Source organism: Hordeum vulgare, chromosome 2H (genome assembly GCF_904849725.1).
Source record: "Hordeum vulgare subsp. vulgare chromosome 2H, MorexV3_pseudomolecules_assembly, whole genome shotgun sequence".
Lineage (NCBI taxonomy): Eukaryota > Viridiplantae > Streptophyta > Magnoliopsida > Poales > Poaceae > Hordeum > Hordeum vulgare.
Genome location: NC_058519.1, coordinates 429311479 through 429372426, shown reverse-complemented (window position 1 = coordinate 429372426; position 60948 = coordinate 429311479). Strand labels below are relative to the sequence as shown.

General features: G+C 44.6%; 1 pseudogene; it reads left to right on the top strand.

Annotated features, from left to right (window-relative positions):
• Positions 1-220: 220 nt before the first annotated feature.
• LOC123427893 lies at positions 221-10977 on the top strand (annotated as a pseudogene).
• Positions 10978-60948: the final 49971 nt, after the last annotated feature.

Genomic DNA, 60948 nt, shown 5'->3' with positions numbered 1-60948 from the left:
TAGAATTTGGGGATTTGTGAAGAAATGTGGGGATTAAACATGTCAAATATACTAGAACCAAATGGTGTTATGAAATATGTGGGGATTTAAGGATTTGACCGGGATAATCCCCACTAATACCCTAAAATACACTAGTGCCAAACAAGGCCTTACCGACCCCCTTCTCCCTCGCCACTCCTGCCATTCTCCCCAAATCCGCCCCCCATGCCGGCGAAGAAGTATGTCCCCCCCTCGCGTAGCCACCGATTCCGGCCAGCCAAACGAGAAGAAGCTGAGGAACGCCCAGTGGAAGGCCGACATTGATTGTTGGGCGGCGGTCACCACCAATCGGCGGAATACGCTCAACATGCAAAAGGCTAGGGACGTGGCGGCGGAGCAGGAAGAGGCGTCTCGTGCGGGGATGGCGAACCTTCCGCCTCAACACGTCGGCCAGTGCCCACAAGGCGTGTGGGGGAGCCAACATAGGGTCGCGTCGTCGGCCAACTTCTCACCTCCACTCTGGGGTACGCGCTCTCGCGTGGGTACGTCGACGACGAAGCGCTTGGCGACTTCAACCCCAACATCACCTTCACGCATGGCTCGATGCCCCCCTCCCAGGTATTCAACCCCAACCTGTGCACGCCTTCCCTCGTGTTCACCAGCGGCCCCAGCGCCCACTACAACTACTCATCGCCAACGTACTCAGGCTCGACTGGACCCCACTCTGCGTCGTGAGGCCCTATCCTTCTCGTATGGCTCAACGCCACAGTTCAGCAACACCGATGTCGACATGGACAAGATCATCATGAACGGCTCAATCGCCGCCGCTTCCTGCCCCGGGTTCTGTTGGTGAACGTCGCATGGGAAACAAAAAAATTCCTACGCGCACGAAGACCTATCATGGTGATGTCCATCTACGAGAGGAGATTTGGATCTACGTACCCTTGTAGATCGCACAGCAGGAAGCGTTAAGAAACGCGGTTGATGTAGTGGAACGTCCTCACGTCCCTCGATCCGCCCCGCAAACCATCCCACGAACCGTCCCGCGATCCGTCCCACGATCCGCTCCGATCTAGTGCCGAACGGACGGCACCTCCGCGTTCAGCACACGTACAGCTCAACGATGATCTCGGCCTTCTTGATCCAGCAAGCAAGACGGAGAAGTAGATGAGTTCTCCGGCAGCATGACAGCGGTCCGGTGGTGGTGAAGGATCTACTCCTGCAGGGCTCCGCCCGAGCTCCACAGAAATACGATCTAGAGGAAAAACCGTGATGTTTTGTGGTCGGGCTACCATGGCAAAGTTGTGTTAAATCAGCCCTAGACCTTCACTATATATAGGAGGAGGGTGGGGAGGCTTTCCTTGGGGTCCAAGACCCCAAGGGTCCGCCGACCAAGGAGGTGGAGGAGTCCACCTCCAATCCTAGTCCAACTAGGATTGGAAGGTGGAGTCCTTCCCTTCCTTCCCACCTCTTTTTTTTTCTTTTCTCTTTGATTTTCTATCTCCTGCGCATAGGGCCCTTTTGGCATGTCCCACCAGCCCACTAAGGGCTGGTGCGGCACCCCTAAGGCCTATGGGCTTCCCCGGGTGGGCTGGGCCCTCCTGGTGAACATCCGGAACCCATTCGTCACTCCCGGTACATTCCCGGTAATGCCCGAAAACTTTTCGGTAACCAAATGAGGTCATCCTATATATCAATCTTTGTCTCCGGACCATTCCGGAAACCCTCGTGACGTCTGTGATCTCATCCGGGACTCCGAACAACATTCGGTAACCACACATATAACTCAACTATACTAAAACATCGTCGAACCTTAGGTGTGCAGACCCTGCGGGTTCGAGAACTATGCAGACATGCCCCGAGGTACTCCTCGGTCAATATCCAATAGGGGGACCTGGATGCCCATATTGGATCCTACATATTCTCCGAATAACCTATCGGTTGAACCTCAGTTTCAAGGATTCAAGCAATCCCGTATATCATTCCCTTTGTCCTTCGGTATGTTACTTGCCCGAGATTCGATCATCGGTATCCGCATACCTATTTCAATCTCGTTACCGGCAAGTCTCTTTTCTCGTTCCGTAATACAGGATCCCGTGACTTACACTTAGTCACATTGCTTGCAAGGCTTGTGTGTGATGTTGTATTACCGAGTGGGCCCCGAGATACCTCTCCGTCACACGGAGTGACAAATCCCAGTCTTGATCCATACTAATCCAATGGACACCTTCGGAGATACATGTAGAGCACTTTTATAGTCACCCAGTTATGTTGTGACGTTTGATGCACACAAGGCATCCCTCCGGTGCCAGTGGGTTATATGATCTCATGGTCATAGGAACAAATACTTGACACGCAGAAAACAATAGCAATAAAATGACACGATCAATATGCTACGTTTATAGTTTGGGTCTAGTCCATCACATGATTCCCTCAATGATGTGATCCAGTTATCAAGCAACAACACTTTGCACATAGTCAGAAAACCTTGACCATCCTTGATCAACTGGCTAGCCAACTAGAGGCTTGCTAGGGACATTGTTATGTCTATTTATCCACACATGTATCTATGTTTTCATTCAATACAATTATAGCATGGATAATAAACAATTATCTTTAAACAGGAAATATAATAATAACTATTTATCATTGCCTCTAGGGCATATTCCCAACAGTCTCCCACTTGCACTAGAGTCAATAAGCTAGTCCTCACATCGCCATGCGATTTACATTGTAATAAATCGAACACCCATACAGTTCTGGTGTTGATCATGTTTTGCCCGTGGAAGAGGTTTAGTCAGCGGGTCTGCTACATTCAGATCCGTGTGCACTTTGCAAATATTCACGTCCTCTCCTTCGACGTAGTCGCAGATGAGGTTAAAGTGTCGTTTGATGTGTGTGGTCTTCTTGTGAAACCTTGGTTCCTTTGCTAAGGCAATGGCACCGGTGTTGTCACGTAACAGAGTCAATGGATCCAGTGCACTTGGCACAACTCCAAGATCTGTCATGAACTGCTTCATCCAGACACCCTCTTTTGCTGCCTCCGAGGCAGCCATGTACTCCGCTTCACATGTAGAATCTGCTACGACGCTCTGCTTGGAACTGCATCAGCTTACCGCACCCCCATTAAGAATAAATACGTATCCCGTTTGAGACTTAGAGTCATCCGGATCGGTGTCAAAACTTGCGTCGGCGTAACCTTTTACGACGAGCTCCTTGTCACCTCCATACACGAGAAACATTTTCTTAGTCCTTTTCAGGTACTTCAGAATATTCTTGACCGCCGTCTAGTGATCCACTCCTGGATTACTCTGAAACCTGCCGGCCATACTTATGGCCAAGCTGACGTCTGGTCTAGTGCAGAGCATTGCATACATGATAGAACCTACGGCTGAAGCGTAGGGGACGGAACTCATCGTCTTTCTATCTTCCTCAGTTGCTGGGCACTGAGTCTTACTCAATTTTATACCTTGTAATACTGGCAAGAACCCTTTCTTGGACTGATCCATTTTGAACTTCTTCAAAACTTTATCAAGGTATGTGCTTTGTGAAAGTCCTATCAGGCGTTTCGATCTATCCCTATAGATCTTAATGCCTAGAATGTAAGCAGCTTCTCCTAGGTCCTTCATAGAGAAACTTTTATTCAAGTAACCTTTTATGCTCTCCAAAAGCTCCACCTTGTTTTCAATCAGCAATATGTCGTCCACATATAATATTAGAAACGCCACAGAGCTCCCACTCACTTTCTTGTAAATACAAGATTCTCCAACCACTTGTATAAACCCAAATGCTTTGATCAGCTCATCAAAACGCTTATTCCAACTCCGAGATGCTTGCACCAGTCCATAAATGGATCGCTGGAGCTTGCACACTTTGTCAGCATTCTTGGGATCGACAAAACCTTCGGGATGCATCATATACAACTCTTCCTTAAGAAAACCGTTATAGAACGCCGTTTTGACATCCATCTGCCAGATTTCATAATCGTAAAAGTCAGCTATTGCTAACATGATTCGGACAGACTTAAGCATCGCTACCGGTGAGAAAGTCTCGTCGTAGTCAATTCCTTGAACTTGTGAAAAACCCTTTGCCACAAGTCGAGCTTTATAAACGGTCACATTACCGTCTGCGTCTGTCTTCTTCTTATAGATCCATTTGTTCCGAATAGCCTTGCGGCCTTCACGTAGTACTTCTAAAGTCCACACTTTGTTCTCGTACATGGATCCTATCTTGGACTTCATGGCCTCCAGCCATTTGTTGGAATCCGGGCCCACCATTGCTTCTTCCTAATTCGCAGGTTCATTGTTGTCCAACAACATAATCGATAAGACAGGATTACCGTACCACTCAGGAGTAGTACGTGATCTTGTCGACCTGCGAGGTCCGACAATAACTTGATCCAAAGTTTCATGATCATCATCATCAACTTGTTCCTCAACCGGTGCCGTAGCAACAGGGGTTTCCCCTTGCCCTGCGCCACCATCAAGAGGAATTAGAGGTTCGACAACCTCATCAAGTTCCATCTTCCTCCCACTCAATTCTTTCGGGAGAAACTCCTTCTCAATAAAAGCTCCGTTTTTAGCAACAAACACTTTGCCCTCGGATTTGAGATAGAAGGTATACCCAACCATCTCCTTTGGGTAACCTATGAAGACGCACTTTTCCGCTTTGGGTTCCAGCTTTTCAGGCTGAAGCTTTTTGACATAAGCATCACATCCCCAAACTTTAAGAAACGACAACTTTGGTCTTTTGCCATACCACAGTTCGTATGGTGTCGTCTCAACGGATTTTGATGGTGCCCTATTTAAAGTGAATGCAGCTGTTTCTAATGCATAACCCCAAAATGATAACGGCAAATCGGTAAGAGACATCATAGATCGCACCATCTCTAATAAAGTACGATTACGACGTTCAGACACACCATTACGCTGTGATGTTCCAGGCGGTGTCAACTGTGAAACAATTCCACATTATCTTAAGTGAGCACCAAACTCGAAACTCAGATATTGACCCCCACGATCAGACCGTAGGAACTTGATCTTCTTGTTACGATGATTTTCGACTTCACTCTGAAATTGTTTGAACTTTTCAAACGTCTCGGGCTTGTGCTTCATCAAGTAGACATAACCATATCTACTCAAATCATCAGTGAAGGTGAGAAAGTAACGATATCCGCCGCGTGCCTCCACACTCATCGGGCCACACACATCGGTATGTATGATTTCCAACAAGTCACTTGCACGCTCCATTGTTCCGGAGAGCGAAGTTTTAGTCATCTTGCCCATGAGGCATGGTTCACACGTGTCAAATGAATCAAAGTCAAGTGACTCCAAAAGTCCATCGGTATGGAGTTTCTTCATGCGCTTTACACCAATATGACCTAAGCGGCAGTGCATAAAAACATGGCGCTATCATTGTTAACTCTAACTCTTTTGTCTCAATGTTATGTATATGTGTATTATCACCATCAAGATTCAATATGAACAATCTTCTCACATTGGGTGCATGACCATAAAATATATTACTCATAGGAATAGAACAACCATTATTCTCTGACTTAAACGAGTAACCGTCTCGCAATAAACAAGATCGAGATATAATGTTCATGCTTAACGCATGCACTAAATAACATTTATTTAAGTTCATAACTAATCCTGATGGTAATAAACAAGATCCAGATATAATGTTCATGCTTAACGCATGCACTAAATAACATTTATTTAAGTTCATAACTAATCCTGATGGTAACTGAAGTGAAACTGTGCCGACGGTGATTGCATCAACCTTGGAACCATTTCCCACGCACATCGTCACTTCATCCTTCGCTAGCCTTCGCTTATTCCACAGTTCCTGTTTCGAGTTGCAAATATGAGCAACAGAACCGGTATCGAATACTCAGGCACTACTACGAGAGCTGGTTAAGTACACATCAATAACATGTATAACGAATATACCTGATTTTTCCTTGGCCGCCTTCTTATCAGCCAGTTACTTGGGGCAGTTGCACTTCCAGTGACCCATACCCTTGTAATAATAGCACTCTGTTTCAGGCTTAGGTCCAGCTTTGGGTTTCTTCGTCGGATTGGTAACAGGCTTGCCGCTCTTCTTTGAATTACCCTTCTTTCCTTTGCCGTTTCTCTTGAAACTAGTGGTCTTATTCACCATCAACACTTGATGCTCTTTACAGAGTTCTGACTCTGCGACTTTCAGCATCGCGAATAACTCGTCGGGTGACTTGTTCATCCCTTGCATGTTATAGTTCAACACAAAGCCCTTATAGCTTGGTGGCAGTGATTGAAGAATTCTGTCAGTGATAGCCTATTGTGGGAGTTCAATCCCCAGCTCAGCTAGACGGTTTGAGTACCCAGACATTTTAAGCACATGTTCATTGACAGACGAATTCTCCTCCATCTTGCAAGCATAGAATTTATCGGAGGTCTCATACCTCTCGATCCGGGCGTTCTTCTCAAAGATAAACTTCAACTCCTGGAACATCTCATATGCTCCATGACGCTCAAAGCGACATTGAAGTCCCGGCTCTAAGCCATACAAGACTGCACATTGAACTACTGAGTAGTCCTCCTTGCGTGTTAACCAAGCGTTCTTAACATCTTGGTCAGCCGCGGCGGGTGGTTCATCTCCTAGCGCAACATTAAGGACATAATCCTTCTTCCCAGCTTGCAGGAGCAACTTAAGATTACGAGCCCAGTCTACAAAGTTGCTTCCACCATCTTTCAACTTAGCTTTCTCTAGGAACTTATTAAAATTTGGGGTGACTGTCGCGTGAGCCATTGATCTACAACACAAATATTCTCAAGTGGACCTAGACTATGTTCAAGATAATTAGAGTTTAACTAATCAAATTACTTGCTAAACCCCCACTCAAAAAGTACATCTCTCTAGTCATTTGAGTGGTTCATGATCCAATTCCACTAGCTCAAGTCCGATCATCACGTGAGTTGAGGATAGTTTCAGTGGTAAGCATCCCTATGCTAATCATATCAACTATATGATTCATAATCGACCTTTCGGTCTCATGTGTTCCGAGGCCATGTCTGCACATGCCAGGCTCGTCAAGCTTAACCCGAGTGTTCCGCGTGTGCAACTGTTTTGCACCCGTTGTATGTGAACGTTGAGTCTATCACACCCGATCATCACGTGGTGTCTCGAAACGACGAACTGTAGCAACGGTGCACAGTCGGGGAGAACACAATTTTGTCTTGAAATTTTAGTGAGAGATCACCTCATAATGCTACCGTCTTTCTAAGCAAAATAAGGTGCATAAAAGGATTAACATCACATGCAATTCATAAGTGACATGATATGGCCATCATCATGTGCTTCTCGATCTCCATCACCAAAGCACCGCACGATCTTCTTGTCACCGGCGACACACAATGATCTCCATCAACGTGTCGCCATCAGGGTTGTCGTGCTACTCATGCTATTACTACTAAAGCTACGTCCTAGCAATATAGTAAACACATATGCAAGCACAAACGTTAGTTTAAAAGACAACCCTATGGCTCCTGCCGGTTGCCGTACCATCGACGTGCAAGTCGATATTAACTCTGACAACATGATCATCTCATACATCCAATATATCATATCACGTCATTGGCCATATCATATCACAAGCATACCCTGCAAAAACAAGTTAGACGTCCTCTAATTGTTGTTGCATGTTTTACGTGGTTGCTATGGGTATCTAGTAGATCGCATCTTACTTACGCAAAAACCACAACGAAGATGTGCAAATTGCTATTTAACCTCTCCAAGGACCGCCTCGGTCAAAACCAATTCGACTAAAGTTGAAGAAACAGACACCCGCCAATCATCTTTATGCAACGAGGTTGCATGTCAAGCAATGAAACCAGTCTTTCGTAAGCGTACGAATAATGTCGGTCTGGGCCGCTTCAATCCAACAATACCGCCGAATTGAGAAAAGACTAAGGAGGGCAGCAAATCGAACTTCACCGTCCACAAAACCCTTTGTGTTCTAATCGAGATTACATCTACACATGAACCTAGCTCTGATACCACTGTTGGTGAACGTCGCATGGGAAACAAAAAATTTCCTACGCGCACGAAGACCTATCATGGTGATGTTCATCTACGAGAGGAGATTTGGACCTACGTACCCTTGTAGATCGCACAGCAGGAAGCATTAAGAAACGCGGTTGATGTAGTGGAACGTCCTCACATCCCTCGATCTGCCCCGCGAACCGTCCCACGATCCGCTCCGATCTAGTGTCGAACGGACGGCACCTCCGCGTTCAGCACACGTACAACTCGACGATGATCTCGGCCTTCTTGATCCAGCAAGCAAGATGGAGAAGTAGATGAGTTCTGCGGTAGCGTGACGACGCTCCGGTGGTGGTGAAGGATCTACTCCTGCAGGGCTCCGCCCGAGCTCCGCGGAAATACGATCTAGAGGAAAAACCGTGATGTTTTGTGGTCGGGCTGCCATGGCAAAGTTGTGTCAAATCAGCCCTAGACCTTCACTATATATAGGAGGAGGGTGGGGAGGCTTTCCTTGGGGTCCAAGACCCCAAGGGTCCGCCGACCAAGGAGGTGGAAGAGTTCACCTCCAATCCTAGTCCAACTAGGATTGGAAGGTGGAGTCATTCCCTTCCTTCCCACCTCTTTTTTTCTTTTCTCTTTGATTTTCTATCTCCTGCGCATAGGGCCCTTTTGGCATGTCCCACCAGCCCACTAAGGGCTGGTGCGGCACCCCTAAGGCCTATGGGCTTCCCCGGGTGGGCTGGGCCCTCCCGGTGAACATCCGGAACCCATTCGTCACTCCGGTACATTCCCGGTAATGCCCGAAAACTTTCCGGTAACCAAATGAGGTCATCCTATATATCAATCTTCGTCTCCGGACCATTCCGGAAACCCTCGCGACGTCCGTGATCTCATCCGGGACTCCGAACAACATTCGGTAACCACACATATAACTCAACTATACCAAAACATCGTCGAACCTTAGGTGTGCAGACCCTGCGGGTTTGAGAACTATGCAGACATGCCCCGAGGTACTCCTCGGTCAATATCCAATAGCGGGACCTGGATGCCCATATTGGATCCTACATATTCTCCGAATAACCTATCGGTTGAACCTCAGTTTCAAGGATTCAAGCAATCCCGTATATCATTCCCTTTGTCCTTCGGTATGTTACTTGCCCGAGATTCGATCATCGGTATCCGCATACCTATTTCAATCTCGTTACCGGCAAGTCTCTTTTCTCGTTCCGTAATACAGGATCCCGTGACTTACACTTAGTCACATTGCTTGCAAGGCTTGTGTGTGATGTTGTATTACCGAGTGGGCCCCGAGATACCTCTCCGTCACACGGAGTGACAAATCCCAGTCTTGATCCATACTAATCCAACGGACACCTTCGGAGATACATGTAGAGCACTTTTATAGTCACCCAGTTACGTTGTGACGTTTGATGCACACAAGGCATCCCTCCGGTGCCAGTGGGTTATATGATCTCATGGTCATAGGAACAAATACTTGACACGCAGAAAACAATAGCAATAAAATGACACGATCAATATGCTACGTTTATAGTTTGGGTCTAGTCCATCACATGATTCCCTCAATGATGTGATCCAGTTATCAAGCAACAACACTTTGCACATAGTCAGAAAACCTTGACCATCCTTGATCAACTGGCTAGCCAACTAGAGGCTTGCTAGGGACATTGTTATGTCTATTTATCCACACATGTATCTATGTTTTCATTCAATACAATTATAGCATGGATAATAAACGATTATCTTTAAACATGAAATATAATAATAACTATTTATCATTGCCTCTAGGGCATATTCCCAACAGGTTCCGCACGCAAGATGAAATGCTGGACACCGTAGTTGATATGAAGGACGTCGAGCAGGACGATGCCGAGGAGGAGGTGGAGGAGGAAGCACCGGTGGAGGTGGAGGCAACGGACAAAGGGAGAAAGAAGAAGCAATCGTCCAATGCGAGGCCAGGCAAGCCTCGCGTCAAGTGAACACGAAAGGAATACGAGTGCCTCGCCGAAGCATGGAAGACCATCAACATCGACCCGATCACCGTCTCGAATCAGAACATTGACACCTACTTGAGAAGGATCAAGACGTCGTTCGGCGAGCGCAAGTTGGTCGACCCCGATTTCGCCAACATCCACATGGATTGAGGCGAGAAGGCCATGGTGAACCATTGGGCGACCATTTAGCAGGCCTGCATCAAGTGGCATGGGCTTCAAGAGGAGGTCATGGCTCGCCCGGAAAGCGACGCTAACTTCGAGCGTCGGGTATGTCGATCGCTCACCGGCCGATATTTTCGCCATGTACTTCGCTGACACTTTCTCTTCGACTGTGGAGATGGTTAAGATGTTCGACATGTTTCGCTAGGACAACATCGACCAAGAGTTCAAGTTCCTTCATGTGTTCATGAGGATCGAGTCACGCGAGAAATGGACAAAGTGTCGGCTCGCTCTCGCTAAGGCCAAGGACGGTGTCTAAAACCCGGACGCGCCTGCCTCGGTAGCGGTAGGAGGGCGTCCTGATGGCAACAAAAGAGCCAAGGGGGCGAGGGACGTGGCACCCGATGCCAAACGACTGCAATCATTGATAGAACAGTGCATCACCGACGCCAAGAGCAGCCCCGCCAAGAGGAAGGAGAAATATGAGGCGAGGTGGTCTGCGCTGATGACGAAGCAGGACCTCAAGCTTGACCTTCTCACGTCCAACGTCGCCACGAAGAAGAGGAACACTGACCCGACGTTCCTCATGGGAGCATACATGTCGACAATGGATGAGGAGGTGAAGGCGTGGTACCTGGTGGAGCACGGCCTCATCTTGAACTAGATGTCGGGACCGACGGCGACCACTGCCCCTACGCCCACGCCCATGCCTACGCATGCGCTAACGCCGATCACTGAAATTGTGTCCACAACACCAACGCCAACCTCTCCTAGCCCTTTGGCAGAGGAGCCTGCCATTTGAGTTCCATGTCTATGGTTCCTACCATTTTGATCACCGGACTTTGGCTATGTTCGATCGCCGACCTATGGCATGATGATCCCCGACATGTGGCATGATGATTGCCGAATTTGTCTCTTTTTTGGCAGCGGGAAAGAGAATTCGATTTTTGTGCATTTGGGGCCGAAACCTGGGGGCACGGCTGGAAACTTGATCCCCCCAAGCCAAAAAAAAACACGAGCGCAAATGCCAAAGTCCTTCACCGAGTGCGGTGGGGGCAAACAACTTGAGATGCTTGATACGTCCATTTTGCATCATGCTTTCATGTTGATATTTATTGCTTTTTGGGATGTTATTTCACTTCATAGTATAATACTTATGCCTTTTCTCTCTTATTTTGCAAGGTTTACATGAAGAGGGAGAATGCCGGCAGCTGGAATTGTGGCCTGAAAAAGGAGCAAGTTTGAGATGCCTATTCTGCGCAACTCCAAAAGCCATGAAAATCAACGTGGATTTTTTGGGAATATATAAAATATACTGGGCCGAAGAAGTGGCAGAGGAGCGCAACCAGGGGGCCACAAGCCTGCTAGGCGCGACCACCCCCTGGCCGCGCCTAGGGGGCTTGTGGGCTCCCTGCTGGCCCACTGGCCCCCTCTTCTGCTATATGAAGGGTTTCGTTCCGAAAAAAATCGAGAGGAGGCTTTTTCGAGGATTCGCCACCGCCACGAGGCGGAACTTGAGCAGAACCAATCTAGAGCTCCGGCAGGACGATACTGCAAGGGAAACTTCCCTCCCGGAGGGGGAAATCGTCGCCATCGTCATCACCAACACTCCTCTCATCGGAGGGGACTCATCACCATCAACATCTTCATCAACACCATCTCATCTCCAAACCCTAGTTCATCACTTGTAACCAATCATCGTCTCGCGACTCCGATTGGTACTTGTAAGGTTGCTAGTAGTGCTAATTACTCTTTGTAGTTGATGCTAGTTGGATTACTTAGTGGAAGAGTTTATGTTCAGATCCTTGATGCTACTCATTACCTCTCTTGTCATGAATATGATTATGCTTTGTGAGTAGTTACTTTTGTTCCTGAGGACATGGGATAATTCATGCTAATATTAGTCATGTGAATTTGGTATTCGTTCGATATTTTGATGTGTTGTATGTTGATTTTCCTCTAGTGGTGTTATGTGAACGTCGACTACATAACACTTCACCATTATTTGGGCCTAGAGGAAGGCATTGGTAAGTAGTAAGTAGATGATGGGTTGCTAGAGTGACAGAAGCTTAAACCCTAGTTTATGCGTTGCTTCGTAAGGGGCTGATTTGGATCCACTAGTTTAATGATATGGTTAGACTTTGTCTTAATTCTTCTTTCGTAGTTGCGGATGCTTGCGAGAGGGGTAAATCATAAGTGGGATGCTTGTCCAAGTAAGGGCTGTACCCAAGCGCCGGTCCACCCACATATCAAATTATCAAAGTAACGAACGCGAATCATTTGAACATGATGAAAACTAGCATGACAGAAATTCCCGTGTGTCCTCGGGAGCGTTTTTCCTCCTATAAGACTTTGTCCAGGCTTGTCCCTTTCTACAAAAGGGATTGGGCCACTTTGCTGCACCGTTGCTACTTTTTCTACTTGCTTCTTGCTACGAATCATCTCACCACACAATCACTTGTTACCGATAATTTCAGTGCATGCAGATATTACCTTGCTGAAAACCACTTGTCAGATCCTTCTGCTCCTCGTTGGGTTCAAAACTCTTACTTATCGAAAGGACTACGATAGATCCCCTATACTTGTGGGTCATCAAGACTCTTTTTTGGCGCCGTTGCCGGGGAGTGAAGCGCCTTTGGTAAGTGCAACTTGGTAAGGAAACATTTATATAGTGTGCTGAAATTTATTGTCACTTGTCACTATGGAAACTAATCCTTTGAGGGGCTTGTTCGGGGTATCTTCACCTCGAACGGAAGCACAAAGAGTTGCTCCTCAACCTGCTGCACCTACTGAAAATATTTGCTTTGAATTTCCTTCGGGTATTGTTGAGAAACTGCTGGTAATCCTTTTACAGGAGATGGAACATCACATCCAGACTTGCATCTAATCTATGTAGATGAAGTTTGTGGTTTATTTAAGCTTGCAGATTTGCACGAGGATGAGGTCAAAAAGAAGGTCTTTCCCTTATCTTTGAGGGATAATTTGTTGACATGGTATTGGCTATGTCATGATACTGGATCATGGAACTACAATCGGTTGAAATTGGAATTTCATCAAAAGTTTTATCCTATGCATTTAGTACATCGTGATCGGAATTATACTTACAATTTTTGGCCTCGTGACAGAGAAAGCATCGCTCAAGCTTGGGGGAGGCTTAAATCAATGTTATATTCATGCCCCAATCATGAGCTCTCGAGAGAAATTATCATTCAGAACTTCTATGCTCGGCTTTCTCATGATGATCGCACCATGCTTGACACTTCTTGTACCGGTTCTTTTATGAAGAGAGATATTGAATTCAAATGGAATTTATTGGAAAGAATTAAACGCAACTCTGAAGATTGGGAGCTTGATGAAGGTAAGGAGTCAGGTATGAATTTCAAGTTTGATTGCGTTAAATCCTTTGTTGAAACAAATACTTTTTGTGAGTTTAGTGCTAAGTATGGACTTGACTCTGAGATAGTAGCTTCATTGTGTGAATCATTTGCTGCTCATATTGATCTCCCCAAAGAGAAGTGGTTTAAATACCATCCTCCTTTACAAGTCAATGTAGTTAAACCCAATCCAGTTGAAGAGAAAATCATTGCCTATAATGATCCTATTGTTCCCAGTGCTTACATTGAGAAACCACCTTTCCCTGTTAGGATAAAGGATCATTCGAAAGTTTCAACTGTGATACGTAGAGGCTACATTAGAACACCTACACCCCCTGAGCAAATTAGAGTTGAACCTAGCATTGCTTTTATCAAAGATCTCCTGTCCGATGATGTTGAGGGACATAAAATTCACTTATGTGAAGATGCTGCTAGAATTGCTAAACCTCACGCTAGAGACAAACATAGGCATGTTGTTGGCACGCCTGTTGTTTCTGTTAAGATAGGAGATCATTGTTATCGTGGTTTATGTGACGTGGGTTCTTGTGTTAGTGCAATACGTAAATCCTTATATGATGAAATTAAAGACGAGATTGCACCTGTTGAGATAGAACCTATTGATGTCACTATTCAGCTTGCCAATAGAGATATTATCTGCCCTGTGGGAATTCTTAGGGATGTTGAAGTCTTGTGTGGTAAAACGAAGTATCCTGCTGATTTCCTCGTTCTTGCTACCGCACAAGATAACTTTCGTCCCATCATATTTGGCAGACCTTTTCTCAATACCGTCAATGCTCATATTGACTGTGAGAAGCAAACTGTCACTGTTGGCTTTGAAGGCGTGTCACATGAGTTTAATTTCTCCAAGTTTGGTAGACAACCTCATGAAAATGAGTTGCCCAGTAAGGATGAAACTATTGCCTTAGCTTCTATTGTCGTTCCTCCTACTGATCCCTTAGAGTAATACTTGCTTGAGCATGAAAATGATATGCATATGGATGAAAGGGATGAGATAGATAGGGCTGTCTTAGAACAATATCCTATCCTTAAGAATAACTTGACTGTTGAACTGCTTGGGGATCCACCCCCACCAAAGGGTGATCCTGTGTTCGAGCTTAAACAGTTGCCTGATACTCTTAAGTATGCTTATCTTGATGAAAAAGAGATATATCCTGTTACTATTAGTTACTAAAAACTCTGAGAAAGCACCGTGCTGCTATTGGATTTACTGTTGATGATCTTAAGGGCATTAGTCCCACTCTATGCCAGCACAAGATTAAAACTGATCCTGATTCCAAACCAGTTGCTGATCATCAAAGGAGATTAAATCCTAAGATGAAAGAAGTAGTGAGAAAAGAAATATTAAAGCTCCTGGAAGCAGGTATTATCTATCCTGTTGCTCATAGTGATTGGGTGAGTCCGGTGCATTGCGTCCCTAAGAAGGGAGGCATTACCGTTGTCCCTAATGATAAGGATTAATTGATCCCACAGAGGATTATTACTGGCTATAGGATGGTGATTGATTTTAGGAAGTTGAATAAATCCACTAGGAAAGATCATTACCCTTTGCCTTTTATCGACCAAATGCTAGAAAGACTGTCTAAACACACACACTTCTGCTTTCTAGACGGTTATTCTGGTTTCTCCCAAATACCAGTTGCACAATCTCATCAGGAGAAAACCACTTTCACCTTCCCTTTCAGTACCTTTGCTTATAGACGTATGCCTTTTGGCTTATGTAATGCACCTGCCACCTTACAAAGATGTATGATGGCTATATTCTCTGACTTTTGTGAAAAGAATGTTGAGGTTTTCATGGATGACTTCTCCGTTTACGGGTATTCCTTTGATGATTGCCTCAGCAACCTTGATCGAGTCTTGCAGAGATGTAAAGACACCAATCTTATCTTGAATTGGGAGAAGTGCCACTTTATGGTTAATGAAGGCATCGTCTTAGGACATAAAATTTCTGAAAGAGGTATTGAAGTCGATAAGGCTAAGTTTGATGCGATCAAGAAAATTCCATACCCCACAGATATCAAAGGTATAAGAAGTTTCCTTGGTCATGCTGGTTTCTATAGGACGTTCATCAAAGACTTCTCAAAGATTTATAGGCCTCTTACCAATCTCTTGCAAAAGGATATTCCTTTTGTTTTTGACGATGATTGTGAGGAAGCCTTCGTAATACTTAAGAAGGCCTTGATCACTGAACCTATTGTTCAACCGCCTGATTGGAACTTACCTTTTGAAATCATGTGTGATGCTAGTGATTATGCTGTTGGTGCTGTCCTAGGGCGAAGAGTCGATAAGAAGTTGAATGTTATTCACTATGCTAGTAAAACTCTAGACACTGCCCAAACTATGCTACTACGGAAAAGGAATTTTTAGCAGTTGTCTTTGCATGTGAAAAGTTCAGGTCTTACATAGTTGATTCCAAAGTCACTATTCACACTGATCACGCAGCTATTAAGTACCTCATGGAGAAGAAGGATGCCAAACCTAGACTTATCAGATGGGTTCTCTTGCTACAAGAATTTGATTTGCACGTTGTCGACAGGAAGGGTGCTGATAACCCAGTAGGAGATAACTTGTCTAGGTTAGAGAACGTTCTTGATGACCCACAACCTATTGATGATAGCTTTCCCCATGAGCAACTGAATGTCAGCAATGCTTCACGTAGTGCACCGTGGTATGCTGATTATGCAAACTATATCGTTGCCAAATATATACCACCTAGTTTCACATACGAGCAAAAGAAGAAATTCTTCTTTGACTTGAGACATTACTTCTGGGATGATCCTCACCTTTATAAGGAAGGAGTAGATGGTGTTATTAGACGTTGTGTACCTGAACATGAACAGGGACAGATCCTACAGAAGTGTCACTCCGAGGCCTACGAAGGACACCAGGCGGGAGATAGAACTGCACATAAGGTATTGCAATCAGGTTTCTATTGGCCCACTCTCTTCAAGGATGCCCGTAAGCTTGTCTTGTCTTGTGACGAATGTCAAAGAATAGGTAATATCGGTAAACGTCAGGAAATGCCTATGAACTATTCACTTGACATTGAACCATTTGATGTTTGGGGCTTTGATTATATGGGACCTTTTACAAAATCGAGCCTGTATACTCATATCCTTGTTGCTGTTGATTACGTCACTGAGTGGGTAGAAGCTATCCCCACTAGTAGTGCTGATCACAACACCTCTATCAGGATGCTTAAAGAAGTTATTTTCCCTAGATTTGGAGTCCCTAGATATCTGATGACCGACGGTGGTTCACATTTCATTGATGGTGCTTTCCGTAAAATGCTTGCTAAGTACGATGTCAACCATATGATTGCGTCCCCCTTTCACCCTTAGTCCAGTGGTCAAGTAGAACTAAGCAATAGAGAGATTAAACTTTCTGCAAAAGACTATCAACAGGTCTAGAAATAATTGGTCTAAGAAGCTCGATGATGCACTGTGGGCTTATAGAACCGCCTATTAGAATCCCATGGGCATGTCTCCGTACAAAATGGTATACGGTAAAGCATGTCATTTACCTCTTGAGCTAGAGCATAAAGCTTATTGGGCAATCAAAGAGCTCAACTTTGATTTCAAACTTGCTGGTGAGAACAGGTTATTTGATATTAGCTCGCTTGATGAATGGATAACTCGGGCATATGAAAATGCCAAGTTGTTCAAAGAAAAGGTTAAGAGGTGGCATGATAAAATGATACAGAAGCGTGAGTTCAATGTAGGTGATTATGTCTTGCTATATAATTCTCGTTTAAGATTTTTTTGCAGGCAAGCTTCTCTCTAAATGGGAAGGTCCCTATATTGTTGAGGAAGTATATCGTTCCGGTGCTATCAAGATCAACAACACGGAAGGTAATTGTCCGAGAGTTGTAAATGGGCAGAGAATCAAGCATTATATCTCAGGTACTCCCATAAATGTTGAAAGCAATATCATCAATACCATAACTCTAGAAGAATACCTAAGGGATATTTATCAGCCTGTTTCAGACTCCGGAAACGAAGAGGTATGTGACTCGGTAAGAAAACAGACTCCAAAACTTTTCCAATAGGATTTTTTCTCCGTTTTAGAATTTTTGAAAAAATAGAAAAATTGGAAGTAGTCCGGAAAGCGCGCGAGGAGGCAACAAGCCTGCCACGCGCGGGCCCACCCCCTGGCGGCGCCTGGGGAGCTTGTGACCACCTCTTATGCCTCCCGGACTCCGTTTTCGTGCGGAGTACTCCTTCTGGTTTGGAAAAAAAATCAATATATATTCTCTCGAAAGGTCTGACCCTCGTATCACACAAATTTCCTTTGTTTTCGTTTCGAGCCTGTTTCTGTTGCAGATCTAGATTGCTATGACGTCCCCAAAAGCTCCGAAGGACAAGATCTTTGAGAAGGTCATCAACCCCTACCTCACGGGAGTGCTGCAACACCCTCAATCTATCGAGATGCATGAGGGGATGTTGCACATCCGTGATGTTGAGGGGCCCAAGAAGACTGGAAGCGTGGATGCGAGGCTCGAAGCAATGGAGCAAGAGGTCTTCAAGTGCCAAGGGATGGTGGAGCGTGGACTCAACGCCAACCACATGATGATCACGGAGTTCACCAGCAAGCACATGATCGATGCCAATGACATTGGGAAGCACCTCTCCAGGCTCCATGACATGATTGATCACCTCCAGGCCTAGATCTATGACCTGCAGAACCAAAACTCTGAGTATGAGTATAGATTTGAATCAATACGATTGGCTGCAGATTTGAGGATTCTAGAGACTCGTTCATCTTTCCATGATGGAGCACCTATGCCTTGGAAGACGGAGGATCAAACCCATGTCGCAACAACTCCACCACCATCATCTCCAAAGGAAGACAACTAAGCATGGGTATGGGCAATCCCCTTGGCTTGTGCCAAGCTTGGGGGAGTTGCCCCGGTATCGTATCACCATCACATCTTTTGCCTTTACCTTTGTTTTAGTTTTTTCCTTTTCAGTTTTCTTTTTCTCTAGTAGATTAAAAGTCTTAGTGTATTAGTCTTGAGTTTTGCTTTGTGTCACCCCCGATGTATTCGATCTCGTGAGCCATATAATAAAGAGTGTCTTAGTTGAGGGCTTTGCCTCTTGCCATGATCAAAAGAGTGAGAAAAGAACAAAAGCATGAAAGATCATGTAATGATCTTATGGGAAGTGATGGCTTCACATATAAAAAGAATGTTGATTGAAACTTGTTGAGGTTAGACAAACGTAGACCTTGGTCATTGTTGCAATTAATAGGAAGTGATAAAGAAGGAGAGGTTCACATATAAATATATCATCTTTGACACCATCTATGATTGTGAACACTCACTAAACTATTGCATGCCTAGAAGTAGATGTTGGACAAGGAAGACAACATAATGAATTGTGTTTGCTTGGTTCCGAACAATGTTACATGATTAGAGATCCCTTAGCATGTGACAATTGCTTCCACCTCATATTAGCCAAAACTCCTGCACCAAGTAGCGATACTACTTGTGCATCCATAAACCTTCAACTCAGTTTTGCCATGAGAGTCCACCATACCTACCTATGCATTGAATAAGATCCCTCAAGTAAGTTGTCATCGGTGAAAGAAATAAAAATTGTTCCCTAATATGTATGATCTATTAATGTGTGGAAAATAAGCTTTGTACGAACCTGTGATGAGGAAGACATAAAAGCGACACACTGCATAATAAAGTTCTTTATCACAGGAGGCAATATAAAGTGACGTTCCTCCGCACTAAGAGGACACGCATCCAAACCTCAAAAGCGCATGACAACCTCTGCTTCCCTCTGCGAAGGGCCTATCTTGTACCTTTACTTTTTGCCCTTGAAAGAGTCATGGTGATCTTCACCAATTCCTTGTTTTGCCTTTATCTTGGCTAACGTCATATGCTAGGGAAAGATCTATATTCATATGTCAACTTGGAGGTAAACATTCAAGAATTATTATTGTTGACATTACCCTTGAGGTAAGCAGTTGGGAGGCAAAACTATAAGCCCTTATCTTTCTCTGTGTTCAGCTGAAACTTTGATCTCATGAGTACCACGTGAGTTGTAGCAATTGTAGAGAACAGAAAGATAATTGAGTATGTGGATTTGCTTTACAAGCTCTTATTTGACTCTTTCTGATGTTGTGATAAATTGCAATTGCTTCAATGACTAAAGGCTATCGGTTGTTGATTCTCGGTAAGGTTTTTGATCCATACTTTACTTTGTGAAGGAATTGTCACTTTAGCATGAGAGATTATATATTGGTATTTCTGTTCTGATCGTGATCATGATGCCTGCATGTTTGTATCTTGTTTTGTCGGCACCTCTCTCCCTAAACATGTGGACATATTTATTGAGCTCGGCTTTCGCTTGAGGACAAGCGAGGTCTAAGCTTGGGGGAGTTGATATGTCCATTTTGCATCATGCTTTCATGTTGATATTTATTGCTTTTTGGGCTGTTATTTCACTTCACGGTACAATACTTATGCCTTTTCTCTCTTATTTTGTAAGGTTTACATGAAGAGGGAGAATGCCGGCAGCTGGAATTCTGGCCTGAAAAAGGAGCAAGTTTGAGATGCCTATTCTGTGCAATTCCAAAAGCCGTGAAAATCAACGTGGGTTTTTTTGGGAATATATAAAAAATACTGGGCCGAAGAAGTGCCAGAGGAGCGCAACCAGGGGGCCACAAGCTTGGTAGGCGCGGCCACCCCCCCTAGCCGTGCCTAGGGGGCTTGTGGGTTCCCTGCTGGCCCACTGCCCCCCTCCTCTGCTATATGACGGGTTTTGTTCCGAAAAAACTTGAGAGTAGGCTTTTTCAAGGATTCGCCGCCGCCACTAGGCGGAACTTGAGCAGAACCAATCTAGAGCTCCGGCAGGACGATCCTGCCGGGGAAACTTCCCTCCCGGAGGGGGAAATCGTCTCCATCGTCATCACCAACACTTCTCTCATCGGAGGGGACTCATCACCATCAACAACTTCATCAGCACCATCTTATCTCCAAACCCTAGTTCATCACTTGTAACCAATCTTCGTCTCGCGACTCCGATTGGTACTTGTAAGGTTGCTAGTAGTGTTAATTACTCTTTGTAGTTGAAGCTAGTTGGATTACTTGGTGGAAGAGTTTATGTTCAGATCCTTGATGCTACTCATTACCTCTCTGGTCATGAATATGACTATGCTTTGTGAGTAGTTAATTTTGTTCCTGAGGACATGGGATAAGTCATGCTAATAGTAGTCATGTGAATTTGGTATTCGTTCGATATTTTGATGTGTTGTATGTTGATTTTCCTCTAGTGGTGTTATGTGAACGTCGACTACATAACACTTCACTATTATTTGGGCCTAGAGGAAGGCATTGGGAAGTAGTAAGTAGATGATGGGTTGCTAGAGTGACAGAAGCTTAAACCCTAGTTTATGCATTGCTTCGTAAGGGGCTGATTTGGATCCATTAGTTTAATGCTATGGTTAGAATTTGTCTTAATTATTCTTTCGTAGTTGCGGATGCTTGCGAGAGGGGTTAATCATAAGTGGGATGCTTTTCCAAGTAAGGGCAGTACCCAAGTGCCGGTCCACCCACATATCAAACTATCAAAGTAACGAACGCAAATCATATGAACATGATGAAAACTAGCATGACAGAAATTCCCGTGTGTCCTCGGGAGCGTTTTTCCTCCTATAAGACTTTGTCCAGGCTTGTCCCTTGCTATAAAAGGGATTGGGCCACTTTGCTGCACCGTTGCTACTTTTGCTACTTGTTGCTTGCTACGAATAATCTCACCACACAACCACTTGTTACCGATAATTTCAGTGCCTGCAGATATTACCTTGCTGAAAACCACTTGTCAGATCCTTCTGCTCCTCGTTGGGTTCGACACTCTTACTTATCGAAAGGACTATGATAGATACCCTATACTTGTGGGTCATCAATGCTCTTAGCTTCACCGTCTTGTGCTCCACTTGCTGGAAAAATAACAAAGAAATGGATAGTACACAACATACTTGTAGAGTGCTAATAGATTAGGATTTGTCCCTTTTTAGTATTGTTTACAAAAAACAAAAAGATGGCACATGATTTAGCTCGTTTTACTTTTTATTGTGTAATGCTTTAAGTTGGGATGGTTTTCCTTCTATATGTATCTTTGATGATGTACTGAACAAGGATAGTATTTCTCAATGCTCGGTATACGCACCGTAAGGCTTTCCAATAAAAATACTAACAATGGATAATGAGATCTCTTCGCCCCAAAAGGTCTCCAAGGCTAGAGGTGAATGATCACTCCAGAGTTAGGACACAGAGTGAGTCTCATCATCAAAGGAGAAATAACCCCTTGAATAGTGTTTGCCTCCCGTCGAAAGTCAAAACATATCCAAATAGAAGTCATAAAAAACTCATAATGAGAATCCAGTTAAGAAGACTACGGGGAGAACTAACCACCTCATCGTCTATCATTCGACCAAGAATTTTCCCACACTGGTACAAGAAAGAAAGAGTGGAACCATTACCAACACAATCAAAACAGACTTATGCCATATAAGACCAGTGGTGAAACAAACAAACACAAGTTGTAATTAAAAGGGTTCAAATCTAGCGCCCAATTGGGGATATCGAGATACGAAAGAGCGGGGTGACATAGAAGGTGGATGGGCATAAAAGAAAAGCACCAAAAGAGGGTCGATGTGTCGTTCCAGACAAGACAACTACAAATATAGAGGGGTAGGCATCTCTAATCACCTCTCGTGCTCCACCATCAGATTGACAAATCATAGATGAACAAGAAGCCATCCAAGAAATTGATATGGACGGATTGATTATTTGGATTTGTTTGTTTGGTCCTTCTATAGTCACAGATTTGCACCATCCTGAACTAGTAGAAGGATCAAGGGCTAGGGGTGATGCCCCTACCTCGGTCAGGGGGCAAACGAACCATTTCATCGCATTAAACCCATATAAGATCTAAGGCATTTACTACGTTATAGAGTGAAAGTATAGAGGAGCAAATGAAGTTGGGTCCCTCTTGAGGGAGTTCCAGATTAAGGGGTCCTTAGGCAGGCGGGTTGTCCCTTATGGGCCGATCATATGGCCTGCGTCATTGAAGACCGGATTATGTGAAAACTTTGTAATCAAGATGGAAATCTCCAAAGACTAGGCATACACTCCAAGGCAGGAGGAGCAGTTCGGCCATCTACCCCCGATCTAAGTCGGTAACATGTAACCCTAGGGGCCCTGGTGTCTATACAAACGAGAGGCTCTTATGCGTAGAGGCAGGTTATCTCATCTAGGGTTTAGCTAGTATGATCTTGAGGTAGATCAACTCTGTAACCATCGTTCCCCATAAATATAATCAAGAAGTACGTAGGGTTTTACCTCCTCAAGAGGGCTCAAACCTAGGTAAACATCGTCTCCCCATCTTTCCTGCAACACATCGATCTAAGCTCCACAATTCGGGACCCCCTACCCGAGATCTGCCGGTTTTGACGCCGACATTGGTGCTTTCATTGAGAGTTCTACCGTTGGATCACCAAAATGATCGATGGCTCGCCTGGCCATCAACGATCGAGTCCACGACGGGGCATCTTCGCCCCCGAACACGTCCCCGCGCTTGGCAGCTTCACGTCGCACACGGACTTAACCTGCCGTCCTGGCCAGATCGGAGGTTTAGTCCCCGGTCACCGAATAAGGTTCGGAGACTTTGAAGTATCCATCAACTCGCGAGGAAATCTGTTCCCCGCTAACCTCACGGCCTCGGCCCATGAATCTCAAAATCCCGAAGCCTTGTCTGTGGGTCCCTTGTCCGACCATGGTCTCGGTCCCCTCCTCTTCGGAGAGGAGGCTTTGAACTCGGAACCGACCATGGTGTCCGGACAACAGGAGATGGCTACTGCTGAATCAATTTCCCCTACGGGAGTCGTGAAGGTCAGCTCCAAGAATCTCGAAAGAATCAGTCAGGTCAGCCTTTCAATGTTAAACGAGACACTCGACCAGATCCAATCGCTTCAAATCTCACTTATCCAAAGTCCGACCTGTTCGAAGATCGACTCTAAAGTGGATTATGGGGACTTTTACGACCCGCCCACCACCCACTTGATCGCCACCGTCGAGGATCTAATCGACACATTGGACTACGCCTCCGAGGAGCTTGAGGATATGGACGATGAGGCCTACTACCCCACCCCCATAAACACCGGGTGATGGACCGCAACATCTACCTACGATGTGTACATGGTAGACACGCCTCGTGATACATATAACATCACAACCAAGCAAAACGGTGATAAGCCCGCAGAAGAGCCCTCAAAACGCTGAAAGCCGCGTAAGCGCTCCAAGGCAAACAAGGGAAGGGGATCCGCACAAGCCACATGAGAGAACGCGACCCGTGATAAGCATGGCAACCCCGAGGGTCCCGAACACCAACTAGAGGAACCGACCAATGATGATCCCGACGATCGAAACAATTCAAACAATGATGATGATTACCTCCCTCCGTCGACGACCTAGACGGCCTTGAAGCCGAAGAATTCGTAATTCCCGAAGACCCTGAAGGCCAGGAGCAATTCCGGTAGAGGCTTATAGCCACCGCCCAAAGCTTAAAAGCATAGGAGCAACAACTCCTGGAGAACATGATACCATCATTAATAGGTGGACCGAAATCCAAGCGGCCGAAGAAGGATACGACACACAGTGGCCGGACAAGAAGAAAAAATACCCGCGCCGACGCCTGCTCCCATAGTTCGACGATGAGGCCCAAGAACATGTGTTCCCCTGACGCACCGACTACGACCAGCCTAATCGCCCACCTAGAGGGTGTGACAGAATGACCGGAGGGAACAAATGTAGACCCAAACCTCCGCGCACAAAAGGCAAAGAGCATATGCACCATGGGGACAGATCGTGTTGGGGAACGTCGCATGGGAAACAAAAAATTTCCTATGCTCACCAAGGTCAATCTATGGAGATCAACATCTACGAGAGGGGGGAGTGCATCTAGATACCATTGTAGATTGCTAAGTGGAAGCGTATCTACATACCAATCAGATCTGTCCCGCGATCTCATCACGATCCGTCCCACGATCCCATCAAGATCCATCCCAATCTAGTGTCGAACGGACGACACCTCCGCGTTCAGCACACGTACAACTCGATGACGATCTCCACATCCTTGATCCAAAAATATAGAGAGTGGAGAAGTAGATGAGTTCTCTGTCATCATGATGGCATGGCGGCGGTGGTGGTGGAGCTGTTCTGACAAGGCTTCGCCAAGCAATACCGGAACCGGTCTTAGTGGAGAAAACTGATCTATGGGAGAGTCACGGTTGCGTCATGGCCTTGGTGTGTGATGACCCACAAGTATAGGGGATCTATCATAGTCCTTTCGATAAGTAAGAGTGTCGAACCCAACGATGAGCAGAAGGATCTGACAAGTGGTTTTCAGCAAGGTAATATCTGCAAGCACTGAAATTATCGGTAACAAGTAGTTGTGTGACAAGATGATTCGTAGCAAGTAGCAAGTAACAAAAGTAACAACGGTGCAGCAAAGTTGCCCAATCCCTTTTGTAGCAAGGGACAAGCCTAGACAAACTCTTATAGGAGGTAAAACTCTCCCGAGGACACATGGGAATTTCTGTCAAGCTAGTTTTCATCATGTTCATATGATTCGCGTTCGCTACTTTGATAGTTTGATATGTGGGTGGACCGGCGCTTGGGTACTGCCCTTACTTGGACAAGCATCCCACTTATGATTAACCCCTCTCGCAAGCATCCGCAACTACGAAAGAAGAATTAAGACAAAGTCTAACCATAGCATTAAACTTGTGGATCCAAATCAACCCCTTACGAAGCAACACATAAACTAGGGCTTAAGCTTCTGTCACTCTAGCAACCCATCATCTACTTACTACTTCCCAATGCCTTCCTCTAGGCCCAAATAATGGTGAAGTGTTATGTAGTCGACGTTCACATAACACCACTAGAGGAAAAACAACATACAACACATCAAATTATCGAACGAATACCAAATTCACATGACTACTTATAGCAAGACTTATCCCATGTCCTCAGGAACGAAAGTAACTACTCACAAAGCATAATCATATTCATGACCAGAGAGGTAATGAGTAGCATCAAGGATCTGAACATATAATCTTCCACCAACTAATCCAACTAGCATCAACTACAAAGAGTAATTAACACTACTAGCAACCTTACAAGTACCAATCGGAGTCGCGAGACGGAGATTGGTTACTAGTGATGAACTAGGGTTTGGAGATGAGATGGTGCTGATGAAGATGTTGATGGTGACGAGTCCCCTCCGATGAGAGGAGTGTTGGTGATGACGATGACGACTATTTCCCCCTCCAGGAAGGAAGTTTCCCCGGCATGATCGTCCTGCCGGAGCTCTAGATTGGTTCTGCTCAAGTTCCGCCTTTTGGCGGCGACGAATCCTCCAAAAAGCCTCCTCTTGATTTTTTCCAGACCGAAACCCTTCTTGTAGTAAAAGAGGGGGGCCAGTGGGCCCGCAGGGAGCTCACAAGCCCCCTAGGCGCGGCCAGGGGGGAGGCCGCGCCTAGTAGGCTTGTGGCCTCGTGCTGGCGCCCCTCTCGCACTTCTTCGGCCCAATATTTTGTGTAAATCCCAAAAAAAATCCTCGTTGATTTTCACGGCTTTTGAAGTTGCGCAGAATAGGTATCTCAAGCTTGCTCCTTTTTAGGCTAGAATTGCAGTTGCCAGTATTCTCCCGCTTCATGTAAACCTTTCAAAATAAGAGAGAAAATGCATAAGTATTGTATCGTGAAGTGTAGTAACAGCCCAAAAAGCGATAAATATCAACATGAAAGCATGATGCAAAATGGACGTATCAACTCCCCCAAGCTTAGACCTCGCTTGTGCTCAAGCGAAAGCCGAGATCAATAAACTTGCCCACATGTTTAGGTTGAGAGGTGTCGACAAAACAAGATACAAACATGCAGGCATCATGATCATGATCAGAACAACAATACCATCATATCAACTCTTATGCTAAAGTGACAATTCCTTCACAAAGTAAAGCATGGATCAAGAACCATACCGAGGATTAACAACCGATAGACTTTAGTCATTGAAGCAATTGCAATTTATTACAACATCGGAAAGAGTCAAATAAGAGCTTGTAAAGCAAATCCACATACTCAATCATTTTTTCCTTCTCTACAATTGCTACAACTCACATGGTACTCATGAGATCAAAGTTTCAGTCGGACATAGAGAAAGATAGGGGCTTATAGTTTCGCCTCCCAACTACTTACCTCAAGGGTAAAGTCAACAATAATAATTCGTGAATACTTACTTCCAAGCTGACATATGAATATAGATCTTTCCCTAGCATATGACGTTAGCCAAGATAAAGGCGAAATAAGGAATTGGTGAAGATCACCATGACTCTTTCAAGGGCAAAAAGTAAAGGTACAAGAGAGGCCCTTCGCAGAGGGAAGCAGAGGTTGTCATGCGCTTTTGAGGTTTGGATGTGTGTCCTCTTAGTGTGAAGGAACGTCACTTTATATTGCCTCATGTGATAAAGAACTTTATTATGCAGTCTGTCACTTTTATGTCTTCCTCATCACAAGTTCGTACAAAGCTTATTTTCCACACACTAATAGATCATACATATTTAGGGAGCAATTTTTATTGCTTGCACCGATGACAACTTACTTGAGGGATCTTATTCAATCCATAGGTAGGTATGGCGGACTCTCATGGAAAAAATGGGTGGAAGGTTTATGGATGCACAAGTAGTATCTCTACTTAGTGCGGAAGTTTTGGCTAATAAGAGGTGGAAGCAATCGTCACATGCTCATGGATCTCTAGTCATATAACATTGTTCGGAACCAAGCAAACACAATTCATTATGTTGTCTTCCTTGTCCAACATCTACTTCTAAGCATGTAATAGTTTAGTGAGTGTTCACAATTATAGATGGTGTCCAAGATGATATATTTATATGTGAACCTCTCCTTCTTTACCACTTCTTATTAATTGGAACAATGACCAAGGTCTACGTTTGTCTACCCTCAGCAAGTTTCAATCAACATTCTTTTTATATGTGAAGCCATCACTTCCCATAAGATCATTACATGATCTTTCATGCTTTTGTTCTTTTCTCATTATTTTGATCATGGCATGAGGCAAGGCCCTTAACTAAGACACTCTTTATTATATGGCTCACGAGCTCGAATACATAGGGGGTGACACAAAACAAAACTCAAGCCTAAAACACTAAGACCTTTAATCTACTAGAGAAAGAGAAAATTGAAAAGGAACAAACTAAAACAAAGGTAAAGGCAAAAGATGTGATGGTGATACGATACCGGGGCAACTCCCCCAAGCTTGGCACCAGCCAAGGGGATTTCCCATACCCGTGCTTAGTTGTCTTCCTTTGGAGGTGATGGTGGTGGAGTTGTTGCAACATGGGTTTGATCCTCCATCTTCCAAGGCATAGGTGCTCCATCATGGAAAGATGACCGAGTCTCCGGAATCCTCAAATCTGCAGCCAACCGTATTGATTTAAATCTATACTCAATGTCACAGTTTTGGTTCTACAGGTCATAGATCTGGGCTTGGAAGTGATCAATCCTGTCATAGAGCCTGGAGAGGTTCTTCCCGATGTCATTGGCATCGATCTTGTGCTTGTTGGTGAACTCCGTGATCATCATGTGGTTGGCTTTGAGTCCACGCTCCACCATCCCTTGGCACTTGAAGACTTGTTGCTCCATTGCTTCGAGCCTCGCCTCCATGCTTCCAGTCTTCCTAGGCCCCTCAACATCATAGATGTGCAACATCCCCTCACGCATCTCGATAGATTGAGGGTGTTGCAGCACTCCCGTGAGGTAGGGATTGATGACCTTCTCAAAGATCTTGTCCTTCGGAGCTTTTGGGGACGTCATAGCAATCTAGATCTGCAGCAGAAACAGGCTCGAAACGAAAACAAAGGAAATTTGCGTGATACGAGGGTCAGACCTTTCGGGAGAATACATAATTATTTTTTCCAAACCAGAAGGAGTACACCGCAAGAAAACAGAGTCCGGGAGGCACACGAGGTGGCCACAAGCCCCCAGGCGCAAACAGGGGGTGGCCCACGCCTCGCAGGCTTGTCGCCTCCTCGTGCGCTTTCCGGACTACTTCAAATTTTTCTATTTTTCTAAATAATCCAAAACGGAGGAAAAATCCTACTGGAAAAGTTTTGGAGTGTGCTTACTTACCGAATCACATACCTCTTCATTTTCGGAGTGTGAGACAGGCTGATAAATATCCCTTAGGTATTCCTCCGGAGTTATGGTATTGATAATATTGCTTTCAACATTTATGGGAGTACCTGAGATATAATGCTTGATTCTCTGCCCATTTACCACTCTCGGACAATTACCTTCGATGTTGTTGATCTTGATAGCACCGGAACGATATACTTCTTCAACAATGTAAGGACCTTCCCATTTAGAGAGAAGCTTGCCTGCAAAAAATCTTAAACGAGAATTATATAGCAAGACATAATCACCTATATTGAACTCACGCTTTTGTATCCTTTTATCATGCCACCTCTTAACCTTTTCTTTGAACAACTTGGCATTCTCATATGCCTGAGTTCTCCACTCATCAAGCGAGCTAATATCAAATAACCTCTTCTCACCAGCAAGTTTGAAATCAAAGTTGAGCTCTTTGATTGCCCAATAAGCTTTATGCTCTAGCTCAAGAGGTAAATGACATGCTTTACCGTACACCATTTTGTACGAAGACATGCCCATGGGATTCTTATAGGCAGTTCTATAAGCCCACAGTGCATCATCGAGCTTCTTAGACCAATTCTTTCTAGACCTATTGACAGTCTTTTGCAGAATTAGTTTAATCTCTCTATTGCTTAGCTCTACTTGACCACTGGACTGAGGGTGATAGGGAGACACAATTCTATGGTTGACATCGTACTTAGCAAGCATTTTACGAAAAGCACCATGAATGAAATGTGAACAACCGCCGGTCATTAGATATATAGGGACTCCAAATCTAGCGAAAATAACTTCTTTAAGCATCCTGATAGAGGTGTTGTGATCAACACTATTAGTTGGGATAACTTCTACCCATTTAGTGACCTAATCAACATCAACTAGGATATGAGTATACCCGTTGGATTTTGGAAAAGGTCCCATATAATCAAAGCCCCAAACATCAAATGGTTCAATAACAAGTGAATATTTCATAGGAATTTCCTAACGTTTACCGATATTACCTATTCTTTGACATTCGTCACAAGACAAGACAAACTTACGGGCATCCTTAAAGAGAGTCGGCCAATAGAAACCTGATTGCAATACCTTGTGTGCAGTTCTATCTCCCGCGTGATGTCCTCCATAGGCCTCGGAGTGACTATTCTATAGGATCTGTCCCTGTTCATGTTTAGGTACACAACATCTAATAACACCATCTACTCCTTCCTTATAAAGGTGAGGATCATCCCAAAAGTAATGTCTCAAGTCAAAGAAGAATTTCTTCTTTTGCTGGTATGTGAAACTAGGTGGTAAATATTTGGCAACGATATAGTTTGCATAATCAGCATACCATGGTGCACTACGTGAAGTATTGATGACATTCAATTGCTCATCAGGAAAGCTATCATCAATAGGTTGTGGGTCATCAAGAACATTCTCCAACCTAGACAAGTTATCTGCTACTAGGTTATCAGCACCCTTTGTGTCGACAACATGCAAATCAAATTCTTGTAGCAAGAGAACCCATCTGATAAGTCTAGGTTTAGCGTCTTTCTTGTCCATGAGGTACTTAATAGCAGCGTGATCAGTGTGAATAGTGACTTTGGAATCAAGTATGTAAGACCTGAACTTTTCACATGCAAACACGACTGCTAAAAATTCATTTTCCGTAGTAGCATAGTTTCTTTGGGCACTGTCTAGAGTTTCACTAGCATAGTGAATAACATGCAACTTCTTATCAACTATTTGCCCTAGGACAACACCAACAGCATAATCACTAGCATCACACATGATTTCAAAAGGTAAGTTCCAATCAGGTGGTTGAACAATAGGTGCTGTTATCAAGGCCTTCTTAAGTATTTCGAAGGCTTCCTCACAATCATCGTCAAAAACAAAAGGAATATCCTTTTGCAAGAGATTGGTAAGAGGCCTAGAAATCTTAGAGAAGTCTTTAAGAAACCTTCTATAGAAACCAACATGACCAAGGAAACTTCTTATACCTTTGATATCTGTGGGGTATGGCATTTTCTCGATTGCATCAACCTTAGACTTATCGACTTCAATACCTCTTTCAGAAATTTTATGTCCTAAGACGATGCCTTCATTAACCTTAAAGTGCCACTTCTCCCAATTCAAGACAAGATTGGTGTCTTTACATCTCTGCAAGACTCGATCAAGGTTGCTGAGGCAATCATCAAAAGAAGACCCGTAAACGGAGAAGTCATCCATGAAAACCTCAACAATCTTTTCACAAAAGTTAGAGAATATAGCCATCATACATCTTTGAAAGGTGGCGGGTGCATTACATAAGCCAAAAGACATACGTCTATAAGCAAAGGTACCGAAAGGGTAGGTGAAAGTGGTTTTCTCCTGATCAGGTTGTGCAACAGGTATTTGGGAGAAACCAGAATAACCGTCTAGAAAGCCAAAGTGTGTGTGTTTAGACAGTCTTTCTAGCATTTGGTCGATAAGAGGCAAAGGGTAATGATCTTTCCTAGTGGCCTTATTCAATTTCCTAAAATCGATCACCATCCTATAGCCAGTAATAATCCTCTGTGGGATCAATTCATCTGTATCATTAGGGACAACGGTAATGCCTCCCTTCTTAGGGATGCAATGCACCGGACACACCCAATCACTATGAGCAACAGGATAGATAATACCTGCTTCCAGGAGCTTTAGTATTTCTTTTCTTACTACCTCTTTCATCTTAGGATTTAATCTCCGTTGATGATCAGCAACTGGTTTGGAATCGTGATCAATTTTAATCTTGTGTTGGCATAGAGTGGGACTAATGCCCTTAAGATCATCAAGAGTATATCCAATAGCAGCACGGTGCTTCCTGAGAGTTTTTAGTAACTTCTTTTCTTCATGCTCTGAGAGGCTAGCACTAATAATAATAGGATATATCTCTTTTTCATCAAGTTAAGCATACTTAAGAGTATTTGGAAATTGTTTAAGCTCGAACACAGGATCACCCTTTGGTGGGGGTGGATCCCCAAGCAATTCAACATGCAGATTATTCTTAAGGATAGGATATTGTTCTAAGACAACTCTATCTATCTCACCCCTTTCATCCATATGCATATCATTTTCATGCTCAAGCAAGTATTGCTCTAAGGGATCAGTAGGAGGCACGACAATAGAAGCTAAGGCAATAGTTTCATCCTTACTCGACAACTCTTTTTCATGAGGTTGTTTACCAAACTTGGAGAAATTGAACTCATGTGACACGCCCTCAAAGCCAAGAGTGACAATTTGCTTCTCACAGTCAATATGAGCATTGACAGTATTGAGAAAAGGTCTGCCAAATATGATGGGACAAAAGCTATACTGGGTGGTAGCAAGAACGAGGAAATCAGCAGGATACTTCGTTTTACCACACAAGACTTCAACATCCCTAACAATTCCCACAGGGCAGATAGTATCTCTATTGGCAAGCTGAATAGTGACATCAATAGGCTCTATCTCAATAGGTGCAATCTCGTCTTTGATTTCATCATGTAAGGATTGAGGTATTGCACTAACACTAGCACCCACGTCACATAAACCATGATAACAATGATCTCCTATCTTAACAGAAACAACAGGCGTGCCATCAACATGCCTATGTTTGTCTCTAGCGTGTGGTTTAGCAATTCTAGCAGCATCTTCACATAAGTGAATATTATGGCCATCAACATTGTCGGACAGGAGATCTTTGATAATAGCAATGCTAGGTTCAACTCTAATTTGCTCAGGGGGTGTAGATGTTCTAATGTAGCCTCTACGTATCACAGTTGAAGCTTTAGAATGATCCTTTATCCTAACAGGGAAAGGTGGTTTCTCAATGTAAGCACTGGGAACAATAGGATCATTATAGGCAATGACTTTCTCTTCAACTGGATTGGGTTTAACTACATTGACTTCTAAGGGAGGATGACATTTAAACCACTTCTCTTTGGGGAGATCAATATGAGCAGCAAATGATTCACACAATGAAGCTACTATCTCAGAGTCAAGTCCATACTTAGCGCTAAAATCACAAAAAGTATTTGTTTCAACAAAGGATTTAACGCAATCAAACTTGAAATTCATACCTGACTCCTTACCTTCATCAAGCTCCCAATCTTCAGAGTTGCATTTAATTCTCTCCAATAAATTCCATCTCTAGTCAATATCTCTCTTCATAAAAGAACTGGTACAAGAAGTGTCAAGCATGGTGCGATCATCATGAGAAAGCCGAGCATAGAAGTTCTGAATGATAACTTCTCTCGAGAGCTCATGATTGGGGCATGAATATAATATTGATTTAAGCCTCCCCCAAGCTTGAGCGATGCTTTGTCTGCCACGAGGCCAAAAATTATAAATATAATTCCAATCACGATGTACTAGATGCCTAGGATAAAACTTTTGATGAAATTCCAATTTCAACCGATTGTAGTTCCATGATCCAGTATAATCACATAGCCTATACCATGTCAACGCCTTATCCCTCAAAGATAAGGGAAAGACCTTCTTCTTGACCTCATCCTCGGGCAAACCTGCAAGCTTAAATAAACCACAAACTTCATCTACATAGATTAGATGCAAGTCGGGATGTGATGTTCCATCTCCTGTAAAAGGATTAGCGAGCAGTTTCTCAAGCATACCCGAAGGAAATTCATAGAAAATATTTTCAGTAGGTGTAGCAGGTTGAGGAGCAACTCTTTTTTCTTCCGTTTGAGGTGAAGATACCCCGAACAAGCCCCTCAAAGGATTAGTTTCCATAATGACAAGTGACAATAAATTGCAGCACACTATATAAATGTTTCCTTACCAAGTTCCACTTACCAAAGGCGCTTCACTCCCCGGCAACGGCGCCAGAAAAGAGTCTTGATGACCCACAAGTATAGGGGATCTATCGTAGTCCTTTTGATAAGTAAGAGTGTCGAACCCAATGAGGAGCAGTAGGATCTGACAAGTGGTTTTCAACAAGGTAATATCTGCAAGCACTGAAATTATCGGTAACAAGTAGTTGTGTGACAAGATGATTCGCAGAAAGTAGCAAGTAACAAAAGTAACGACGATGCAGCAAAGTGGCCCAATCCCTTTTGTAGAAAGGGACAAGCCTGGACAAACTCTTGTAGGAGGTAAAACGCTCCCGAGGACACATGATAATTTCTGTCAAGCTTGTTTTCATCATGTTCATATGATTCGCGTTCGCTACTTCGATAGTTTGATATGTGGGTGGACCGGCGCTTGGGTACTGCCCTTACTTGGACAAGCATCCCACTTATGGTTAACCCCTCTCGCAAGCATCCGCAACTACGAAAGAAGAATTAAGACAAAGTCTAACCAGAGCATTAAACTAGTGTTTCCAAATCAACCCCTTACGAAGCAACACATAAACTAGGGTTTAAGCTTCTGTCACTCTAGCAACCCATCATCTACTTACTACTTCCCAATGCATTCCTCTAGGCCCAAATAATGGTGAAGTGTTATGTAGTCGACGTTCACATAACACCACTAGAGTAAAAACAACATACAACACATCAAATTATCGAACGAATACCAAATTCACATGACTACTTATAGCAAGACTTATCCCATGTCCTCAGGAACAAAAGTAACTACTCACAAAGCATAATCATATTCATGACCAGAGAGGTAATGAGTAGCATCAAGGATCTGAACATATAATCTTCCACCAAGTAATCCAACTAGCATCAACTACAAAGAGTAAGAGTAATTAACACTACTAGCAACCTTACAAGTACCAATCGGAGTCGCGAGATGGATATTGGTTACGAGTGATGAACTAGGGTTTGGAGATGAGATGGTGCTGATGAAGATGTTGATGGTGACGAGTCCTCTCCGATGAGAGGAGTGTTGGTGATGACGATGGCGACGATTTCCCCCTCTAGGAGGGAAGTTTCCCCGACAGGATCGTCATGCCGGAGCTCTAGATTGGTTCTGATCAAGTTCCGCCTCGTGGCGGCGACGAATCCTCCAAAAAGCCTCCTCTTGATTTATTTCCAGACCGAAACCCTTCTTGTAGCAAAAGAGGGGGGCCAGTGGGCCAGCAGGAAGCTCACAAGCCCCCTAGGCGCGGCCAGGGGGGAGGCCGCGCCTAGCAGGCTTGTGGCCTCCTGCTGGTGCCCCTTTGGCACTTCTTCGGCCCATTAATTTTTATAAATCCCAAAAAAATCCTCGTTGATTTTCACGGCTTTTGGAGTTGTGCATAATAGGTATCTCAAACTTGCTCCTTTTTCAGGCCAGAATTCCAGCTGCCGGCATTCACCCTCTTCATGTAAACCTTGCAAAATAAGAGAGAAAAGGCATAAGTATTGTACCGTGAAGTGTAATAACAGCCCAAAAAGCGATAAATATCAACATGAAAGCATGATGCAAAATGGACGTATCGGTTTGTTGCAGCCCTCTCTCCCCATTTCTATATATAGGGGGAAGGCGAGAGGGGTTGCACCCTAGGGTTTCCATCCCGGGGGCGACGGCCAAAGGAGGGAGGGTGTAACGACTAAGATGCGGCCCTTCCTTATTTGGGGGTGAGGCCACAAAAGGGGAAAGAGGCGCATCTACACGTTTCACAAGCAAGATAATCATAGCAATTTAAATAACTGAAGAGTGACAAGTAGGGCATACACTTGCCATATGATAAAGTACATAGTCATACAGTCATACATTATTCAAAACATGGAATGGTCCGACTATGGACAAGATAAACGACAAAAGCTATGATATCCCGCATGCTAGGTGCATGACCTCTAGTCCTCGGGATAAGTCACATACAGCCTGCCGCTGTCCTCATCGAACTTCATCTCAGCTGGTCGTCATCGGGAACTCCTACATCTGGGGTACCTGTACCTGTGGGTGTTTGTAGTAAACTGTGAGCCACGAGGACAGAGCAATCTCATGACCTTGCTATCGAGTATAACTAAGTTAAATGGGTGAGGTAGGTTAAGTGTTTGAGTTTGCAGCATCCTAAGCATATATGGTGGCTATCTTATGATGAACAGAATTAACATATGGTGGACTACATAAGACGTTCAAAGACTAGGTTGATCACTAAGTGATCCTGAACACCTACTTACGTCATTCATAACCACACCGTGTTCTCGATCAGAGAAGGAGCTCTGAAATAAACAGTCACGGTTACACACTTAGTTGGCAAGTTTTATTAGAATTACTTTAAGTTGCCTAGAACCAGATGTTAACAAAATATCCATGTTTGCCACATAACTGCGGGCACGGCTTTCCGAAAGATTAAACCCCGAAGGGGTGCTCCAACTAGTCCATCACAAATTACCACAGGCCGCAAAGTACTTGTCACGCCCAAGATGCGACCCTATCCTCAATTTGGCACGAAGGCCTCGTCAGGGATAGAAGCGCATCTCGTCGTGTCGCAAGAATGGATATCGTTACAAGTACATGTACTCAAAAGAAGAGATATATTTAGAATTGGCTTACACTCGCCACAAGCTACATCAGAGTCACATCAGTACATTACATAATCATCAGGAGTAAGAGCAGGGTCCGACTACGGACGAAAACAAACGATAAAAGAAGAACGACGTCCATCCTTGCTATCCCAGGCTGCCGGCCTGGAACCCATCCTAGATCGATGAAGAAGAAGAAGAAGAAGCAACTCCAAATGAACAATCAACGCGCTCGCGTCGAGTAACCTTTACCTGTACCTGCAACTGGTGTTGTAGTAATCTGTGAGCCACAGGGGACTCAACAATCTCATTTCCAAAGGTATCAAGACTAGCAAAGCTTAATGGGTGAGGTATGGTTAAGTGGTGAGGTTGCAGCAGCGAGTAGCACATATTTGGTGGCTAACTTACGAGTAGAAGAATATAGAGAGGGAAGATCTACGCATAACGGACATGAACTATTGATGATCACATGAATGATCCTGAACACCTACCTACGTTAGACATAACCCCACCGTGTCCTCGATCGGAGAAGGAACTCACGAAAGAGGCAGTCACGGTTACGCACACAGTTGGCAAGTTTTAATTAAGTTAACTTCAAGTTATCTAGAACCAGTGTTAAACAAAGTTTCCACGTTGCCACATAACCGCGGGCACGGCTTTCCGAAAGATTTAACCCTGTAGGGGTGCTCCAACTAGTCCATCACAAATTACCACAAGCCGCATAGAAATCCTCAATCACGAAGCTCGCGATCTCGTCGGATTCCCTAGTGGAAAACCTCAACTCTGAGATTACCCAAAGCATCACCGGAATCCCGATGCACAAGATATCTCGTCAAAGGTAAAACTAGTCCAGCAAGGCCGCCCGACGTGTCGACGATCCCGATTGGAGTCGCGTACCTCGTTCTCAGGACACGATGGATAAGCGAAGCGTACGGGTACCAAACCTCGAGTTTCCTCGCGGTGGCCCCGCATGGTGCTCTGTTTTGGACCAACACTCATGAGGAGCACTGGCCCGGGGGTTGATTAAAAATAGTCCGCGGGTGCCGGCGGGTCCCTATGCATTATTATTAGGTTATTAGGCAAATGTAGTACCAAAGCTGGGCCTTGCCAGACCAGTCTTAATCTAAAACGAATTATCAAGGGGGTCCCCATAACAATCCCGATCGTGTTAGGAGCGCTCATTTATGGAACATAACACCGGTAGCCGGAAACTAAGGGGGCAAAGGTGGAACAAAACACCAGGCTAGAAAGGCCGAGCCTTCCACCTTTTACCAAGTATATAGGTCCATTAAATTAAATAGCATTAATATGGTGATATAACAAGGAACCCATGCTTTCGCATGGAAGCATCTGCACCTGCAACTAGCAACCTAACAACAGGATTAAGCAAGCGGTAACATAGCCAATCAGTGGTTTGCTAGGTCGAACAGGTTGATGGTAATCATGGCATTGTTGAGAGGCTGATATTTAACAGGTGGTAGGCAACGAGACATAAATGATAGAAGCGATAAACTAGCATGGCAATGATAGTAATGGTATCTGGGGAAATGATCATCTTGCCTGAGATCCCGCTTGGAAGAAGAACAACTCGGTGGAGTCGGCAAACCAACGTAGTCGAACGGGTCCTCACATGCCGACACGCTTGCGGAACTCTATCGGAACGGAGCAAACCGGAAACAAACATCAACACAAATATTCACCACACGATGCATAACCTACTATGATGCATGATCAGTTCAAAGATGCAAGGGATGGCATGGCAATTCACCTCACGCAAACACTACACATTAAGTGAAGCTCGATATGCAACGGGTTGCATATCGACGGAACTCCACGATTAATTATTTAATTCACTCCCGATTATTTAACACGCAATATTAAACGTTTTTAACATGGCAAGGGGTGAAGCGATGATCCTACGTGTCATCCTAGTCGGTTTAACTCGCGGAACAAGAGCGGAGCTACGGCACGGGAGACATGCAACACAAGATCATATGCCATGAATGCCTTATGCATGCAAGTTACAACATCACGGCAAGAAGGGAAAGAAGCATATGTCGCCACGGCGAGCGAGAGGGAACCATGGCGGCAAATCGGAAACGATGCCACGGCAACGTTCCTATCCCGATAACTCGTCGAGGTATCGTGGCAACGTATAGGAAGCGTGTGCGGGAATGCTAAGTAAAGATGGGGTGATCCCGTATCTCGGGTTCCCACGTGTCGGGGGCACGACGAAAAGGTAGACAACATGCAACGGGCAAACATATATAGCCGGATACATACATACATTCATACATCACTAGTACATGGTACACGACATGTCCCATCGGTATACCTTTGAAGCGTGCAAATCGGAGGGGATCGGGTCGTAGCGGACGACATGGAGGTCATGGAAGTAGTTGTACTCGGTCTCGTCGACGGTAGTCGTTCTCTTGTCGTCGTGGTTCACGGTCTTCGGCGTCGGTTCATGGTCTTCGGCGACGGTAGTCGAACTCGTTCCGGGGGTCGTCGCGGACGACGTGGTACTCGACGAACTTGTCGACGACCCACGGTGGCGGGGATGGTGCACGCGACGACGGCAAGCGGCAGCACGAGCAAAGGCGAGCGGAGGCCACGGCTACAAGCGACATCAACTAACATCTAGCAACTAGCATGCCTCAGCAAGCAACCTAGCATGCTCCAGCTGCAGGCATCAGCTACAGCTAGCAGCAAACACATCGCGGCGACAGCAGCATGCCTCATAACCGCAACAGCAGGCAGAAGCAACAAGCGACAACAGCGACGAGCTCGGCAAACAGCATCACCATCAGCATCTAGCAACAGCAACACATAGGCACATCAGCTAGACACCGTCTCGGGCACGCAGCAGGCAAGCAGCAAGGCAGCAGCAAGCATGCAACATCAAGCGCATGCAGCATCATGGGCAGCAGCAAACAATAGCAGCAAGCACGCAAGCAGCAGCATACAACAATACATCAGCCTAGCAAGCAGCAGCATCTACAGCATCCTAGCAGCAGCTACAGGCAGCAGGAGCAGCTACAACACAAGCACACAGCGGCACATGACAACAGCAACATGGCATTGGCAGCGGCTAGCGGCAGGCTACGCTGCAACTTCGGCACAGCAACAACATCTCCATGGCAGGCAAGCACATCGGAGGCAGGGCGGCGCACTGGCGACCACGGCATGGGGCGAGGTCGGGCACCGACAGGCTCGAGGCGAGCAACCGGCATGGCGGCGCATCTCGGGGAGGCGGCGCGGGGAACGCGCTCGGGACGAGCAGTGAGGAGGAGGAGGTCGGGGCGAGGGCGAGGCCATGGGGGAGCACGGCGGCGACCGGCGAGCAGGGAGGCGGTGCAGGCGGGCGCGGGGCTGGCGCGAGCATGGGGAAAGGGAGGCTCGGGCCTGGGGCTGGCGCGCGGGAAGAGGGTGGCAGCTCGCGACGGCATGCGCCCGGGAGACCAGGGGCGTCGCGGGGCAAGGGGAAGGCCATGGCGCGGGAGGAGCTGAGAGGGGATCGGGCGAGGGGGTTGCGGCTGCGCACAGAGGAGGGAGACGGCGCTGGGGGACGAGGGAATTCGGGGGTGGCTCGCTAGGTCAGCACGGTCCGGCTGGGCCTGCTGGGCCTTGGCCGGCTCGCTCCCTCTTCCTTTTTTTAAACTTGGTTTTTTTCTTTTAAAAACAGCAAACACCGAAAAGGAAAGGATTTTTTTTTAACAAAGATAAAAAAAAACTTTTTGACTCCTTTAAAACATACCCCAACTATAAAATAGATTGGGAATTTTTTTAAAGAAATAAAATAAAACCTTTGGAAGGATTAAAATTAAAACCCGTTTACAAAAGAATAAAAATGAAACCCCTTTGAAGAATTAAATAAAACCTCTTTATTTAAAGAATAAAATAAAAGCCTTTTAAAAGAGAAAATAAAATGGGACGGTTTTAAAATAAAACAAACGGAGAAATAAAATAAAAACCTAAGGGTTGCCCCCACATTTAACAAAAGGGTTTTAAAAGAAGACAAATCTTTTAACGGGGTTAAAACGGAACTTTAGCAAACCGCAAAACAAATAAAAGAGGGGAGAGAAGGTTTTTTTTGGTCCGCGGTGCAACAGGGTTTAGCGGTGGCTCTCGCGCACCCTGTCTCAACGCTCCAATAAAACAACGCCACTCACAAGGCACTAACACCCAACAACACGGCAACAAGCAACACCGACAAAACACAGTTGACATGATGCCATGCATGATGCCATGATGCAAACTAAATGACGATGCAACAAAGAAAACTAATCACACGACGGAAACGGAAATAAAGGGGAATCTTCTGGAACGTCGGTGTCGGGCTGTCACAGTAATCCTCTACCATGAAACTCATGATCTCGTCGGATTCCTTAGAGGAAAACGTCAACTCTGAGAAAACCTAAAGTCTCACCGGAATCCCAATGCGCAAGATATATCGCTAATTAAAACCAACAAGAGATAATTAATTTACCATATAGAACTTGAATTTCTCATGAGTAAGACATACCACATAGAAACTAGATAATCTTGAAATATCAATACTAAGTGGTATTCCCCATGTATACACATTTATAGGATTGTGAGGTGTGCAAAGCACATCCCTCCCCCACAATGGGATAATCCATAATCTCTCACAAGACCCAACAAAGATACAAACAAGATGCAAAAAGGCTCAATACAAGACTCACATGTACATGATATGCAAACCAACATACACATACTCGATTACTCAAGATAAGCAAGTTAGAAGCACAACATATACAAACACATGCAAGGTACAAAACCACAACATGCAAAGGGGCAAGCAACTAACAATGTAAACAGTTTAAGTACAAGTTACCATAAGGAGGCACATTGGATATAAGATAGAAACTCGATAACCCAAATGACTTGGCTTGAGAAAATATGAATGATGAGGACCCCTTCATTCTTCATTATGTATCCAAGTCTCTAATGTCCTCCACAAACACCTATTGATCAAGTTTGAGCTTGTTGGTCCCCAACCACGTTGGGTCCTAAGAGGTTAGTCACAATAGGCTTGGCAACCCAAATGGTACTTTTCTTGACACCACTTTGAGTACTAACAAACTTGGCAAACACATTGCCAACCTTATCCTTCCCAAGTGAATAGATATCATCAATAATGATTGGGTTGGATACATTACCTCTCTTGCAAGAAGAAGGGAAGTGACCTTCTCACGACATAAGTAGCAACATCTACCCTTTAATTTCTTCCCTATTGATTTCTCAACATGAGGAGTGTTGGCTTGGGTCTTCTTGGGAAGGGGCCTTTCTTCAACTTGTAGTTGAGTATCTGAGTGCACTTGTGGCCTCTTCCCTTGTTGCTTGTGACTTTGGGGCTTCTTCTTTAGTGGGAAAGATCTAACATGGTGCCCTTCAATTTTGCACTTGAAGCAAATAATCTTGGCCGAATTCTTCACTTGTTCTTGGCCCTTCTTCTTAAAGTTTTTGGACTTATTCTTCTTGTTGGAGTTGAATCCAAGTCCATATTTGTCATTTGGGGATTTTTGCCCACACAAGACATTGTTGAGCATGGACATTCCTTCATGACTCTTTTCCATGTCTTTCTTCAAGGAAGTGACTTGGGCCTTGAGCTCTTTGATTTCCTATACATGGTTAGTATCAACACAAGTACTAGAGGAAGTATAAGCTTCATTGTTAGAGCAACAAGGCATGGAAAGTAATTCATCACAAGATGTAGCAACATTGTGAGTAGATGAATTACGAGGACTAGCACATGGCAATATAGCTTTTTGACTAGAAGTAGTGCTAATGTCCACATGAGGCTCACTCGATGTTACCTTGGTAGTAATAGCCTCATGAGCTAATTTTAGCACATTATGGGATACTAGAAGATCATCATGAGAGCTTGTGAGCATTACATGACTTTCTTCCAATTTCCCATAATTGCTAGATAGCAACTCGAGTTGAGCCCTTAGCTCAACATTCTCCTTTAAAATGGATGCTTCACAAGAAGTAGAATTAGGAGCACAAGCATCATTATTAACTATAAGAGGAGAAGGCAACTTGGCAAGCTCTTTAGCATATGAAGCTTCAAGTTGAGTATGAGACTCGGTGAGTTCGATGAGCGAACTCTTAATAGCCTTTGATCCATTTTCGAGGTGCTCATAGTCCTCAACGAGTTTAGCATGTGCAACTTCAAGCTTATCGTTTTTAGTTCTAAAATCATTAGCCACCTCGACAGCTCTATCATGGGATTCCTTTAATCTAGATAATTCTATAGCAAAGATTTCCTCAAGAGATTCCTTGGTGGTTTGTTCATTTTCAAGAGCTTGAGATAGCTCCGCGATCTCGTTAGCGTATTCACACTCATGACCTTCCATTGTCTCAATGGTGGCCTCATGCTCCTCGAGATGAGCTTCCAACTCCTCAATGTATTTCTTGCTCTCAGTGGCAATAGACATGATTTCCAAGAAGTTGGAACAAGCTAGTTTATTCTTATAAAGAGATTTAAAAATCATTTCACCCTTAATTTTTAAGGATGAAATATTATCACTCTCTTCATCATTATTCTCATCCCCATTATCATCAACATCATCATCATGAGATATATTGGGATTCAAAGTAGGAGATACCTTTGAAGCCTTAGCCATAAGGCAAAAGTGAGTCACAATAGATGATGATGTAGGATCCCTTGAAGCATCATTCAAGGCCACATCTTGTTCCATGGAGTGATGAATTTCCTCTACATTGTTAGCACAAGAACTCGAGGAAATATATACATTTTTATCATGGCAACAAGATATAGGAAGCATATCATCATGAGATTTAGTCAAGCAGTTTTTACATGATATGCAAGCACTATCAACACAAGCATGTAAAACATTTAGAGTGCTCGAAGTGTTAATGCCCAAAGATGAAGCATTGCAATAATATAGTGATGAAGGATCATCAACAATAAACCCACTATCATCGTTGCAATGATCACCACTACTCACCATATCATTACCTTGTGGCAATCCACATGTAGGTGAAGTAGATGAAGTTGAGAAGACCACACGATCGCAGGTGGAGGGAGAACAATCATTCCCACAAATCTTGGACATACCATATTTATCTTGAAGCTTTGTCCACAACTCATGAGCATCCCGGAATGGCATGAGTTGAAATATAACTACATTGCTCAAAGCATCAAAAAGCACATTAGAAGCTTGAGCATTGAGATAAGAGTTTTTCTCATCCTCTAAAGATATATTTTGAGAATATTTTGGAGGAGAAAACCCATATCTACAATTTGCTCTAAATTTGGGTCCAAGACCCGAAAGTGATTAAGCATGTGAATTACCCAAACATCAAAATTTGTGCCATCAAAACTAAGAGTGTCAGTGAATCCTAAACCCCTAGTCGACATCCTTACTCTCTAGGTGGTTAAAACTAATAAAGAGAGACTTAGCTCTGATACTAATTGAAGGGACGTGGATGTCGCCTAGAGGGGGGGGGGGGGGTGAATAGGCGCTTCAAAATAATTATGGTTTAGGCTTGAACAAATGCGGAATAAAACTAACGTTTAATTTGTCAAGCACAAAACCTACAACAACTAGGCTCACCTATGTGCACCAACAACTTATGCTAAGCAATATAAACAACTAAGTGATAGCAAGATATATGACAATAAACAATATGGCTATCACAAAGTAAAGTGCATAAGTAAAGGGTTCAAGTAAGAGATAACCGAGGCACGCGGAGACGATGATGTATCCCGAAGTTCACACCCTTGCGGATGCTAATCCCCGTTGGAGCGGTGTGGAGGCACAATGCTCCCCAAGATGCCACTAAGGCCACCGTAATCTCCTCACGCCCTCGCACAATGCAAGATGCCGTGATTACACTAAGGGACCCTTAAGGGCGGTCACCGAACCCGTAGAAATGGCAAACCTTGGGGGCGGTCACCGGTACCCGTACAAATTGCTCGGGGAAATATCCACAACCTAGTTGGAGACCCCGACGCTTGCCCGGAGCTTTACACCACAATGATTGAGCTTCGAGACACCACCAAGCTTCTAGGACGCCAAAGCATCCACGAAGAACAATATCTAGGGTACTAAGTACCAAAGGTAATAAGCTTCTCAAACTTCACTTCCACGTATCACCGTGGAGAACTCAAACCGATGCAACTAATGCAATGGCAAGGGCACACGGAGTGCCTGAGTCCTTCTCTCCCAAATCCCACCAAAGCAACTAATGCTAGGGAGGAAAATGAGAGGAAGAACGAAGAAGAACATGAAGAACTCCAAGATCTAGACCCAAGGGGTTCCCCTCACTTAGAGGAGAAAGTGATAGGTGGAAATGTGGATCTAGATCTCCTCTCTCTTTTCCCTCAAGAACTAGCAAGAATCATTGGAGGGATTGAGAGTTAGCAAGCTCGAAGAAGGTCAATAATGGGCGAAGAACAAGAGCTAAAGAGATAAGGTTCAATGGGGAAGAATACCCCCTTTTATAGGTGGGAAAAAATCCAACCGTTAAGCCGCACAGCCCGCACAGAGCGGTACTACCGCTCATGGAGCGGTACTACCGCTCGGTTGGTTTATCAACCATGCTGAGGCCAAAAAGGATGCAAAAAACAGTCCGACAGAGCGCTACTACCGCTCCTGGAGCGGTACTACCGCTAGGGAGTGGTAGTAAGAAATTACAACCGCTCCGGGGGCGGTACTACCGCTACACAAGCGGTACTACTGGTGGCACCAGGAGCGGTACTACCGCTGGATACTGAAACTGCTGTAACTTTCACATACGGACTCCGAATTCAACGAAACCAAGTTTGTTGGAAAGGTAACGACATGGGCTAACACAATACTGATAGAAATATCAATAAGAAGCAAGTGAGAAAAGTCCCATAATAAAATGGTGATAACCCTTCTTCGAATAAGACCGGTAAAAACTCCCAACATCGAAAACATCACAGAAGATGCATATGGACTCCGTTTTCGATGAACTCGAGCGTGTCATGAAGATGACCATAAGCTCTAAAACTCACAAAGAGAAATAACAAACAAGAACCAAGAAGTATGATGCAAGGATGCAAATGGTTTGAGCTCTCAACGGACGATACGATCAAGCTACTCACTTGAGAGCCCCCCCTTGACAGTACGACAATCTATCCTAAGACAGAAAACCTATCAAGTACAAACCTATACCTTGCACCTCGTCCTCTTGAGCTAGATGACGATGATCTTGGCTTCCTCAAGATGGACCACCTTTCTTGCTTGCGTTGGCTTGATGAAGACTAGTTGATTGCTCCCCCATACACACTATGGGTGAGCCGCTCTTCAACATATCTTCACAAGTCCATTGCCACCATCCTCCATCACTTGACGTCATCCTCCATGGGTTGTATGAGATATTCCTCTTGACGCAAGCCCATGGAAACACACCTAACCCCTCATAGAACTCTCAAGAAGACCATGGGTTAGTACACAAATACGTACTGGACAATGCTTACCATACCATGGGATCACTTGATCCCTCTCGGTACATCTTGTACGCTTTGTGTGTTGATCATCTTGATTTACTCTTTGTCTGACGATCTTGATCAACCTTGTGTCTCTATGACCATTCTTTGGATAATACCTTGAATACCACCTTGGTCATCATATAAACTCCTTGAACCCAACAGATGGACTTCAAGAAGTGCCTATGGACAAATCCTATAAATATAACTTAAGGCAACCATTGGTCCATAGGAATTGTCATCAATTACCAAAACCACATATGGAGATTTATGCTCTAACACCGGTTCAAGTTCAATTACGAACTCAACTGCTGGGTGCGGAGGCATTCCTAGCAGTTCTTCCGGAAAGACATATTCATACTCACAGACCACTGGGACTTGAGAAATTGGATAGATCTCACCCTTCTCGTTCAAGGAAAACAGACTGATCGTGTCATCACGTACAGCGAAGATAACCACGTCCTCCGAAGGATGAGTTAGCTTGAGTTCTTTAGCTTAACAATCAATATACGCCTTGTTAATCGCCAGCCAATCCATCCCAAGGATCAGATCAATATCAGACTTGCCAAGGACAATTGGAGAAGCCGAAAAGGAATAGTTGCCCATCTTGACAGCAACATCCCGAACCACCATATTGGAACTGAGACGACTGCCCGGAGACACAACTTGCAACACCCATGGTAAAAACTCGGTCGCAAAATTATTGCCAGGTGCAAAGGGAAATGACATAAAAGTATGCGATGCGCCTGAGTCAAATAAAACCTTTGCAGGAATATCATTAACCAAGATATTACCCATTATCACATCTGAGGAGTTTTCTGCTTCTACTGCATTCACCATATTGACTCTCGCAGACTTGGGATTGAACTTCACCATTGCATTGCGTGGAGGCTTCACTGGAGGAGGGGGCAGAAGACGCTGCTGAGTGGCGCACTTGTTGTAGTAGTGACCCTTCTGCCCACACTTGTGACAAGTCACCTATGACAATGAACGGAATTGCACTTGAGAATTCCCTTGCTTCTGCTGCTGAAACCTCTGCTGGAAAGCTGGGTTGGGTGGGTGGGAAGAACCACAACCACCTGACTGCTTGAACTGCTGAATCTGCCGAGGAGGAGGAGACACCCAATATTTCTGCTGCTTCCGGACCACCTGAGCTGAGGACGAGGAACTGGAATCTCTGAAATGCTTCCTTGAATTCTCCACTTTGAGCAAAGCTGCTTCAGCCCTAAGAGCCAAGTTGTAGAACTTATCGAACTCATCGGGATTGTGCAAGGCAAGGGCCAACTGCAAGTCTTCCTACAGACCACCTCTGAACTGATAAATCTTGATCTTTTGATCTGGAATGTCATGTTTAGCATACCGAGCCAGCTCATGGAACTCGACATTGTACTTGTACACAGAAGATCCTCCTTGCTTCAAGCGTCTGAACTTCTCACGCATCTCTTCCACGAAGCTAGATGGTATATAGTGAGCCCTGAAATCCCTGCAGAAATCATCCCAGCTGATCATTCCATCGCCTGTGGAGTCCCTCAACTGTTGCCACCATTCTGCCACTTGACCCTTGAGCTGAAAAGTTGCAAACTTGACGAAGTCCTCTGGTCGGACATTACTGCACTCAAAGTGCTTGTTCATGTCACAAATCCAGTCATCAGCGTCGAATGGATGGTCACAAGACATGAAGGACTTGGGCTGGTTCTCTAGGAATTTATTCTGAGTTGCAAACTGATGACCACCATGGTTGAAATTGCCGTGCTGTTGATTGTTCCTCTCGTGCAACAACTGAAGTAACATCTGAGTGTTAGCATTTTTTGCAGCCATCACCACTTGCCATGCCTCTAGAGGAGGAGGCGGAGATGGAGGAGGTGGCGGAGGAGGGGGTGGTGGAGGATCAGCACTCTCATGACCCGGATTCTGGCGAGTTGGTGAAGCCATCCTGGAGACAGACAACACGTTAGACCAGAGATTAACACTCAAAGGTTAAGCTGAATCAATAGACAGAAATATCTGAACAAGAATACTTAGCAATTGCATTCGAACAATAATTAGTAAGAATGCTTCCTCAAAGTAACTGCCCACAACATCTGATTAAAAGCCACTCGCAAACCAAGTATGAGCTAGGATTGCTCGGAACAAATGTATGACAAAGATTCCATCTGATATCTTCGTGGATATGATTGCACGGGCTCGATCCTAAAGTAGCCATCATGCACAAGGTAGTGCACACGACATACGAAGCGTCGCCGAGTCGTAGCAAGCTACAAGGACTCTTTAAGACACAACGCGAACCGTTGTAAGATGACCGTGAACAAATGGATCCACTGAATGTCGAATCCCAACCTCACATCATGCATCTGTTGGAAGATTGCCCTATAAGTAACTACCTGAGTTCCCACCTAAGAACACCCAAAATTTCTGGTCATGCAATCTGGTCCACGGATACAAGGAGTAATATATCACTCAACTCCTATACTAACACGTCCAGTGTATCACATCCATCAACACATAACCAGAATCTCGGAACTTCATCTATCTCAGACCCTCGTAATCACAACGATATTAAGTGTGGTGATACATCCGGAACTATCTACACCAGTACTCGGGAAGCCGGAGTCCTCTCGCCACTACTACTATTGAAGCAATTTCGAACATCCTCCGTCCTGAGATACTAAGAAATCTGAATGATAGCGATGTGCTCAAGAATCCCCTCGAGCTCAACTCCACGGAAGAAATCAACTCAGACAGGAGGCACCAAGACAAAACTCCGTCACATTGGTATCATATATATTCCAAAAATATCTGCGTGATCCTAAAAAAAGTTGAGCGAGAAGAGCAGTAGAATCAAAATTTCCTAAGTTGTGAACCTCACCAGAACATGGAAAAGGAGAAAAACGAAACCTACTCTCCGATATAACTAAGACTCAAAATAGTTTTGCTAGACTCGACTCGGCCAAGTTCAATCACACAAAGTCTCCTATGGTCGTAAGGCTGTGATACCAGCTTGTAACGACTAAGATGCGGCCCTTTCCTTATTTGGGGGCAAGGTCTCAAAAGGGGAAAGAGGCGCATCTACGCGTTTCACAAGTAAGATAATCATAGCAATTTAAATAACCGAAGAGTGACAAGTAGGGCATACACTTGCCATCTGATAAAGTACATAGTCATACAGTCATACATTATTCAAAACATGGAATGGTCCGACTATGGACAAGATAAACGACAAAAGCTATGATATCCTCCATGCTAGGCCCACGATCACATCCACGGCCTCTAGTCCTCGGGATAAGTCACATACAGCCTGCCGCTGTCTTCATCGAACTCCCACTTCAGCTGGCTGTCATCGGGAACTCCTGCATCTGGGGTACCTGTACCTGTGGGTGTTTGTAGTAAACTGTGAGCCACCAGGACTCATCAATCTCATGACCTTGGTATCGAGTCTAACTAAATTAAATGGGTGAGGTAGGTTAAGTGTTTGAGTTTGCAGCATCCTAAGTGTATATGGTGGCTATCTTATGATGAACAAAATTAACATATGGTGGACTACGTAAGACGGTCGAAGACTAGGTTGATCACTAAGTGATCCTGAACACCTACTTACGTCATTCATAACCCCACTTTGTTCTCGATCAGAGAAGGAGCTCTGAAAGAAACAATCACGGTTACACACACAGTTGGCAAGTTTTATTAGAATTACTTTAAGTTGTCTTGAACCAGATGTTAATAAAATATCCTTGTTTGCCACATAACCGTGGGCACGACTTTCCAAAAGATTAAACCCTGCAGGGGTGCTCCAACTAGTCCATAAAAAATTACCACATGCCGCAAAGTAATCCTCTACCATGAAACTCGAGATCTCGTCGGATTCCTTAGAAGAAAACCTCAACTCTGGGAAAACCCAAAGTCTCACCGGAATCCCAATGCGCAAGATATATCGCTAAGGTAAGACAAATCCAGCAAGACCGCCCGACGTGTCGACGAACCCGATAGGAGCCGCATATCTTGTTCTCAGGACACGACGGATGGAACTAGCTACGGGAACCAAACCTCGAGTTTCCTCGCGGTGGCCTCGCATGTAGTCAATTTTGGACCGACACTCATGAGGAGCACTGGCCCGGGTTGTTGATTAAATCCTCGGGGTAGCTATTCCCTATGCTTTTTATTATTAAATTATTACCAAATTAACACCAAAGTTGGGTCCTGCGAGACAAGTCTTAACACTGAACGATTTATCGAGGGGGTCCCCATAACAACCCCGAACGTGTTAGGAGTGCTCAGTATGGAATAAAACACTGGTAGCCAAAACTAAGGCGACAACAACGGAACAAATCACCCGGCAAAAGGCTAGGCCTTCCGTTATTTACCAAGTATACAGGTGCATTAAATTAATAGCAATTATATAAGATGATATCAAGTTGCCCATGTTTTCACATGGACCAGCTGGCATCTGCAACTAGCAACGCTAACAATTAGTGGTTGAGCAAGCCTAACTTAGCCAAACAATATTTGCTAGGAGGGGAGGTGTTTGAGGTTTCATGGCAATGTTTGATGGCCTATATATCATGTGGTAGGCAGCGGAGATGTAACGAAGGAAACGTAACACTAAGAAAAACAAAGCTAGAAACGGTGTCAAGGTCATGATCATCTTGCCTCTGATTTCTTCAGACTGAAACTGCTCTTGCTCTTCTTGCACGAACTCTTCGGACCCCTCGAACTTGTTTCCGGCCCCGGTAACTATCCAAAAGAAACAAACATCTAATAAACTCCAGCCACAAATGATCACATGCACATGCACACACATAGCCACTGGGCTTGCCCATGTTAGTTGAACAAACACAAGCATCGCACGCGATCAACCCGCACCTGGAGGTAAAAACCCCATCGAAAAACAAAAGGGCGTAGGGGGATTCGAACCCACGACGCTTCGACGAAAGCACTGCTCGGTTGCCACTACGCTATCGTGGGGCTTCTTCTCAAGGAGGGGAAGCACACGAGAAGACTGAAGTACGGGGCGTCTACCTGCTGAAGCACAGAGATGCCGGCAACAACGAAGCTCACTGGTGCACACGCACATGCACACAAACATACGACGCACTGCTACGCCTATGCGCTATGATGCACTACGCGTGCGATGCAGAGGAGGGCGCAGTCCCGCACGCACGCACACACCTGCACCTACGTGAGGTGCTGTTGCTGCAACTCGAACCGGATGCTACAGCTACTCTGTGCGACAGACAACGACGGTGAGCTACATCTACTCGCCATGGAAGCTACAGAGGAAGGAGAAGGCGGAGGGGAGCGGAACTTTTCTCACCTAGGGATAGGGAGCCGATCCGGCACCGGAGATGAAGAGGATGACGAGCCGGAGTGGAAGACGACCCGTTGGAGTTGAAGAAGTCGCCGCCGTCGTTGACGTCGAGCTGGAGGTCCCGGCACCGATCTCTTCGCAAAAATGAAACCCCCCGAGCATCCTCTTGCTCCTGGTAGGGTCGGGGAGGAGGTGAGGTCGACGCTACGCCGACGTCAAGCTCGAGCCGGAGCCAAGGATTTGTATTTCGTTTTGCAAATTTTACCGCCCCCAAACGAAATGGGCAAAATTCGGAAATTTCAAATTTTTTGGAAAAATTCGGACGAAAAGACTAATCCAAAATTTGAATTTTTGAACGAAAAACAAGCAAAATTTGGACAAAAAAGGCCGAAAATCTACCAAAAATGGAAATCCTGCAGCAAAGCGAACAAATAAGAAACTTACAGAACCAATTGATTGCTTACACGCATGATTCGATCTAGTTGCAGCCAAATCCAATGAGGAATCCGATAAATAATAGAAAACATACAGTACTTACTACCCATCAAGCTCCTGAGCTAGTATACATGTATCACGCTGCTCACTCCTAGTCCCGTTCCGGCCGCCAGCAACGCACGGGCGCCGCATGCAAGTCCTCTGCCCGACCACCGAGCTATGGCCATAACAACACTCCTGGCTGCACCAAGCTGTCGGACAAAGGCACATGGAACGGTTGGCTAGCGCCCTCTGGCCGAGGCCTTGCGCTCAGGAGGCGACGGCGTGAGCACATCTGGATCGGGAGCGAGGAAATCGCCGCCGCTAAAAGAGATGTGGGGGAATAGGAGGATGTTTAGGGTTACGAGCTCTACTCAGGCCTTTTACTTCACGGGAAGGGCTTCCAGGCTGGGCCGGGGACTGCAACGGGCCAAAAAAATCAAATACGGTCGGAAATTTTGGCCGGCTAACATATCTACCGGGCTTGAACGAAACCGACGAATTTCACTGGAATTTCGTTTTTTTCGGACGAAATCCAAAACTCTGGCCGGAGCTCACCATGGCGATGGAGAAGCTCTGCTTGTCTCTGGCGGCGCAAGAGGGAGGAGAGGAGGGGAATGGAGAGCAAGGGTTGGAGAAGGCTGGGGTGGCTCTTATGCCCCTCGGGGTGCGAGCCAGCCGTGTGATGGAGAAAGAACTTGATCTGGTGGTGGCTCTGGCGTCGTACTATTGACGTCGAGAGTAAGGAGAAGAGGAACGCGCTACGGGTGGACCGAAAGCTACTAGGCCTACAAGGCTGGCATGGCACTAAGTTAACTTAAAACCGAAATAACCCTCTGGCTTTATTTATATAACAAGACAACCACACAAATCCCATAGAAAATAAGAAGGGTTTTAAAACAAAAATAAAAATACTTGGCTAAACAAAATAATATAACCTATTTAATAAAATAGGTTTGACTATTTTAGGCAAGGCAATATATCTTCTTTATCATTAAACCTAGGGTGTTTTGCAATAAAAACAAATGCTAGTGCTTGGATAAAAATAAGAGCTCCACTTCTCCACTCACAAGAATTGAGAGGAAAGATGGAACATTTTTATAGGATTTTTAAAACAAGTTGGAAAACACAAGTAAACATATATTTGAATAGGGAGGTTTGAACCATGGTGCTTCAAAGGTTTGGAATGGCTTTGTTCCACCCACTTACATGCACAAGATCACAACCACACATCACCACATGCTCATCAAGGTGGCATCCAACACAAGATCAACCACTCAAGACAAAAGGGGAAAGAAATGCATAATGCATGAGATGCACATGAAATGACAATGCCACAAGTCTCACATCCATAACATTGCCTCAACAGAGTTGCCAAACAAGGAAAGGATTACAAAAGGGGAAGGAAAAACACTTGGGCTGTTACAGAGGGGAAGCTGCCCTAGGGGTGGCTTGGCCCCCAAGTTAGGGTGGCCCCACCACCTAGAGTTGGCCCTCCACCAGCCCAGCCGGATGGGCCTCGGGTGGGGAGGTGCGCCCAGCCCACCAGGGGCTGGTGCGCATCCCTCACAACCCATGTGGCCCCTCCGGGGCTGGTGAAACCTTCCGGTGGACCCCCGGAACCTTTCTTGCACCCCGGTACATTACCGGTGATGCCCGAGCTTTTTTCGGTGACCAACACGGAACATCCCATATATCAATCTTTACCTCCGGACCATTCCGGAGCTCCTCGTGACGTCAGGGATCTTATCCGGGACTCCGAACAACCTTCGGTCGCCAACATACATAACTCAACTATACCGAAATGTCACTGAACCTTAAGTGTGCAGACCCTGCACGTTCGAGAACTACGCAGACATGATCTGAGACACTCTCCAGTCAATAACCAATAGCGGGACCTAGATGCCTATATTGGCTCCTACATATTCTACGAAGAACTTTAACGGTCGAACCACGATGTCAAGGATTCAATCAATCCCGTATACTGGTCCCTTTGTCCATCGGTATGTTACTTGTCCGAGATTCGATCGTCGGTATCTCCATACCTAGTTCAATCTCATTACCAGCAAGTCTCTTTACTCGTTCCGTAATACAAGATCCTATGACTAACTCCTTAGTCACATTGACTAGAAGCTCATCGTGATGTTGCATTACCGAGTGGGCCCTAGAGATACCTCTCCATCATACGGAGTGACAAATCCCAGTCTTGATTCACGCCAACCCAACAGACACCTTCGGAGCTACCTGTAGAGCACCTTTATAGTCACGAATTACATCGTGATGTTTGATACACACAAGGCATTCCTCCGGTGCCCGAGGGTTGCATGATCCCATGGTCATAGAAACAGATACTTGACATGTAGAAAACGGTATCAACAAACTGACATGATCACATGCTACATTCATAGTTTGGGTCTTGTCTATCACAACATTCTCCAAATGATGTGATCCCGTTATCAAATGACAACTCATGTCTATGGTCAGGAAACCTTGACCATCTTTGATCAACGAGCTAGTCCTTAGAGGCTCACTAGGGACAGTGTGTCGTCTATGTATCCACACATGTACTTGAGTTTCCAATCAATACAAGTATAGCATGGATAATAAGCGATTATCATGAACAAGGAAATATAATAATAACTAATTTATTATTGCCTCTAGGGCATAGTTCCAACAATCTCCCACTTACATTAGAGTCAATAATCTAGTTCACATCACTATGTGTTTCACACCCAATGAGTTCTGGGGTTTATCATGTTTTGGTTGTGAGAGAGGTTTTTAGAACCTTTCATATCTGTGTGTGCTTTACAGATATCTATGCCATACTGTAGATGCTGCTACTACGCTCCATTTGGAACTATTCCAACAGACTTGTCCAATATACGAATCCAGTCTGCTACTAAGACTCATCCAGATTGGTGTCAAAGCTTGCATCAACATAACCCTTTACGACGAACTCTTTTATCACCTCCATTATCGAGAAACATTTCCTTAGTCCTCAAGTTACTAAGGGTAATTTTGACCGCTGTCCCGTGATCCATTCCTAGATCACTCTTGTACCCCTTGACAGACTCATGGCAAGGCACACATCAGGTGTGGCACACAACATGTCATACTATAGTGCCTACGACTAATGGCATAGGGGACGACCTTCATCCTTTCTCTTTCTTCTGCCATTGGTCGAGCTTTGAGTCTTACTCAAATTCACACCTTACAACACAGTCAAGAACTGTTTCTTTGATCGATCTATTTGAACTCCTTCAAAAACTTGTCAAGGTATGTTATTCATTAAAAGTTTTATCAAGCGTCTTGATCTATCTCTATAGGTCTTGATGCTTAGTGTTCAAGTAGCTTAATCCAGGTTTTTCTTTGAAAAACTCCTTTCAAACAACCCTATATGCTTTACAGAAATCCTACATCATTTCCGATCAACAATATGTCAACCACATATACTTATCAGAAATTCTATAGTGCTCCCACTCACTTTCTTGGAAATACAAGTTTCTCGTGAACTTTGTATAAACCAAAAACTTTGATAATCTCATCAAAGCGTATATTCCAACTCCGAGATGCTTGCTCCAGTCCATAGAAGGATCGCTAGAGCTTGCATACTTGTTAGCATCCTTAGGATTGACAAAACCTTTTTGTTGTATCCCATACAACCTTTCCTCTAGGAAACCGTCGAGGAAACAATGTCTTGACATCCATGTGCAAGATTTCATAATTGAAAAATGCAGCAACCACTAACATAATTCCAACATACTTTAGCATCACTATGAGTGAGAAAGTCTCATTGTAGTCAACTCCTTGAATTTTTCGGAAACCTATTTGCGACAAGTCGAGCTTTCTAAATGGTGACATTCACCATCATTGTCTGTCTTCCTTTTAAAGACCCCCTTTGTACTTAATAGCCTTACGAGTTACGACCATCAAGTAGTTCTTCCAAAGTGTACACTTTGTTTTTCATACATGGATCCTCTCTCAGATTTCATGGCCTCCAGCCTTTTGTCGGAATCCTGGCCCACCATCGCTTCTCCATAGCTCGTAGGTGTTGGGGAACGTCGCATGGGAAACAAAAATTTTCCTACGCGCACGAAGACCTATCATGGTGATGTCCATCTACGAGAGGGGATGAGTGATCTACGTACCCTTGTAGATCGTACAGCAGAAGCGTTAGTGAACGCGGTTGATGTAGTGGAACGTCCTCACGTCCCTCGATCCGCCCCGCGAACAATCCCGCGATCAGTCCCACGATCTAGTACCGAACGGACGGCACCTCCGCGTTCAGCACACGTACAGCTCGACGATGATCTCGGCCTTCTTGATCCAGCAAGAGAGACGGAGAGGTAGAAGAGTTCTCCGGCAGCGTGACGGTGCTCCGGAGGTTGGTGATGACCTTGTCTCAGCAGGGCTCCGCCCGAGCTCCGCAGAAACGCGATCTAGAGGAAAAACCGTGGAGGTATGTGGTCGGGCTGCCGTGGAAAAGTCGTCTCAAATCAGCCCTAAAACCTCCGTATATATAGGTGGGAGGGAGGGGAGGAGGCAGCCTCAAAACCTAAAGGTTTGGCCGAAATTGGAGGTGGAGGGGTCCTACTCCAATCCTACTTGGAGTAGGATTCCACCTTCCCACTTGGAAACTCTTTCCACCTTGTGTTTTTCCTTCTCAAACCTTATGGGCCTTAGTGGGAACTTATTCCAGCCCACTAGGGGCTGGTTTATCTCTTCCCATAGCCCATGAGACCCCTTGGGGCGTGACACCCCTCCCGATGGTCCCCGGCACCCCTCCCGGCACTCCCGGTACACTACCGATGAGCCCGAAACTTTTCCGGTAATGCACGAAAACCTTCCGGTAACCAAATGAGGTCATCCTATATATCAATCTTCGTTTCCGGACCATTCCGGAAACCCTCGTGACGTCCGTGATCTCATCTGGGACTCCGAACAACATTCGGTAACCAACCATATAACTCAAATACGCATAAAACAACGTCGAACCTTAAGTGTGCAGACCCTGCGGGTTCGAGAACTATGTAGACATGACCCGAGAGACTCCTCGGTCAATATCCAATAGCGGGACCTGGATGCCCATATTGGATCCTACATATTCTACGAAGATCTTATCGTTTGAACCTCAGTGCCAAGGATTCATATAATCCCATATGTCATTCCCTTTGTCCTTCGGTATGTTACTTGCCCGAGATTCGATCGTTAGTATCCGCATACCTATTTCAATCTCGTTTACCGGCAAGTCTCTTTACTCGTTCCGTAATACAAGATCCCGCAACTTACATTAAGTTAGATTGCTTGCAAGGCTTGTGTGTGATGTTGTATTACCGAGTGGGCCCCGAGATACCTCTCCGTCACACAGAGTGACAAATCCCAGTCTCGATCTATACTAACTCAACGAACACCTTCGGAGATACCAGTAGAGCATCTTTATAGTCACCCAGTTACGTTGCGACGTTTGATACACATAAAGCATTCCTCCGGTGTCCGTGAGTTATATGATCTCATGGTCATAGGAACAAATACTTGACACGCAGAAAACAGTAGCAACAAAATGACACGATCAACATGCTACGTCTATTAGTTTGGGTCTAGTCCATCACATGATTCTCCTAATGATGTGATCCCGTTATCAAGTGACAACACTTGCCTATGGCCAGGAAACCTTGACCATCTTTGATCAACGAGCTAGTCAACTAGAGGCTTACTAGGGACAGTGTTTTGTCTATGTATCCACACAAGTATTGTGTTTCCAATCAATACAATTATAGCATGGATAATAAACGATTATCATGAACTAAGAAATATAATAATAACTAATTTATTATTGCCTCTAGGGCATATTTCCAACAGTCTCCCACTTGCACTAGAGTCAATAATCTAGTTCACATCACCATGTGATTCCAACGAATCCAACACCCATATAGTTATGGGGTCTGATCACGTCTTGCTCGTGAGAGAGGTTTTAGTCAACGGTTCTGAAACTTTCAGATTCGTGCGTTCTTTGCAAATCTTTATGTCATCTTATAGATGCTGCTACTACGTGCTATTCGGAAATGCTCCAAATATCTGCTCTACTATACGAATCCGTTTCACTACTCATAGTTATCCGGATTAGTGTCAAAGCTTGCATTGACGTAACCCTTTACGACAAACTCTTTAACCACCTCCATAATCGAGAAAAATTCCTTAGTCCATTAGTTACTAAGGATAAATTTCGACCGCTGCTAGTGATTCAATCATGGATCACTCTCTGTACCTCTCAAGATACTTTGAGTCAAGGCACACTTCAGGTGCGGTACACAGCATGGCATACTTTAGATTCTACGGCTAAGGCATAGAAGACGACCTTCGTCTATTCTCTTTATTCTGCCGTGGTCGGGTTTTGAGTCTTACTCAAATTCACACCTCACAACGCAACCAAGAACTCCTTCTTTGCTGGTCTATTTCGAACTCTTTCAAAAACTTGTCAAGGCATGCATCTTGTTGAAACTTCTATTAAGCGCTTTCGATCTATCTCCATAGATCTTTGATGCTCAACGTTCAAGTAGCGTAATCCAGGTACTCCTTTGAAAACTTCTTTCAAACAACCTTGTATGCTTTACAGAAATTCTACATTACTTCTGATCCACAATATGTCAACCACATATACCTATCAGAAATTCTATAGTGCTCCCACTCACTTCTTTGGAAATACAAGTTTCTCATAAACCTTGTACAAACCCAAAATCTTTGATCATCTCATCAAAGTGTATATTCCAACTCCGAGATGCTTGCACCAGTCCATTGAAGGATCACTGGAGCAAGCATACTTGCTAGTATCTTTAGGATCGACAAAACCTTCTGGTTGTATCACATACAATGTTTGCTCAAGGAAACCGTCGGGAAAACAATGTTTTGACATCCTACGTGCAATATTTCATAAATAATGCATCAACAACTAACATAATTCTAATAGACTTTTAGCATCGCTACGAGTGAGAAAGTCTCATCATAGTCAACTGTTTGATCTTATCGAAAACATCTTTGCGACAAGTCGAGCTTTTCTTAATAGTGACTTATCACCATCATCGTCTGTCTTCTTTTAAAGATCCATTTTTACTCAATAGTCCTATGACCATCAAGTAGTTCTACCAAAGTCTACACTTTCTTTTCACACATGGATCCTCTCTCGGATTTCATGGCTTCCAGCCATTTGCCGGAATCTGGGCCCACCATCGCTTTCTCCATAACTCGTATGTTCACTGTTGCTCAACAACATGACCTCCAAGACAGGGTTACCGTAATACTCTACAGCAGTACACGACCTTGTCGACCTACGAGGTTTGTAGTAACTTGATTCGAAGCTCAATGATCATCATCATCAGCTTCCACTTCAATTGGTGTAGGCGCCACATGAACAACTTCCTGCGCCCTGCTACACACTGGTTGAAGTGATGGTTCAATAACCTCATCAAGTTCTACTACCCTCCCACTCAATTCTTTCGAGAGAAACCTTTCCTCGAGAAAGGATCCATTTCTAGAAACAAACACTTTGCTTTCGGATCTGAGGTAGGAGATGTACCCAACTGTTTTGGATATCCTATGAAGATGCATTTATCCGCTTTGGATTCGAGCTTATCAGACTGAAACTTTTTCACATAAGTGTCGAAACCCCAAACTTTCAAGAAACGACAGTTTAGATTTCTCTAAACCTCAGTCTATACCGTGTCATCTCAACGGAAATATGCGGCGCCCTATTTAAAGTGAGTGCGGTTGTCTCTAATTCATAACCCATAAACGATAGTGGTAATTCGATAAGAGACATCATAGTATGCACCATACCAAATAGTGCGTGGCTATGACGTTCAGACACATCATCACACTATGATGTTCCAGGTGGCATGAACTGCGAAACAATTTCCACATTGTCTTAACTGTGTACCAAAACTCGTAACTCAGATATTCATTTCCATGATCATATCGTAGACAGTTTATCCTCTTGTTACGACGAACTTCAATCTGAAACGGAATTGAACTTTTCAACATTTTAGATTTGTGATTCATTAAGTAAATACTCCTGTATCTACTCAAATCGTCAGTGAAGTAAGAACATAATGATATCCACTGCGTGCCTCAGCACCCATTGGACTGCATACATCAAAATGTATCACTTCCAACAAGTTACTATCTTATTTCATCTCAATGAAAACAAGGCCTTGCTCATGTGGTATGATTCGCATGTCACTAGTGATTCGAAATCAGGTGAGTACAAAGATCCATCAGCATGGAGCCTCTTCATGCAATTTATACTAACATGACTCAAGCGGCAGTGCCACAAGTAAGTGGTACTATCATCATCAACTCGTATCTTTTGGCACCAATATCATGAACATGTGTAACACTACGATCGAGATTCAATAAACCATTGAAGGTGATTATTCAAGAAAATAGAGTAACCATTATTCTCTTTAAATGAATAATCGTATTGCAATAAACACGATCCAATCATGTTCATGTTTAACGCAAGCACCAAATAACAATTATTTAGGTTTAACACCAATCCCGATGGTAGAGGGAGCGTGCGACGTTTGATCATATCAATCTTGGAAACACTTCCAACACGTATCGTCACCTCGCCTTTAGCTAGTCTCCGTTTATGCTGTAGCTTTCATTTCGCGTCACTAATCACTTAGCAACCGAACCGGTATCCAATACCCTCGTGCTACTAGGAGTACTAGTAAAGTACACATCAACATCATGTATATCAAATACACTTCTTTCGACTTTTGCCAGCCTTCTTATCTACCAAGTATCTTGAGTTGCTCCGCCTCAATGATTGTTCCCCTCATTACAGAAGCACTTAGTCTCGGGTTTGGGTTTAATCTTGGGTCTCTTCATTAGTGCAGCAACTGTTTTGCCGTTTCACGAAGTATCCCTTCTAGCCCTTGCCTTTCTTGAAACTTAGTGGTTTTACAAACCATCAACTATTGATGCTCCTTCTTGATTTCTACTTTCGCAGTGTCAAACATCGCGAATCACTCAAGGATCATTGTATGTATCCTTGATATGTTATAGTTCATCACGAAGCTCTCACAGCTTGGTGGCAGTGACTTTGGAGAACTATCACTATCTCATCTGGAAGATTAACTCCCACTTGATTCAAGCGATTGTCGTACTCAGACAATCTGAGCACATGCTCAACGATTGAGCCTTTTCTCCTGTGCTTTGTGGACAAAGAATCTTGTCGGAGGTCTCGTACCTCTTAACAAGGGCACAAGCATGAAATCACAATTTCATCTCTTTAGAACATCACTTATGTTCCGTGACGTTTTACAACGTTTTCGGCGCCTTGCTTCTAAGCCATTAAGTATTTTGTACTGAACTATCGTGTAGTCATCAGAAACGTGTATGTCGGATGTTCACAGCATCCACAGACGACGCTCGAGGTGCAGCACACCGAGTGGTGCATTAAGGA